Source organism: Fundulus heteroclitus, chromosome 16 (genome assembly GCF_011125445.2).
Source record: "Fundulus heteroclitus isolate FHET01 chromosome 16, MU-UCD_Fhet_4.1, whole genome shotgun sequence".
In the NCBI taxonomy this organism is placed as follows: domain Eukaryota; kingdom Metazoa; phylum Chordata; class Actinopteri; order Cyprinodontiformes; family Fundulidae; genus Fundulus; species Fundulus heteroclitus.
Genome location: NC_046376.1, coordinates 13275282 through 13338000, shown reverse-complemented (window position 1 = coordinate 13338000; position 62719 = coordinate 13275282). Strand labels below are relative to the sequence as shown.

The window sequence follows — 62719 nt, the reverse complement described above, 5'->3', positions numbered from 1 at the left end:
AGTGAAAACCTTATTTTTAGGTTCTTGAATATTTAGGTTTGGAGTTTATCAACACTTTGGACTGACTGGAAAAACAGCAGATGGGCAAACATAGCATGAATCCTGAAAAATACAACTTATTTAATAATTCTGCACAAAGTGTAGCCCTACATTTAACATTTTGAATTTACACAAAACAAAATCTTATTTAACACACAAGGGGGCACTATACTACTAGTTCTAACAGGGTGTTACAAGCTGTCACCACAAAAAAGAGCATTTAATCAAGATAAGGACTCTTAAAATCAACCACAACAAACTGTGTTTTTTCCCCCCTGAGCATTTAGTTGCTTGTATTTTCCTGCTGTTTACATCATGCATTCCTGACTTTTTATCATGCATTTAGAGAGACATTTAGAGCAGAGAAGCTTTCCTAGATAACATGGCATGTTTGCTGGTGTTTGGTGCAGGCACTGCAATATTGATACTGAGCTGTCAAACAAAAGCAAACACTGACAGGAACAAACGGTTTAGATATAAAGGCTGTAAGAAAAAGGAAGTTTTTCTTTCTGCATCATGTAAACTGGATGTGTTGATGTTGGCGTGTGACCGACTTGAAGGCAAAAAGTGTGAGGCAAAAGGCTTGGGAATTAAAAAGATGTCCCATACACAAATCTCTGAAGTCATTAGAAATATTTTATGGTAAACAAATACGCTGCATAGAGCTACATTTGTTTCAATGTTCCTATTTAATGGCATTCCTTATAAAAAAAAACTCCTTTATCTATGGAATGAGGCTCACATGACAGTTGCTTTGATATTTGTGCGTGTTTTGTTTTTAAATTTTGAACGTTCTTACCCTTTAGGTGAAACTTAGCTCTCAATGTTAAGTCAAATGAAATGTGGGAGCAATTTTTGGCATGAGCTGCATGTGGCTTTGTTCCAAGCCCAGCAGCTGAGAAAAAGCACTTATCCTTCAATGATACAGAGAAGCACTTCAGTTTCAGTCTCCTTGCTACCTCTCTCTTACCGCAGAAGTTTAATGGGACTTTAAAGATGGTGGAAAACAAGGAGGCTGTTTGTTATCGACGTTGATGATGTACCGCAGCACAGATAGAGGAAGCACATTCCTTGTGTGAGCCATGCACAGTAATTCAACAGCAGCGAAGACCAAAATGTGTTCAAAAGTGCTGCCAAATGAGAAATTAAAGGGAAACTACCCTTTTCTGAATGTAAAAAAAAAAGTATGCTTACAGTGAGTTTATTGTTTAAAGGTTTGGGCCCTATATAAACTATTGTGGCTGGTCCCCTTAATCACTTGACTAACATCCATCCCACACAAGACAAAGATAAAACATATGATCTCAGCTTAATAATAATAATAATAATCATTGTATTCATTTGTCATTGCAACATACATTGCAATGCAAATTGTCCTTTGCATTGAACCCATCCCTTAGGGAGCAGTGGGCTTCCACTGTGCGGCCCCCGGGGGGCATTCTGGTACCACGGGTCTTGCTCAGGGACCCTGAGTGGCAATCCGTGGGATTCAAACCAGGGAACATGCTTCCATTCCAGGGCACAAGTATCCTCCTCTATCCATTAGGCCACCACCATCGAGAGCACACCTTGCCCTATACTAATCAGTTTCATGGAATAATATTCACCCATCTGAAATCTAACAGTTAACGATCTGAGAGGAAAAATCTTTTTGGACTACATACGACACAGAAAATAACGACATTTATATGATTGTAAAAATAAATAATAATTTTGAGATTATCAGTTAAATTCAAATTGAGCAATTATTTTGAAATTAGTCACTTGTAGAATCAATGGCATCAGTGATGCCTTTCAGTATTCACACGGCGATACTTAGATTAGTTTTGTAAAGACAAAGCAAAACACAAACAAAAAACAACAAGGAAAGTTTGTAAGAGAGACCAAAAAGGGAGGAATTCACGCAAACGGAGTCACCTTTATTCTGTCAGCTTGAACATCGTGGTAACGACTCAAGATAAAGGGCCAACCTTAGTTTTAGAAAACTGTTGCTATTAGAACAAACTGTGTGCAGGTTCAGTTCTGCTGTTCGCCTCTCTTATCAAAGAAATGAGTAAACAGCTCCTTCCCTCATTTCATTTTCTACCCCTCATTTCTTTCTGCCCTTTTTCATAGCCTGGTTTTACATTCTTGCTCCTCTGGTTCTTGTCTCACGTCTTACTCCCGAACTCACTTGAATCAACCAACTAAACCATTTTGGATCTTTTTTTTTTTTAAAGAAGCTAAAGGTGCATCAGAGAGCATCATTAATTATTATTATTGCTGAAGTTTGGTTTCTTAATCTCTCTTTATTGGCTATAACTCTTTCGTTCTGACCTTTGTTAATTATAAAAAAAAATGCAACAAAATACCCCTGCACCCAATGACCCAGTTTAAAGTGCATGCGTTTGGGTTAAAGAAAGGATAGAAAACAGGAAACAAAGAAGAAAAGGAAAGGACACATCTTATTTTTTTGTTATTTATAGTTTCGTTGATTAGCTGTTCAAACAACAACTTAAATTGTTGTTTTTTACAATAATATCAGAGGAATGTTGCAGAGAGAAGAGAAAAAAAAACATGGACAGAAACTCTTTATTCTTTCACAATTCCTGAATCCAAATGAAGAGAAAAAGTGAAGTTGGTGTACCAGTGGAGCATAACAGTTGTAACATTATCAGAAACTCTTTGCCCCATGTGGTGAATCCGCCCCTACTAGGAAATGAGTCTTTCCTGTTGTTTCTTTCTCTCTTTTTTTTAAGCCTTCCTGTGTAAAGGTTGAGATATGTAATCCCTACCCACCAGTGAAGATGAACAGAACATTGTTCAGCAAAATGACTGTCACCAAGTTCTCTCTGGTGTTTTCTGGCTGTTTAGCGACTTTTCTCATTTGGGGTAAGTGACATTTTTTTTTAACTGTCTTTAAATATTTTTGGGAAGCAATGTCCTTTTCTTGCTGTCTCTCTGATCTCTGAATAAGAGACTTTGGAAACTTTAAGTTGCTGAGTTGCATTTCGAAAGAAACCAAACAAATGCTGAGATGCAGGTTATTCTTAAGTGAACTGAAAAAAACAACAACATATGTTTCCAAATAAGAATTCAGTAATTATTTCTGATAATGTTTAAGATTGTTGATAGACTTTTATTTTTAAATAGTTGAGTTTCTGTCTACTGGACAACATATCTCCCTGCTGTGTTCGGGGAATAATGGTAAATATGTTTAAATGTCCTTGAGTGGAATACCTTAAGACTTCCTCAAAGAAGTGGCAGACAAAGGGAGGATGCATCGACTCCCCACAGCTCGGACCTTGCCATTTCCTTCGTCCACCCCACATTCTCACAAACCAAAAAAAAAAAAAAAAAAAAGTGTAAACAGGGCTGTTGATGATAATTATGTTTAAAAAACTGTATTTCACTTGTAAAAGTTTCCATTTTAAATTGACTGTGTTGCTTTGGGCCCCTGGAATGTATGTTTTCTTATTACAGAATGCACAACTGTGATTTGTCTGGTTAATGACAAAGTAACCGCACAACCGGCCACAACAATTACAACAAGACCAACAGCAACGGGTATGTCTAGATTTTGAAGAAACTCAGAAGGAAAACATCTTTTATGATGAGCAATATATATGTTTTGACCTACGCATCTCTTTCTACAGGGTATAACGCAACACAAAAAACAGGTAAGGGAAAGTGTAAAGGTTTCTTCTTTGAACTGCTTACTGTATACCTGTTTGGTCCAAATCAACTCAAGCGTCTTGAAATAGTGTTTGCCCCCTATCTTCTGTTTTTGCTTTTTCAACACATTTTTTGTCACAATTGTTTTTATTACATTTTAGTATAAAACAAGAATGACCTGAGCAAATACAAAATGCCATTTTCAAAAGGATGATTTGACTTATTAAGGGAAAAAAAGTAGTCCCAATCTATCAGAAAAAGGTAATTTCCTCCTAAACCTAATACCTGGTTGGTCCACTCTTGATGGCGACAACTGCTCAACCATGTCTGATCACCGGTAATTAATCTTTTATATAGATATGAAGGGATTTTGAACCAATCTTACTTGCAGCTGTATGTCAGTCACATTTGGAAAGTTTTTTTTTTAAGACAAAAATAGTTTAGTTTAAAGTCATGGCACAGCTTTTTGGTCGGATTTACGTCTAGACTTTGACTAGGCCACTCCAAAACCATCATTTTGTTGTTTTGGTAGTCTTAAGGTCACAGGGTTAGGGATATCGTGTCTCCTCAGGATTTTCCCAGATTATCACACTACCACCACTTTGTTTAATTGTCTGTAAGATGTTCTTCTTTAAAAAAAAAGCCATATTACGTTTTCACCAAATGTAAGATGATGCAGATCATCCAGGAGATTCAACTGCTTGTCTGATCAGTTCAGACAATAGTTCCCCCTAAGTCTCTGGGATCATCAAGATGTTTTTTTTTCTCTCTTTTGGCAAATGTTAGTTGGGTCTTTTTTAAAAAAAAATTGTTTTTGACTCAGTTTTACATCTCCTCTAGAATTTTTTTTAGCTCAGGGAATGATGTGTTGTTTTTTGGGCCGTTTTAGCCTACCTTATGTTGACAGACATCTTTAAGTCTTTTCAGTATTCTACATGTCTGGTGGTAATCAGGCCTGGATATGATTAGTGAAGTTGAACTCAGCTTTTGTAGTTTTACTTTAATTTTTGTAAAGTTTTTTTTTCTGTTCATAAAAGTAATATTTTTTTTATGATTTGAAAACACAAGACATTATAAGGGGGTAAACACTTTCTTGAGCAGCGATGCATCAACACGATTTAGATCCAACACATTATAGAGTTTCAGATAGCGAGTGTGGAAACGTTTCTCCCGGGGGCTCGTTTGGGATGACTTCTTTGAAATCATTGGTCCGTCCTGGAACAAACAGAACCCGGAGAACAGATCTCGCAGTCCCTCTCTTCTGCCAGGAGATCTCCTTGTGTGTTTTGTCAAAAGGATCCAAGATAAACTCCCAAGGAGGTCTCTACCAGAGGGGTCACCGGCGGTAGACGTGAGGCCCATAAAGGCTTCAGGGTCAGAGGTTAAATGAAACCTCATTACCGACACCGCCCCCCCTACCCCCCCACATGGATCAGCTTCCTGACTTTGTTCGTCATTCACCCCACGCAACGTCAGTGATCAACGCATGAACTCAAAAGTTGTGAAACAACTGGAGCTTGGAGCAGAGCCCCTTTTACTGTTCCTCATCCTGTGCCTTGCTCTTTTTTTTTTTTTTTTTTTTTTTTTACTTTCCCCAACTGTCCCCCCCCCCTCCCCCTCCCACCCACCCCTTTCCACTGCCAACACTCCCGACTGCGGGCTCCTCCTCAGCTGAAGAGACACGAGACACATTTCCTGATGTCATAACTAAATCAAAATGCTGCTCAGCAAGCAGATGCTGCGTGTGGTTGAACACGTAGATTCTGTAACATGAATGTGAGGGATTAAATGCAAACCATGGATTTCTCTATTTGATTATTTTTTTGGTTTAATCAAAGAGAAAGCCCCCGCTTACTTTGCTTTTTAAGGGTGGGAGAGGGGGCAGCGAGGAACTACCCAACAGATGTGTTATAATCATGAGCACTACATGAGATAAAAAAAAAAAAAAAAAAAAAAAAAATCACATCTGTTGTGGAAATATCATGCGTCTTTTACCGACACACATGTGTAAAGGTCTTTTCCGACAGATGGTTAATTTCAGATGGATAAGTTATTGCAGCTTTTGTCAAATTAACCTCAAAATGAAATCGTGGCTGTCCGCACAGCACACCCTGCAGAGTCATGATCGAATCCACCTCAAAACGCTAAGCCCTAAATGTTTACTTATGTTTCCTATTTGGCAGAGGCAGCCCAAAAGGCAAATAAATCACATGCTGTGCGCTGGCCAGGCCTTTCTCGACTGTGAGAAACTGAGACTAGGAAGCAGAACAAGAGTTAAAGAGTAAAGGGTTTTCAGATGTGAGTCCAGCCCCAGCTTGGGTGTGCTCCTTTTATTTGAGAGAATAGAGAGGACAATCTTTGCTGCCTCCACCCCTTTAAAAAAAAAAAAAGGAAGAAAAACTAAAAAAAAAAAAGAAAAAAAAAAGTGTGTTGGAGAGGGGAAGAGCTGCTGCCAAGGCACAGGGCCATCAGACAGATCTTCGAAGAACATCTGCTAACCGCGGGTAACATTGTTTGGACATCTGGTAACCGAAGATAACCCTGTCGCGTTTCCTGTTATGCCTCGCTGTACACGGTCTGAGAGCTTCATCATTTGGGGAAAGGACACCTTTATTCATTTTTTTCTGACATGAAGGGAGCTGTTGGTTTCATTGGGGTATTCCTCTCCTTTCTCTCTGGTGAGTGTGTGGTCTCCCTGCCACAGCTGCAACTGCCTGACTAACAGTTGTGTTAGACGGATTTGTGAGCTAAAACAGAGCACGAAATGTCACAGTGCAATGACTTGAAATGAATTAGAAAGAGTCAATGATAGTTTTGTCTTTTCTGCCTGACGTTTTGTAGGGAATACGCGTTTTAACTATAAAATGTGTGTGTGTGTGTCTGTTTTTCTTTCTATTTAGAGGTCGTAGGAAGCCAGCATTCATTTGGTAGGTGATATTTCTTACAATTTGAAATACAACACGAGTTTTTCAGAAATGTAATATTTCAAGTTGCGCAGTCGTTACATTCTAAACTGCCTGTATTCTCTGGATGTTCTCTTTTTATTCCAATTCTTGCAGCTTGCGGAAACGTTTCTCACACATGCAACGATTATTGCAGTTTTTGTGAGGATATATATGGCAAACCAACAATGGACTGTCTTTCTACTTTACTGGAGTTTATTTGTCTCCCTCATTTCAACAATTCAATGAAGTCACTAAGCATGACTGACTGGTGCGTCTGGGATAAAGTGAGCAGGTAATCCTATTCCCAGGTCATTCATTTTTGCGTCAAACACATTGCAAAACCTTTGCTGATATCCCATGTCCTGTCCCAAATCTCCTTGTCTCCAGCTTGTACAGCACCTTCAGCCTTTGCACCGAGGAGATATCGGACTGTCTCATCATCCCATGGCCAAACTCACTGGTGGAAACAATGTTTGTCAACATCCATTCTGAGTATTTCATAAAATGCCCCACAGAGGAGTTTAGTGACCCACCACCGGCCATCGTGTTTGCGCTGGTGATCACTCCCATCTGCCTGATACCAGTTATGGTCAGCCTGGTGGTGCTCAAGACCAAAAATGGAGACGGTACCTCCTGATTGAAGCACTAAATATGACATTTGATATACATTTTTTGTCCATCCTGAAAACTGCTTTACCGTACTTAGACTGCCGTTGATGCCTATTTTTGTCCAATAATCATGCCGACGTCTCAGTCTTTCTCGACTAAATGGAGTTACTGCTCTGCTGCTTCAAAGGATGACTGTGAAATGACAAACATCTTCGTCAAAATGATCTGTGTGATGTTGAATAACAGTTTCCTATTTACTGTTTTTTGTACTTTAAAGAGGTGGTTTAAATTTTTGTAAGTGGGGTTCTTTAGAGTCGACATCAGCTGTCAGTATCTTGCCTGCGATGGAAAATGCTCAAAACTCCTCTTAAAGAAACATAAGTTTTGGAACAGTTTCAGTAATTAAAATTTAATAGCAACTCATTAAGGTTATTTTTTTGTTAGGTGGTTATTTTTAACATGAAAATGCATGGCTATTTACACTGAAAAATGTACTGATCCATGGTCCGTAACAGTTTTATGTGAAACATATTAGAACAAGGAATTTATTAGGTATAACTGGTCAGTGTGATCTGATTTGATGCCAAAGTAATAGAATGTGATATATCCAAACAGCAGTGTTTGCTCAAACTACTACTGACCATGAGGTGGTTCTTCAATGCAAATAAAACTGCAAGAGGGAAATGTGTAATTACTTATAACAGAGTTCCAGCGAAATACTGTAAGGGATCGGTTTTTATCCTTGCTTCACCAGAACTCCATGTTAGCAAGAATTTCCAAACTTTTGACCCTTTATTTTTAAACTGGAAGGAGTTTACTTTGTTAAAACACTGACTGCTGGCAGTTACTCTACAGAACCCTACCTCAATATCCCAAACTTTCACTTTAGGAAGATGCTGTGAAAAGTTGTTTTGTTCTTAAACCAACCTAGTTACAATGCTGCGTTCTGTTTGTACTCAAAAGTTGGATTTTCTGAGTTCCCAGACAGGAATACAATGGAAATAGCCGCATACATTCAAAAGTACAACTTGGAAAGTTGGATCTCTCTCTCTCTCCATATATATATATATATATATATATATATATATATATATATATATATATATATATATATATATATATATATATATACATGGAAAGAAACACACCATTATCACCTTGTATTGCTGTCTTTGGTTAGCACTACAACAATTAGCGAATCCCAGGGGTTTTCCAAGTTTGCAGCTGGAATGCGTCCCCCTCTAATGTGACGTCATTCTCAGATCCAGCCTCCAAAGCAAACAGCACGCAGCATGGGTATTCACTCAACCAGTATCAGCTCAATATTCTGGAATCAAAGCTTAATATATAGCAGAAACATATATTCAATAATATTGGTGATGACAAAGGCTTCAGAGCTTGCCGTTGTGAAAGTAAAATCTAATTTTTAGTGACAGTCCTTATGGTAGGTATTAGCTTTTGACTTTTATTTCCAAAGAAGCAACATCTCTTTTTGCTGCTCAAACTGAACTCTATCTCGAATTTGATCCACGTTTGGTCTAAACGCATGTTCGGATGACATGAAATTGAGAATGGTTGAATGTATTAATCTAGTCTGGATGAGAGGTTTTGGGGCAAAGGTTGAAGCAGCTGGAGCTCAATCAAAAGGGAGGGACCACTGAGGTAGATCTTCAGTTACTGTTTTTCTTTCGACAGCAGGAATTCTGCCTCCTGATATTATCAGTTTATAAGGAAACAACTGATAGTTTATCCGAGCCAGACAAAAGACATTTTTTATTGTCTGTGCAGATTAGTTATATACACTGAGCGATGACAAGAAGAAAAACCCGAGTTTCTTTGCAACAACACAATAGCGTGTTCAGTTGTGCATGACAGTAAAGCTACAGCAAGTGCTTTCAGATTTGAAAACAAAATGTGTATTTATATGCATTATTTTAACTTTGTCATTGTCAAGTAAAAATGGATGTAATGGATGTCTGAAAGGAGTCATTCAGTCTGTTCTTCCACCATACACAGCGTACATCCTGTTTATATCCTTTCTTTTTCATTGTGTAAACTATTAAATGTACTTTTGGATGGTGAACTGTTTCTGGTTGTTCACTTGGCCGGGCTGCAGGTTTGATCACGGGGGGAAAAGTGTAACTTTTATGTGAGAGACCAGGCATTCAAGAATATATACTAACAGGATTGCTGCATCATTCTGCTGAAGGAACCTTCTCAGCTTTGTCTACGTTTGATGAACCACCACATGTGGCCTAGCCCCCTCCCTGCAGGTAGTGTTTCATGATATCTTCAGCGAGCAGTATATTGTGCTATAGTTTTTGTGCAGTGGGAGCCCTGATGTAGTGAAGGAAGCCATGACAGCAGCCATGTATCACACCCTCATCTGGCACACACACTGCACTGTGGGCCTCTGTTTAATTTAGAGAGTGTGTGCTTGTGTCTCTGGGTTGGGCTGTGTGGGAAAGTGTGTTTGGTGACCTTTCTTCCTCTCTAGACATGGGGTCATCCTCACCACCTCTCCCACACCCATCCTCCCTTTCTGATCTCATCCAGTTTTGTGTCCCTCCCTATTTTCTTTTCACAGCAAACTAAACATTAGCCTTTATAACGCAAGGTGTGGATGCATATGTATTTAGAGGTATATAACATTAGTTGTCATCAAAAAACAGCATCTGCGTGTTATTCACACGTTAACCAATAATACCAAAGTGGATTGTAAAACTCCAGAGTGCGAAACATTGCCCCCTTGTGGCTTTACATTGATTTGTAACAAACTTTAATGTTTGAGAATTAAGTGATTTGACTGTCATCTGCCATTTTGTGCAATGAATGAACCTTTTACAATGCTCATATTTATTGGCTTCCCTGGTGTGGATGTGTAAAAGTCTTAAAATGCAGTTATTTGTAGGACTTTAAAAAAAAGATAAAAAAAAAAGCTGTGCCACACTTCTCAAGACCCCTAATCATATCCATCAAATAAATGTAAGTGAAGCATTTAGTAATTAATATTTTACCTTCTTGTTCAGAGAGTCGTTAAGCTTTTAATCAATAATAAAGGAGTTCTTGTTCCAGTAATATATAAATATGACGTGAGATACAGGCCCGTTGCTTTTAGCTGCTATGGTGAAGAGAAGAGAGCATATGATTAAAGTATGGTGTGCAAACATCTTAGTTCATGAAATAATGAAAATAACATACTTGTTTATAAATGTGTACATATCTATAGACTTACTCTACTGCTCAAAGGTTTGAGGTCATAAAACCACACCAAACAAACAAAACTAAACTAAAACTCACGTTTTATTAATCATGCTTGGTCAATGTTTGTGCTGTCCCCCAGGGGTCAGTATTGGGACCAAACCTGTTGAATATGTATATTAATGAGATAAGCAGTTTTTAAGTTTCTAAAATACTAAACTTTGTTCTGTTTGCAGATAATACTAATATCTTTTGTACAGGTGACAATTTTCAGCAGCTTATGGCTGAAATCCACCTAGAGTGAGGCTGATTAAAGATATGGTTTTGATATGGATATTAATAAATCATCATTAAACTAGGATAAAAGTACAAGTTTAAGTTGTTTGGAAACTGCAAAAGCAATACAAGCTAGAGTTAATGAAATGAAGTTTTTGAGAGTGATGACTGATCATAAGATTTGTTGGGAACCTCACTTAAAATATCCATCCATCTAAAATATATATATATATATATATATATATATATATATATATATATATATATATATATATATATATATATATATTATATATATATATATATATATATATATATATATATATATATATATATTATATATATATATATATATATATATATATATATATCAATAGGTGTGTGTATGTATATGTTCATATAAAGGTATGTGTGTGTGGATGTGTAGTATGTGTATTTACTTGTGTGCATCTGAACAGATATGTAAAGCAGTGTATGTACTTACTTAAATATATATGTTTATGGGTTATTTTGGGGAATTTTGGATCAGAAGCATAGAAATCCATTAGTTCACTATTTAGGTTTTGGGCGACAAGATAGAAAAGGGGTATGAATAAGATAGTTTGACTTCTTCATACCCCTTTTCAGATACTTTGTACTACTCAAGGTCACGTCTGAGGTTATACTTGCCGTTGTATGCAATGGGATAGTTATTTTTTTAAATTAGTATTTTCTATTAATGTTCAAATTAATATACAGATATGCAAGGTGGCGTTTCTGCTTATACCAGTAAATATGCATGTGTTGATTGAGATTTTCTGTGGAATTTATGTTTACCAACCACTTTTTGGTAGAACTGTCTGTCTGAAATAAATAAATAAATTAATTCATTGATTCATTCAATCGAGTTGCAAAATTAATAGAAAATATATATATGATTTGTACTTGAAATAATAATTTTGTCTTTCAAACTTTGCTTTAATGAAGGAATCCTCCATTTGCAGCATGTACAGCCTTGTAGACCTTTGGTCAGTTTGTTGAGGTAATCCGAGGAAACTTCACCCCATGCTCCCTGAAGCACCTCCCACAATTCGGTTTGTCTTGATGGGCACTTCTTACCCACCATACAGTCAACCTGCTCCCACAGCAGCTCAATAGGGTTGAGATCTGGTGACTGAGCTGGCCACTCCATTATAGACAGAATACCACAATAATGTCTAGACTGTATTTCTGATTCATTTAATGTTATTTTAATTGAAGAAAATGGTGCCTTTATTAAAAATAAATAAATATGGATATGCCTAAGTAACCCAAAGAAGAGTATATGTTGTTAAAAGGTTAAACAATTGAAAAGATTAAAAAGAAAGTTTATCTGACCACCATTTAAAGTGAGGAGGATGGTAAGTGAGATAAAAATAGAAATCCCACTGGATCGCTGCAAAGAGGGTAGTGAAGTATCCTCAACAGACATTAGACATAATTTATATGCTAACAGGCTGTTGGAAAAGCAAGCAATGATAAATGCTTTTCTCTCCAACCTCACAAGCGGGGTTGGCTTGTTAGGATCTACTGATTCTTAAAGTGGCGTCTTCCGCTTTGGTCAGTTGAGACTGAGTGTGAATTTTCCAACAATGAATAATCTAAGTGTGTCTGGCAAAAAAAAAACAAAAACAAAGGGGAGAACATGTGAAAAAGCACCTGATGCCTTTATGGTAAAGGATCTGCTATGTTGCGCTTTCAAAGATGTATCCAATTAATTTGCGATCTGCTTTTGTCCCCAGTAACCATTATAGGAATTTCTCGTCATCTTCCACATGCCAAATATAATAAAACTTGAAAACTGCCCCCCCCTCTGATGTGAGCTATTGAACGTGACATAAGTAATTAGTTTTTCTGTTGGTTTGTGAGCCAGGCAGCTGGCTCTGCTGTGTTGGAGCTGACCCGTCAGCTGGCTGACATCACGCTGGCAGCTGATGATTGTACATTCAAGTAGGTTTGACATCAAAAACCGCTGCCCGATCAGTCAGAATAAACTGAAAGAAATGCAGAGCGGGAGCAGCCTTCTTTCACCGCCAGCTGAAAATGTGAGTGAAGTGGAGCAAAAAGATTCCTCAGTTCTCCAATGATGATGGAAAAGGAGAAGGCCAAACTGAAGGTCAGCTCCACTGGTTTGACAAAGAAACTGAGGGGAAAAAAAAGGAAGCGCCAAGACTGTCACAGACATGAAAAGAGAGAGACTTTGTCCATATTAGGATTTTTAAATAGTTGATAGGTTAAAAAAATAAGCTAAGCACAGGCTATGATTTCAAAGCTTTTAAAGCCGCCTTTAACGTGGATAACCTGAAGTAGTCATCTGAAGAGTGGAACTAATTTCTTTTAAATGACAGTGATTCATTTTCATTCATTTCTGCACAGCTCCCTTGACTTCCCCCTGGTGCATTTCAATTAGGTTGAGGTCTGGACATTAACCGGGTCACTGCAACACCCTCATTATTTGTCTTTTTTTGGCGATTCTGCTGTGGATTGGCAGCTCGGTTTGGTCCAACATGTCCTGTTGTATGACCCAACTTGAGCCAAACTTCAGCATTTTGGCAGATAACTTCACTTTTGAGTCTAGAATGCTTTGGCAGGCAAAGGATTCAATATCAACTCAGTGAGTGCAATGTGGCCTGGTTCAATAGCTGCAAAACAAAGCCAAATAATCGCCACCGCCATGTTTGACCGTTAGTATGAGGCAGCCGTCCTGATATGCTCTCTGCAAACTACTACTTTAATTTCCTCTGTATGACTTTATTTAGGTGGAACTTTGCAAACCTATAATATTGTTTTAAGAGAGAAAAGGTTTTGAAGCACTGTTAACCAAGCTGTAGTGTTTTTGAAATGTACTTTTAAGAACTTTAAGATAGCCCACACTGGCTGAGGCCAACCAAGTCTGACATTTAGCTCTTTGGTTCTTTGGATTTACTGTGATAGCATGGTATGACTCTGAGGGTGAGTTTGCTGGGGAATCTACTCTTTACACTGCAAAAGGGAACTAAAAATAAGTAAAAATTTCTTGAAATGAGTGTATTTGTCTTGATTTGACCAGGTAGATAAGACTATTTGCCAATAGAATGAGATTTTTGCACTTAAAATAGCAACAATTCATCTCTAAAATTACATAATTAGACATCCTGCACTGGAAATAAGACGACGGAGATGAATTGTTCCTATTTTAAAGTGCAAAAATCTTATTCCATTGGCAAATAGTCTTATTTACCTGCTCTAATCAAGGAAAATTACAATGATTTCAAGAAAATTTCACTTACTTTTAGTTCTGTTTTTTCAGTGCATACGATTGTCAGCTGTCTCTGTTTTGTTTTAGTGTTAGAAGGATCTTTTCTTACTGTAGAACTTTAACTCAGTTGGAAATTACATTATAACTATTCCCAGATTGATAGGCAGCAGCAGCTGATTGAAGGTCATTGCTCATGTCCTCCCTTTTTGGTATTGTGTTCACGCACAGGTGTTCCAAACTTCAAAATTTCCCAGAGGTGGTCAATGTGATGAGCTCTGTGCATTTCTGGCCTAAAATGGCATAAAACATAATTCTTTAACATGAATATCTATCGACCGAATGTACCGTGTTTGATTTATCCACTAAAATGCCCTGTAGTCAGTAAATTACAATTCAAATCAACAGTCACAGAAGAGAAAGTTTTATTTGTTGATTCACATAAAAAAACAAGGACTAAAAAGCACAGAAGAACAAAGTCTTTTTCTGTGTTTCTGTAGGAGGTTGGACAGATTTATTTCACAGCTGAGTATGTGTTAGTGGACAGGCAGCATTATGGTAAAGCAACAGAGTGCAGCTCTTAAATGTGCAAAAGATATTTCATAAACAAGCTGGAAGTGAGGAGAAAGTGTTAAAGTGATAAAACACAGGCATGTCCTTATATTAAGCGATGGCTGCTAAGTTGTCAAGAAAAGCATTGGTATTTGCAGGATGGGTCAGAGACAAGAGCATAATGTTTGGCTGCAAAAGGACTGACAAGAGCAGATGAAATAAACAGAACAGATAAAAAAAAACAACAACAGATCCATCTGAAATCTGACCAATGATTGGTGTTGTTTGGCCTGGATTCTTTAAGTCTGGTCAAAATTGACTGACAAAGTCAAATTGCAGCAAAATGTCAAACTTGTACTTCAGGGATTAAACATGATTCCACAAAACATCTCATACACAGTCTCTTGCTTTTAACTATTTTCATCCATTTCAACCTGTAAATCTTTTTTTTAAATCTTATTTTATGTGATGGACCTCCCCAAAATACCTGAGGGGGTGAACACTTATGCATTCGGCAGTTTTTTTTGTTATTTTGACCTATTTGTTGAGTGCTTCTTAATAAAAGAAATACACCTTCACAGTTATGAGCATGCTCTGTACGTTAAATGTTCTCTCAAACAATCCGTTTTAATTCCAGGTTGTGCTGCAGCAAAACATAAAACATACTTTTGCAAGAGATTTCACATTTAGAACAAAATCACCAACTTTAGAGGTACAGATGCTCCAAATTATTGATCTAAATGTAAAAGATGTTGAAAGCAGATAACAATGTTGGCCTTTTCTCAAGCTATCTGTACTGTTACTCGATACACATCTGTGTTTGTGCGCATGCTGGGAGATTCCAAAAAGCAAGCTAACCTGGTGAGTTGATTTCTATATCCAGCCAGGAAAAACAGAACTTCTGGCCCTCGTGTTTTAGCTGAAGAAATCATGAAATAGATCCTGCGTGCGATTGGAAACACGCGTGCGTATCAGTGGAACCCCGGTTTGGCCTGAAACTTTTTGGATTCTTCAGAGACGAAACTAACAATTGGACGCCTGAAACTGATGGGAACCACGCCAGCTCTCTGCTCCAGGCTGTCCCCCATCAGGTCGGACACACGGTGAACTATCGAAGACAAGCAGACCCTGCTGGCTGTCAGGACACGTTTGGAGAAGGTGCCAGCGTAAGAGGACAGAGCGACAAAGAACTTGGAAACAAAACAAAGAAGAAGCTTTCATCAGAGAAGTGTCTGTCTGCGTTTTGTTAGACCCTTTAAACAAACGCGTTTCTTTTAGTGCTGTTTTTTTTATATTCTCTCTTTTCAGACATTACATTATGATTTTGAGATTTAGCTGTGGCTCTAACAAGGATTCCTGTTGTTACAGGCCTCTAGATGGCACTGTTTGAGAGCCTTTTGTGCAGTGCCGCACCATACTTCAGTTTTAAAGGTTCTATTAATTTTAAGATGTAAAAAAAAAAAAAAAAGCGTAAAAAACAGCTGGATGTATCTCTGCATGCATGATTTAAGCTCTGCAGTTTAACCTCAAATATCAGGTCATGGAGACTCTCATTTTGCTTCTCTGTGCACAATCAGGCAGGATTTCTGCTGCGAAGCATAAACAAGCAACAGCTACAGCTGCTTTTTGTTTTTCAGGTAATTGGGTGAACAGTTTCTAAGATTTTTTCCTCACACGTGGTTATTGTCTGCTCAGTTCAGCTCGGGTTTCAGCGTAATGTTCAGGTGCAGCAGCACCGATCTACACCTACACGCTCCTAATGCCTTTTCTATCCCGCTTCCTCCTAAACTGCACCTGTGTCAATCCACAAACGCTGTGCTTCTTTCCTTTATCTGCCGAGGATAAAATACTTTCTAAAATCTTTCTATTTCATATTTAGAACATCTAATCCTGCTCCGCGTTTTTACAATACTCTTCCTTCCAGCATTTAAATTGCATGACGCACAATTGAAATTATTCGATATATCCATATCTGCACGTGCAGGTGTGAAGACAGGTAATCTCCATAAAAGGAAATATGAAAGTAGACTAATGAACAGTTGTCGTAGACACAAAGGGAAATATTAAAAGCTAAAATACAGTATGTCAATATCTTCAATATGTCACTCAAAAAAAAAGCTTTGGGGATTGAGTCTAAACAGGCCCAATTTCTGGCTCTATATAATGTTTGCTTTTTATGCAAATGAAACAGCAACGACCGAAACCTTTGATCTGTGCGTCTTTGTGCAGGCGGCGGTTAAATCTGCAAAAAGCCTTGTGACAATAACGGGAAACCAGAACCAGAATGGCAGCGTGAAGACTTCAAATAAATTTGCTGAAACCTGATATCTTCCTACGAGACGTAAATAAAGAGCAGCTGTTCCGCCTCCTGCATTAAATCTCCGTATATCTGTAAGGTTAATGGCAGTGTCTGCAAAGAACTGGTAGGGATGTCCCTGTAAAATAGGTACTTAGTGTTGAGATGAGGGAAAGTTGCTGTGTGGTCACATCGATATAGATCGTTTTCAACCTGTCAAGATCAGAACGTTGTAAAAACAGAACAACACGATAAACTATGATTTTGGTATTCATTTCAAATTGAAGGAGAACTTTTAGTCTGTTTTAATTTTTACTAATTACGCAATCTCCATCTCCAGTTTAGCCTCTCTTCCTTACAACCTATCAACAGAAAACACTTTTTCAACTGTTGATTTAAAACTAAATTATGATTGCAATGTGCTGTAAATTCAGACATGTTATTAAACCTCTTTTTCTGTGTCTGTCCATATCTCCAGTCCCCACATCAAAATAATCAAGACCTTGTAAACACAGAAAGTACACATTGGATAGAAGGCATGCTAAATAAATAAATAAAAATCCCCTCTTCACATGAAAATGTTTCCCTCCCCTTTTCCAACCCTGTTTTAACCCCAATCAGCAGACAGAGAAACACAATTAGCTTCAGCAAAAAAGGTTTATTTTATTCCTGAAAGAATAATGTCAAGGTGCACTCAAACAGGGTCTCTGTGTATTTCATCAAGCTATGTGCCCTCATCCTTCAGGGAGCCATGCTTTTATTTCCTTTTCTAAAGATGCCAGTTTAAAACTGATTTGTATAGAGCGGATTTCGCAATAAAAAGGAGGATATTTTTGGCAGGATTTTAAAAAAAACAAACAAACTCTGATCTCAAGCAGGATTGTAATACCAAGTCATACAAATACATCAGCCACAGCAAATCTGCTAAGGTGTGCATGCTCACTGGACTGAAATAAGTCTGCAGAAAAATACTAACTGAGAGGAAAGATTCTGCTACTGGGATTCGGTCCTAATAAGCTTGCTGTCCCATGGGTGTGAAAACCTTGTCCCATATCTCCACCTTCAAGATGGCGTTGCCCATGGGACACATCGTGGCTCTGATGTCAAGGTAGTCACCCGCATAATTGATGCCTGAGCCACTGGCTTGCGCTCTGACAAAACCGTGCTCAAGCTCTTTCTTCTCGTAGTACATTTCTTTGAACAGATCCTTATCGCAGTTACGACCCTTTTTATAGACGCCCACCGCGAACCAGTTCTTGTACAGGTTGTAGTCCCAGGGAACTGAAAACAGGATGGCCAAGGTCTCAATGTTGTCGTTCTGGGACCTCTCGAAAAGATCGTAGGTCAGGACGCCAATGCTACCGGTTGCCTTTCCACTAGACTTGGTGAAGGTGCACACCTCTGTCTTGAGGGGGCGTACCGTCGGTTGAGGTGGATTGAATACCTCTCCATTGTCAAGGTAAGCTCTGAACAGGACAAAAATAAGAACAAACGGTTAAAGCTGATATTTACACACAATGTATAAAAATGACTAACATTCAGTCCCTTTCCTGATCTAAAACCTGTTCTTGCGTTTTAGATCAATTGTAAGATCCTTTTTAGAAGTTTGGGAAAGCCCAGATGACAGAGCTACAGCTTTGTAAGCTTCTGATTCACAACATCAGTTGAGTTAAATGAAGGCCAACCTATGGATATGGTTTAAGGCCACATTGTTTCTTGTTGGACATCATTGGAAAACAAAAAGAAATCATGCAAGATATTCAGAAGCTAATGGCAGACTCCATCAAGTCTGGTACATAAGGTGCAATATGCAAATATAAACGGCATGGGAGTGTCTTTGACTCAGAGACGAACAAGTTTTGGTGGAAAAAAATGCATAATATTCCCATGATAAGGGTAAAAGACCACATTAGCTAAGGCTGGTAGAAGGTTGTCATCATCAATAGTGAAAAAAGTCCTGAGCTGAAAGGACCCTCAACACAAAAACGGCCATTAATCCAAAAACAATGTCAATGTTGGAAGATACACTTAGAGAGAAAAAAAATATTTAAATTTTTGTAGAGATGTTCTCTGGCATGAGGAAAGAACATTCTGAAGAAATATTGAAGCAACATCTAAAAGAAATCAGCTAAATGGACGATGACCAGAAGCAGCCTAATTAGCTCCAAAGGGACTTAAGGAAAACAAATCAATATTTTGGAGAGGCCATCATAAAGCCTTGACCTCAGTCCCAGGAAAATTCTGGTCAGAGATGAAATAATGCGTTTGAGTGAGGTGTCCTACAAACCTAACTCAGTTACCCCAGTTCTGTCAGGAGGGATGGGCCAAAACTCCAGCAAACCTCGTTGAGAGGCTTGTGGGAAGATCCCCAAAACATTTGACAGTTCAAAAGACAATTTAACCAAATACTAAGTACAAGACAGTTGGAAACAAACAGCAAACCAAATTCTCTGTCATTATCCTGGTGTTTAGCAAATTTCAGTAATTTTGGTAATGTGAACTGATCCAAAAACAGAAAAAGTCTAATTTCATGTCAGATAGTGAATAACAGTTACGTGTCTTCTTAAACAGTTTAAATAAACACCTGGTTTCCACTGTACATTACGTATTTACAAAAATATCCAATCAAAATGTTAACGTATAAGCTATCCACACATTCCTCACCTGGGACTGACAAGGCAGTAGTTACTGGTGACATTAGTGATTTCAATGGTTACACTCCTCTTGCTGGTCACATCAGCTGCCACGGCTTCAGCCGACTCAGTCATGCTGCAACAGTTGTGAGATCTGCTTGTAAAACAAAGGTAACTCCGACGTCAGCTACCTGAATCAGAAACAACATGAAAGGCATGGCTGCTGGTGGGGTTTTTAAATTAGTTAGACAGTTTTTTTATTTATTTTATTTTTTTATTTAGCGACATGAATTAGAGCAGAAAACAGGTGAATGTTTAGCATCAGGTTTAGGGTGAGGCTAAAGGTTATGTAGTGCCTTCTTTGTCAAATATTTATGTTCGCATCCAAAAGCTGTTTCAGATTTTCCGCACTATGAAAGAAGGTTATACCATCAGCAAATAAAAAAAGATATGAGACTGAACATAAATCATACATACAACAGAAACAATAAAGAACCAAGTACTGAACTCTGTGGCATCCAACATGGGGAACTCTGGATTCTTTTATTCACATGCCCACATCTCTAAATAACTATGCAGCCATGCAGTCGTGAGGAAGTCCTCTCGAATCTAAGATATCTTGTTAACTGCCCTTGCTACATGATAAAACATGCATGAGACCTTTGCACTGCAGCCTTACTCTGTTACAACACTATCCCCGGAGTATTAACATGGATACAGTTATGAACAATCATGGAATGCTTGGCCCAAGTACCATGCAATATTAATAGTAGTCAAAACAGGCAAAAATACCTATCAAACAAAAGCTTTTGTTAAGAAATTTAAGCTAAAAATATGAATATCTTCTCCAAATTGTAAAGATTTAAGAGACTTACCTACTAACCAGGTGCAAGTGTTCCGAGAGTAAAATGGGAGAAGTGGGAAAAGATACCTGAGTGGGAGGTTCTGTTTTTTCCCCTCTTTCCAGGATGTCCCCCTCCCTCTTGCAACATAGTGTAATTTAGACCAGGCACACCCTCTTTCCACATACATGCATTAGTAAGACCCACACAAAAAGAGGAGCAATAGAATACATATATGTTTGGTTTTTCCCTGTTTGATCAAACAACCACACCCTTCCTTGGATCCCTCTCCAATGTTTTCCCTTTGGATCCCTTTGTTGTTGACTCGGCACATTTATCTAGTCCTGTTTTTTTTTTTTTCATCAACTCCATGTGACAGCAGTCTGGGAACCTCATCCCTTTTTTACTGTGCAACAGAAAAAAAAAAAAAAAAAGAGAACAATCCAAGTCTAGGCACGCATCTCTGGAGCCTCTTTACTCTTATTCTCTCTACTACTGAAGCCGCTGTTTTCCAAATTTTGCACAATCGAGCAAGACGAAGAGTCTCCCAGCCAGCACAGAACAGTGTTGTTATTGTGCCAATTAAAAAAACATCTACGGCGGCATTCCATCTGTTGCCGCTCATTAGAATTGGATAGATCTAGATAAGAGATTAAATAATAATTACTGTTCATCAGTAATAATGCAGGCATACAGAGTGGAAAACATACTCCCAACAAAGCAACACACGCATTGGGTCTGAATGTTTTATTACCATAATCAAAGAGAAGAGAGAGTACAACGTACATGAGACCAAGACATTAGCTAATGGGAAATCAATGAGCTGGCTGTCAGATATTGATATCTCACAGCAGACGCGAAATACAGATGACAGCAAAATCAGTCTTCCTCTCTTGAATGCTTTTTTTCTTCTTTTTTTTTTTAAATTTCAAGACCACAACAGTGGTCACATCAAACGATTTCTATTCACTACGGGGACACAAAAAAACAACAAAGAGTGGAAGAATAAAACCCAATTAGCCGGCGCACTAACGGCCCATTTTATCATACAGCTCCACTTTAACAATGGCTTTGCCTGTTGTAGACATTGTGGCTCTTAAATCAACATATGGTGCTTTATATTCAAGCCCACACCCGTTTGCATCCGAGCGGGCGGAGTGACTGAGATCTTTCCCATCATACATCTGGTCATACAGATGTTTGTCACAGGCCCGGGAATTCTCGACCACACCCACAGCCAGCCGGTTCGCGTAAATGTTTCGGTCGAAAGGCACGGAGAACATGATGGCCATGCGCTCGGAACAGACCCGGCTCTGCATGTGGAACAAGTCGTAGGTTAGCAGGCCGACCGCGCCGGTGGCGGTGTTGTCGTCCTTTGTGAAGGAGCACACCTCTGTCTTTTGGGTTCGAACTGTGGGCTGGGGTGGGTGGTAGGAAAAGCCACTGTTCATGTATACCCTATAAAGGAGAGCAGATAAGTAGTATTTAGGACAGTTCTCCAATGTTGCAGTGAAAAAGGAAAAAAAAAAAGAAAAGAAAAAACTTTGCAAAGTTTCCTAAAGCTCGGTGATGCTCTTTCAGAGCGTTAGGCTGTCTGGGGCGGAACCGCACACACAGATGGATGGAGTATGACTAGAAGTGTACTCCTATGGACTTCTAAGCAAAAGTGACTCCAGCTGCATGGAATGTGCAATGAGGCAGTGTGTGTCAGTGCATGATCGATAGGTGGATGTTCTCGGCAATGTAATGTCACATGTGAAAATCACCCATCCAAAATATGGCCTGTCCTGACTAACCTAGACAAATGCAGAAACATGACACACATGGCAAAAGGCTCCATAAGCATTCTGGTGGTATTTCTTTTATTATTTTATTTGTGCACTTCACTTTCAACTTTTTTTACTTTTGAAAAGCATTAATATCCCTTGGAAGATTACACATTTTGTCACTCTGTGAGCAGAAACTCGGACCAACGCAAAGTAGCGCACAACTGCAAAGTAAAAGGAAAGGAATACTTGGTTTTCACATTTTTTACAAGCAAAATCTAAAAAGTGTGCCAGTGTATTATTTGAATGGGGGCAAGAAGAAAGCCATTTTTGAAAGAAAGAGATAGGACGTCCCAATAACCAATAATAGTAAGATGAATGGAACGAAAAACAGGGCAAACTTGTAAAAAATAGTGTTTGAAGGCTACAAAGGATTTGAGCATTAGCAGCAGGAGTAACTTTTAAAACTGTGTAAGAGCTCCAATATCATTAAGATAAGAATAGACAAATTATTTTGTCACAGCACATTTAGAACAAGAGAAGTATGAGGTATCTATACACATTACTTTAATATTCTTTATAACTATCTATAACATATATATTTAAAATTTTAGGATAGAAATATATTCATGTATTAGAATGCTCCAATCAAGGCTAGACATATATACAGAGGAGAATCTGTGGTGTTTTCTCTATGCAATGAGACTGAGTGTGAGCAACTTTCCAAAGAATAATGGACAAAAATGTCAGGCTTTAGACGTGCAAAGCTAATGGAGACGCACCCCTAAAAACCAGCAGCTGCAATTCCAGTGAAAAGTCGTTCCACAAAGTATTGACACTTTACAGATAGTTGTTAGAAAATGTATTTTTTCAAACCATGGTTTGTTTTCCTTCCATGCTCCAATTATTTCCTGTTTGTCAAAAAAAGCCCCAATATAATAGACAGAGGTTTTTGGTTGTAATATGAAAAAAAAAATGTGAAAAAGTTCTGGGATTTATGAATAATTTTGCAATGTTCTGTAACTTTTTTGTGACTAACTGCTCTGATTGCAAATGTATAGATGCGTCTTAAAAAAAGGGGGAATTAAAACAAGTTTTTCAAACACTTTAAAAGGCAATTGCATGGCATTTTGACATGACCATCACATTGCCATAAATCCAACAAAAAAAAAAAAACATCACTGTACGACAATAAATAAAAAGAAATGTACTATATCTCATCTATTGCAGTTTGAGCTAAAATATACCTTCAATGTACCCATTGTTTAGTGTCGTAAGCTCGATGACGCAGTTGCAGACTTACTTGGGGTTAATGAGACAGTAGCTACCACTAACATTGGTTATCTCTATGGTGCAGTTTCTGTTGGTGGTGAGAGTGGCAGACACAGCCTCTGCAGTTTCAGGCATCTTCGCTGCAAGAGAAGCACGAGTGAAAGCTTAGTGTTGCAGATCTTCCAAGGGACCAGCGATTACCGTTTTCTGTATGGAACAGACAAAATGTGCATGGTTTCCAGTCATTTACTCAGAGAACAGGAATAGTATTTAGGTTGGTGGCATAAAATGGGAAGAAACAAAAGGTCAAACATGAGCTACATCTTTGTTTTTGTATCACCAGTGACGGCAGCTCGACGGAGGGAACTTTTGTTAGGTAAAGTAGGTGTGTTGGCATCACAATGGCACATAGAAAAAGATCACGAGTGCGATAAAACTTTTCCAACGCAAGAAATCGAGCATAATCAAGTGATATTTTCCTCCCAGAGAGTGTGATTATTATATTTACCTTTTAGAGTTTCACACCAGTGTTGTGCCAGACAGCAGCGTCAAGTTCTCTTCCTCAGATCCTGGAGAGAGTGTCTCCTGTGTGATTACACCTCCACAGCACTTGCTCAAACACAGGCGTGTCCACACCGTCAGTTATTGGAAACTTTTACTGAAACAAGAGGCGCTTTGGGGCAGCCGGTGTTCTCTAAACGCTGTAGATTAATCACCATCAAGGATTTCAATTAGGTGCATCGCAAAACATATCAATTAATTTGACAACACCTCTTGATTATCATCAACTCTCCCCTTTCCATCACACACGAGAGATATCGGTGGAGAGGCGAAAACAATCTCATTTAACATATTTTATTTGTTCTTTAGTGTTTTAATTATATACATCTTATGGTTTAACTGGCTGCCATTTAGATCTTTTAAAAACCTCCACTGTTTCTTTAGAAGGAGGTGAAATCCTTCATGTTCCATCTTGCTTCGAATGAACCTACATTTCCCGAGGCATTGCTCAAGCGCTTATTTTCCCTGCAGGTGAGGGCTAGTAACAGATTCCTGTGGGAGCCTCCTAAAATCACTCACACATTTCAACACACCGTCTACATCTAAGTCTTAAATGCTTACTCTGCTCCCAGAGGATTGGGAAGTCGAGGAAGAGGCGCTGCCTTTTTTTCCCCCCACTGCTTACGAAAACAAGACTTTATGTAACAAGGAGCTGTATAGTATCTCCAGTATATCTTAATGCTTCCCGATTAGGAATGTTTTGCGATATTATCCTGTAACCAGCACATGTGATTTCTTGGCTGCTGCTCTGTTTCGTTTAAGAATCCCTTCAACTCCAAAGCTTAAAGTCACCAGATGGCACCAAACATGCATCTGCAGAAAAGGCATTTGCACTACACCGACTTTGTCAGGTAAAGTTTGCAGATTAAAACACCCAGCGATCCTGTTGGAGAAATCTAAAAAAAAAATTACAAATAGCTTTCACCTCATATTTATTCAAATGTAATGTATGGACAATCGTAACACTGTGCGTGTCCCAGAGTAAGACCCCCCCCCCCCCCACACACACACACACACAGACACAGAATTTTAGCTGTCGTTAGAATAGAATAATCCGAACATATAAAAATGTAATCTCGGTTGTATTACCTTAAATTGAAATCTGCCCCATTGAGCCTAAAATGTGCAAAAGGACCTTTATACAGAGGAATGACTTCCTCAGTTTGACCTATCTTCTGCTGCCACCCTCAGGCCAATTTTAAAGCATTTCAGATAAATCATTTGCTAAATCTCCTTTTAATGATCAAAATGATCCTATAGGCACGTAATCACAAGCGCTGAGTGTTATGTCTCTTCGTCAGCGGTTAAAACGGATCATCCTGTATTGTGCATAACCGGCCTTTTAAGAGCTAATCTCGGGCCAAATTACATCCTTGTCAAGCAGGTGGGTAAAATCTAATCACACTCAGGTTATCTTTGTAAGAATAGTTAGCAAGAGGTAATTAAGAGGGCGACAAAAGGAAACAATGTGAGCTCTCGCAATCAGCATGATGCCGAGACTTTCGCAGTGTTATGACAAAGATAAATGTATGCTGAGTACATAACCATATTTAATCACAGTGGCTGCAGCATCAGTAAATCAACCTCATGCCACTCCTGTCGCAGCTTTTAATCCATTAGACACCTTTTCTGACAGCATTATGTGTTATGTGCCTCTGTTGTTTTAAAGTTTACTAAACCTGTAAATCATCAGAGAGAATGTTTTTAAAGAATGCAGCTAAAGTCTCTTTTTTCATGTATCTCCAGTCTGAGCTGAATCAAAGTAAATGCATTAAACTTTAAACCTATTGCATCCATCAGTTCTTAATTACCCTTTTGTCTTTTCAGTCTTGGATAAATTGCAATGCTGGGTGTTGTCTGTGCTGATTGCTGGGTTGTTCTGAAAATAGCTGACCCGTTAAATAAAGCTGTGCAAAAGAGATAGAGTAAACCAGCACTTTAATAGACATAGTTTTGTTTGCTTTGTGTGATCAAGATGCAGAAAGGTAAATCAGGACGATGTATTTTGATTTAAATTTTTTCTATTGTTCTAACTATATGAAGTTGTAAGAAAAGGACTTGAGAAAAAGAAAACCTTTTATAGTATGGCCAGGATGTTGATTATGTTCTTACCACAAGGGGGCCCTACATTGTTCACATGGTTTAGCAATATACTGGAGGGCTGATGTTGAATTGCAACAGCCAGGGTGCTAGCGAATTAGCTACCTTGTTCAAGCTCAAATGTACTAAAACAGCTTTTAGTTCTTTTTATGGCTCCCTGGCAGAAACTCAACCAATTTTTAAGCTTTTTTCACACTGTTTTTTTTTTTTTTATTTTGCCAAAAATGTTGATACATGTTCCCTACGGGTCTAAATGGGAAGAAACAAAATGAATTTTGTGAAACATGAAGACCTGTCACATAGTATGTTTATCAGGACATATCATGCAATAATCCACTTTTTAGCCCGTAAACAGATTTTGTTATGTACATGGAGTCTCTAGAAAGGCAGAAAAGTTGAATGTAGTCTCTCCATGAGTTGTGTAGATGTCTCTATACACTGTTTGGGTCATATTACTTCATAGTATTTGCTCCAGAGCAGTTAAACAAGACCTCCAGATTACAAATTTTTGCAAATCTGCTATTGTTATTTTTCACTGCGTTTTAATTGTCCTTTTAAGATACATCCACCATTGTATATGTTGCATGTTTATTGAAATGAAAGGTGTACAATTTAAATAACCTGGTAAAGTGCTTTTTGCTGTGGATTCACATTTTATGTTATTCTTTGTCTATACTTATTAACTGTTAATTTCTTTAACACAGTGTATCCTCACTATTAAAACACATGGCAAATCAATAATTGTGTGACAAGGCTGTTAATATAGCTCAATCACTGAATGATCTGTAAATGTAGAATTTTGTTGTCAGCGGTGCTCTCAAAACACACTATTTTAAAGTTCCAGTAGTTTGCAAACAAAGGCTGCCATTGACCCGACAAAATTGTTGTCACTCATTTTAGAAAGTGAAACTCATATTATATAGATTCATTACAAAGACATATTTCAAGAAATTATTTCTTGTCATTTTTGTTATCATGGTGATAAGAATTGACTGTACCCCCCAAGTTCTTTACCCTGAAAGAAGTGGTGTTCTCTTAGTGTAGACTTCGTAGACTTCTGCAGTAAAGAAAAGACTCTTGAAACAGAAACTATACTTTAACATATTTAATCTAACAAGGCAGAGGGAGGTTTACAGCTTCAGTCCTAGACACAAAACAATGCGAGATGGGTAGACTTCCGGACGCGCGAGAGAGAACCTGTTCATTACTCATTCCAAAAAAAGTAAAAAACAAAGCGACTGGACTTGTTTTTCGTAGTTGAAGACGTTTCGCTTCCTCTCCAGGAAGCTTTCTCAATTCAAAAAGTCTGGAGTAATGGGCAGTACTTCCTTGAGAGGATTGTCAAACAAAATTCAAGAATTTGCAGGAGACTCACAAGCAGTGGACTGAGGGGGGAGTCAGCACATCAAGAGCAATTATGCACAGGTGAATCCTATCACGTCAACTGCAAATATCATATCCCTCGAGTCGAGCCCCTCCTGAACCACAGACAAGTGTCAGAAGTGTCTTACCTTAGCTAAGGAGAAAAAATAACTGGATTGTTGCTCAGTGGCCTAAAATATTTTTTTTTTGGATGAAAGGAAAGTTTACATTTCATTTGGAGATCAACGTCCTGGAGTCTGGAGGAAATGTGGAGAGGCGCTTGATGTCCAGTAGGACGTTTCGACAGCCAGTGATAATTTAGGGTGGCATAACATCTGCTGTTGGTGGTCCTTGGAGATGCTGATTTTGTTTTCCAGCCGGACTTGGCACCTACCCACACTGCAAAAGGTCCCAAAAGCTGGTCCAATGACCATGGTGTTACTGTGCTTAATTGGCTAGGAAACTTGTTTCTGTGGGGTAACAATGCAGATAGCCTTAAGTCTGCCGTCTAACAACCTGGACAAGCTGGGCCTCAGGAGAACCACAGGCTGACTGCTTCCAGGCTCATCGTTTCCATACCACAAGTCTCGGGTGTAAAGAAACTAACTTACTTTTCAGAAACTTGACATTTCAGTTTAAAACATCATATATATATATATATATATATATATATATATATATATATATATATATATATATATATATATATATATAATTTCTTTTCTTCATGATAGTCTAACTTTCATTATATTTGCTGCAAAACAACTGAACATCTTGGAGTGCAAGATGTTCACTAATGGACACTCAGAGTTAAGAAGCATGCAGCATAGCATGTTATGTTTGTCTGAATACATTAAACTGGCTGTCTAACCAATATTATATAATAATATTTTGATTCAAATGAAACGGATACAATATTTAATTGCCCAATTGTCTCAGAAATAGAAAAAGAATCTTTCAGAATTTTTTTTGTGACAGACTTCTTCATAAGTTTTTTTTTTTGTTAAAACATTTCATGTTCATATTAAAGTGCCATAAACATATCATCTCTCCCTGCCCCTTTTTTTCACAGCTCTATAAAAATATTTGTAACATGTGACATCTTTAACGGATGATTCTTAGTTCACTGACAAGATCAGTGATATTTTAAATTTGCAACAACTTAGACTCTCAAAGTTAAATGTAATTAAGTATTATTTTCACATGCCAGACTCTGTGAGTATGACTTTTCGTCTTTGGAGAATGTCCATTATCAGACTGACAGATTTGCCTGGCATCCATTGCTTAATGTCTGGTTCTGTTACGACCTCTTCCCAGAATCACTCTTTCATTTCCAAATGTGATGTCAACACCGTGGAGCTCTGGGATTGAGAACTGGCCTTTTAGGAGGCGTGAAAACAAAAATCATTGCAAATTGCTCCACTGTGGTTGGCTTTGACAGATGTGCCAGACTGGTTTTAGGTTAATATGAAATCATTGCTATAAACTGCATCATGTAGCCTAATGGCACTCACTTTTTTTTTTTTATCCTGGAGGTATGGATGATTTACAACATATTTTTTGTAACTTAAATACATACAAATGTCTTGTACTGGTGCAGGAATAATAGTAAAAAAAACACCAAACAAAACACAGATTTGCTTCAGTTAAACACTAATGTCTTATTCATATTCCACCCCCCTCTCCTGCTCAGCGATGAAGCCACCTTCTATGCAGCACTAATGATGCATAACATCAGTGACATTTCTGTCTCCAGAGAGAGCAATTTGGTTCTGTCTTAATCTCTTTATCTCTGCAGATAAACCTGATGATAACTGGGTGTTTAATGCAGAGCTCATTGCTGCATTTAAGACCAATTATATCAAACAGCGTTCAAGCAAACCTTCAATTTTACATAGTTCACTTATGAAATATTAAAACAAATGTTTTCCTGACTCCTCTCATCTAACCAGATGTCTTTTTCTTCATTTCTCTTGTGACCCATGTTTCATTCGAGGAAAGGAGGTCATAGTACTCTGGCTCTAAAAAAAACAACAACAGCACAGACACAAAAGTTCAGTTGCTACACATCCATTTAAACAGCTCCAAACCAGTTTAAATGAAAAGGTCAAATCATTGCGCTTTGTTTGTTCAGGTCGGAGAAAGACATAATACTCAGTCACGATAAGAATTTGTAATGATGTGCGATGCAGTTGACAGTAATAGTCGTGCCAAGATAATCAGTTCTTAATAGAGAAATTGTTTTTCCAATAACTATCTTTAGAGGAAATATGCTGGATAATAACATATTGATACTTTGTTTCTGGGCTCCCTTTTTTCGACACAAATAGAAGACAGCACAGAGCTATAATTTGACTTAAGTATGACAACAATATATTGCTGTAGCGCAGAGACTGAAGGATATTTTAGACAAGAGTTTATTCTCAGAAGAACAAGATCGAACTGGGTACTTGCATCCTTCTCTGAGTGCAAGCACGCTGCTCTAACCACTAGGCCAACACTCCCCTAAGCAGATTCTGTCAGGAGTGGGACTCGAACCCACGCCTCCAGTGGAGACTGCGACCTTAACGCAACGTATGGATCCTCTAACACTATTTTGACTAACATTGGTCACCTACAACGTGTGTATACTACTGCTGGCATTACAGAAATAAACCAAACAATATAGAGAAAAAAAACATATCTTGTCAAAGTATCAATAGGTTTATTTGATATGGACCAATTTGGTTACATACAAGGGAAACCAGAAATTTTGTGTACGCTTTTTTGTGACTATAAGAGATTAAATCAGATAAGTCTATGAAATATTTCCCTTTATAGTCTCACAGAAGGAAAATTTGTCTCTGCGTTTAACCCATCAGTTAGGGAGCAGTGTGCTGCCAACACTGTGTAGCATGGGGGGAGGGGGGGGGGGGCAATCTGTGGTCAAGGGTCTTGCTCAGAGACCCAGAGTGACAGACTGAGTTTCCAACCGTCGACCTTTGCAGCCTCTCCAAGACACAAACACCAGGCTTTCTGACCACTAGACCACTGTTCCCACACAGTCAGTAGCCAAACAACTAAATATCATACATAGCATTATTTATTTCATAATCCATATATTAGTTTTATTTGTTTGAGTATCAGTAACTGAAGCTTTTATTAAAAAAAAGAAGGTCTTAGATCGTTTTACACATTTTTGTTCTTATTTTTTAATGTGTAAATATGGAAATACCATAAGGATGTGGTATTAGATGTGGTCATAGGAGTAGAATCTCATACAGGCCCATGTCTAGTCAGGACAGAATGGTAAGCTTCATGGGATGAAATGGCAGAAACCGGATTATGAAATGGTAGTAGATGGGAACAAAGTGGCAACACGTTGGTTCGAAATGGGAGCAAAAAGCAACGAAGGAGCAAATTGAACCGGTGCCCTGCTTCACTTCTACGGAGGGAAATGTGTCTTATTTACTTCTTTCATGGTTGTGCATCTTAGTAGTTGCCACGTCAACATAAAACAGTTTCTGGAGCCACGTGCTCATTATCTGGACAAATCAATGGAGCGTCCCACTTGTCCTTTAAGCTGTGTGGATAAAATGCATCAGTTAGCTAGTCCTGTCTTCATGCAGACTCGGTTTTCAACTTTTCATCTGTATGACATATAGTCCAAAAGATGCATTATTTCATTAATATAATAATATTACTATACAGTGCAACAATCAAATCGCTATGGTGAACTCCTGCATATACTCTATTCCCAGGAATGTAACAGAAAGCAGATGCAGTATGCCATCATCCTCACTTCTTTACAGTTTGCCATCTCTTGCATGTTGAAAAGTCAAATAATTTGCTCATTAACATCGTTTATAAAGCTAACAGACCATTTTATATAAACAGCAATTATCGGTAAACCACTAAAATCTAAACAACAATCATAAACAAAGCAGAATCTTTAAAGCTATCTCTAACATACAAGGGAGCAAATTACTGTAAGAATGAAATAAAATTAACTAATTAATACAATTTCTCAAATGCAGCTCATTTGTGGGATTTGTAATTTAGAAGCCTGCTCAGTTTCCTTAAAAGCAGCGATGTATATATCCAGAAAATATTTTTAGCTACAAATCCAATCATGGAATTCAAACGTCCCCCTTTTAGATCATCTTATTCACTGCTCAACTCTCACAATTCAATCAGCCTTGAGAAAGGGACATGCTGATTAATCTCTTCAGTCATCAAAATGGTCTTCAAAGGTAAAGGTTCTCAAACGTAGGGTAATGGGTGAGCGGAAGTAGATGAGGATTATGCAAACTTTGCAGTGATTAATTTTGCTCCGAGACGTATCTGCGCCGATGGTAGCCTGGAGACGAGCATATTGATTGATTGCTACAGAGGGCGCGAGGTTCTGCACATTTACTTTTTGATGAATCGGCTGTCAGGGCCTCGAACAACCAAATATGGCCGTGTAAATGAATGTTTAAGCGATTATGGTATAAGTGTAAATAGTACGCATCTATTAAGAAGGATTACATTTGATGCCACTTTTAAGAGGAGGGGAGAAATAAAGTGACAAGCCAAGAGAATATCCCACAGCAAAGTATGCGCAGGGAAAAAAACGGGGCTTTAATCTGCATGTATAATGTCTTAGCATTCTAAAAGGGAAGTCCTTGACATTAATCTGTGTGCGCGCGCACAAGTGTCTGTGGAGGCACGAGGCTGTGTCTTTTACGTAGGCCGGTGTGTGCGCTTTCAGGAGGCCCGGGCTGTAGACGAGGGCTTTAAGTTGACAGAGCATGCCAGCGCATCCGCCCGCTCAAATTACCGCGCGGCAAAAACGCATCCGGGGTGCTGCACTGGAGGTGAGAGTGGGAATAAACGCCTGCTTCAAAGATGATTTGTGCTCAGCGCGGATTAATTCCCCCACCTAACAAGAATCAATAGCGCTGCGTGGAAGAGGAATACATTTGTGTCATCTTTTGGGGACAAGTGAAAACACAGTGCGGAAGCAAGTTGAGACAATGCACATCAAAATGACTAAAACCCACCAACACTTAAACCGGCGAATGCCTCAATTCAGGGAGTAGCCGGTAATTAGGTTTTTTTTTTTCCTCTTTGCTTTTCTGTACAGTGTCTCCCAAAGCGCAGGGTATTTTAAATGTGTTCTTTATTCCAAAATACCAATTGTGTAATCTTTCATGATTGAACTTCAAGCATTTGCTCACTCACAATACAAATGTATTTACAATATTTATTTCCTATTGTTCATAGCACTTGCCGTCTAATTTTGGCATTCAAATTCCTCCATTCGACCCTCAGCAGTCTGTTTGTTTGTTTTTAAATTGGAGTGTTTTTCTTTGATTTGTAATCATTTTAATACCAACACTTACTCATTTAAATTAACATATGGACATAAACACAAGCAGCTAATGGATGCAAACATTATAGGCGCCACAAAAACATTTCAGTGCAAGAAGAAATTCTTCAGGGGGAAACACAGAAGGTTTTTTTGACTCAAGAAATGAGAACAGAGTTATTTTTTTTATTGTTTTTGGTCCTCTCTGTCTGCTTGTTCTGCTTCCATTCCACTGCTTAACTTTATGTAAACACTTTCCCCCCCCCCCCTCCTTGACTTTTCGCCTTTGTGATGGTGATACCTTTCAAAAGGCGTTTTGGGAAAATACCTGCATCGTGCAAACATGCTGTATTGCACAGTTAGCGACTCATTTCCATATCCCCAAACAAAGCATACTTATCCTCGCATTGACTAAATGATAAACACCAAGGCCTCTGTTTGCCACTGATCCTCTGAAGAGACGACAGACAGGAGATCAATGGGCTCCTCATCCTCTATCCCATCTGCCGTTCGCGTTGCTGCTTTTTCAGTCCCTCCATTTTCCCCTCATCCCTACTCGTTCCCTCAACCGTTGCCTTGCCATTGCATTCTCCTGCAGCTGTCATTCTGTGTTTCCTAAGCTTGATCTTCTGCTTTTCACTCGCACGCCACTACCTGTGCTGCCCCACCCTCGCCAGCTCCAATCCCGCTTTATGGGAAATATAATCCCACTGATCCAAAACCCGATGGGAAGCGTTGATCTGTAAACAGACAAGTGCTCAATAAGAACCACCCGGTCCTCCAGAAAGGAAATGGAGGATTGTTTAGGCGTTAGGTTGGGTGGGAGGTTTTACTGGGGCAGCAGGCACAGAGGAGGTGTGCTGAAGAGAATGAAAATGGTGAGGGTCCTACCGTTGTGTGTTTTAGCATCATCTGTCAGATTTATTGCATTCTTTTTTTGCAGAGCGCCTCACCTGGCTCTACTGGTCCTGACCTTACTGCAGCCGCGAACCATATTCTGACCAAGCAATTAAAAGTTCTTAACTCTGAGTGGCCATATGGAAGGTGTGACATTTTCTTTTTCCACTGATGGTGAATTTAAAGCGACAGGAGAGACAGATGCACCCAACCATAGATATGGATTTTTTTCCCCCCTCTGCTTCTCCACACAACCTGCTATCTTTGCTCCCTGACTGCTTAAAGCTATAGTTGGTAATTCTGTTCAGAAACACTTTTTGTTATACTGGGTAAGATCGTCCTCCCATTCTCAAAGTAGTTAATATATTAAGTATTCACAAAAAGGAGGTTAAAAAGCATTTTCTGTGGGAGCTGCAGGCCTGTAAAAACTATAACCAATCTCTGCCGTTTAGTCCGAAGGGCATGGTTTGTCAAAGATTTTATTCCTGCTCTCACCCAGAGATGTTATAAACTCACCACCCTCTGTCCCTCAAGGTCCAAGGGAATCGCCTTATCTATTGGTTGTCCCACATGCCCACGTAACGCCAGTGTGCATGCTCTTTCCTTCTGAGTTTCCGCTTGCCCTCTGCAACGGTGTTTTCACAGGTCTGCCTAAAAAGTGGATCAGACAGCTGCAGCTGATCCAGAACGCTGCTGCACGCGTCCTCACTAAGACTAAGAAAGTAGAGCACATCACCCCAGTTCTAAAGTCCTTACACTGGCTCCCTGTATCTCAGAGAATAGACTTCAAAATTATTTTGTTAGTCTATAAATCCCTGAATGGCTTAGCACCTAAATACATCACAGACTTGTTATCAGTGCATCAACCCTCCAGACCACTCAGGTCTTCAGGCTCTGCAAACCTTCAAAAACATTTGGTGAGTTGAGGAAATAAATGTACGCCCCTTCCTTTGTGTCCATGGTGCTCTTTTTATTTTTATCACTATGTTTTCTTCCTTTCGAGCCTTTGGGTGAGTGAGAGTACCTGAAAAATACTTCTGTATCGTACACAAAAAAGATACCTGTGTTATATTAAGACAACTTACTTTTCTTATATCACTTTTGCTGGCTTATAATGAAAGATGCAATGTCAGAAATGTTTCCTGCTCTGGTAAAGAGAATTTGGGGTGTTTTGATCCCTCTGCAAGCAAGCACAGGATTTAACTCTTCCATTAATGTGTATTTAGGGTTAGACCAGGTCAGCTCTAGTCACAGCTGGGGGAGCCCAAAAGCGTAGCCACTAATGGGTTTTTGTGGTCAGGTTATTGATCCGTCTTTTGAGGGTTCTTCAAACTAGGAAAAAAAATTAATAACCATGAGATGTTTAAGAACTAAATCCTTTCTTTGAAGTTCAAAGATTTTTTCACATTAATATCAAGAATTTCTAGACACTAAACAAAACCATATTTTCTTTGCTCTTTCTTACAAAGGAGACACACCTTAAATCCATCGCTTTGAGGCTTCATGTGGCTTTGTCTGTCTGTTTTCTATGTTGTGTCCTCTGATGTGTTTACGTTGACTCTGCACTCTGAGCTACTTGCACATTTTTTTCCAATGCAGGTAAAACTGCAAATGGCTAATAAAGTGAATCTGAATCTGAATCTCAATGCTTCTGTCCATCTTCTTACATCGGGTCACGACAGCAGTGGGTTCAGAATTTACTCTCCAGCTAAATCTCAAGGGACATGTACACTTCTGATCTTTTCTTTTTGTCAGGAAATGATGTAGAGCAGAACCCAAATGCAAAGATGAAGCAAGAGGCAGGCAGGGGGGAAAACCTTTTATAATTGAAAAAAGTAAAATCGAAAACTTACAAAAACTAAGGTCCAGGGCAGAATCCAAAAATAATACATGTGACATAATAACACAAGGAAACAGGCATGTGGGAATAGCAGGATGATCTGAGCATGCTGGAGATACGACTACTGAGTAAGGAGCAGGTGGTTGATTAGAAACAGGGTGCAGCTGTGAAAGAAGGCAGGTAACTGAAGGCTGAACTCAGGAAATGAGTGAAATGGCTGAGAGAATGCACAGGGAACAAGGGAGCAGAATATATAGACTTATGAAACATTAAAATAAAGCTATATACAAAAATAAAGTCACGAAGATCATGGCTTTCTCAAGTAAGAAGAAATTAGAAAAATGCCCTCTTCACAGTGACAGAGGTGGCAAGTCAGAAAGTACAAATACTTTGTTACTTTACTTAAGTAGAAATTTTGCGTGAGCCAGCTAAATATCTGTCTCCGCATACACACATACATAACTTTGACATGGTTGTCCATAGCTATATAAGTGAACAAAGTACATATAAGGAATTTAACAAACAGGATTCTTAGTTATGTTTCAGTTTTCAATCACTTGCATTAAATATTCATATTGACAGCACTGTCTACCGTATACGGACAACCATACAAGGTTCCTTTTTACTAATCTTGTCCTGAATACACCAATTTTCCTTGTCCAGTTCTGTTATCTTACATCCACTGCCCTCGTAGATTCCTGCATCTAAACTTGGATGTACATTTACATTCCAGTAAAGGTCATTGATAACGTGCCTCTGAAGTTTGCATCATACTTACAGGCAGCCAGTCAGCATATCTTCTGCTTCACAAAATGCATGTCAATGCTCAGTGGTGCACATATATGTGCTTTGATATATTAGAAAAAGAACATTTAATTTGGCATATATGCAGGTGAAACTGGTGGCCCATCCCAAAATTTTCAACATTAGAACTGCAGTAGGAAGTTTGGAGGAAACCATGAGCAAGCACACCTTACAGGTCCCTCCTCCTTGCTCTCTGCTGTGCTGCAGCCCTCCCTCCACAGCTCCTCCTCCACAGCGGAGCCTGCTGTGCTGCTCCAATGTTTACCTGTCTTTGTTGTCTGAGCTGGTGCCACTCAGGAAATTTGCAGTTTTTCTCTTAGACAGGTTGTTTCTCCACCTTTTCTCCTCACAGCTGCATCACCCTGGCAATCATGAGCTTGAATGACAGTAGTGCTGTACAGGGGAGGGCTGCGAGCGGCAAGTACACACGAGTTATTGACACTGCTTACAACCAATCAGAGTCAGATATTCCTCTTGACTCTGATTGGTTGTTTCTGACTGGGAGTGGCGCATTTCTGCAAATGGCAGCAGGACCACTGGGAGGAGCCAAAGAGGGGATTGGGAGTGTTCTCTGGCTCAGGTCAGGTGAAACATTTCGGGTCTATGTCTTATGTCCCAATGTTCTTCGGATGATTTAAAACATTTCAACTCTTTGTCTTATTGCCTTCACTCACCAGTAAGCACTTTAATATTTTTGGACCAATAGAGGAGAGATCAGAAGTTAGCACACAGCTTCAGCTGCTTCAGCTAAAAAACACTGATTAGGCCCGAAATCTGGGTGTAGTGATGGACTCAGACCTGAACCTCCAAAAGCATCTAAAGACAATTACAAGGTCGGCTTTCTATCACCTGAAGAACATTTCCAGAATTAAAGGACTAATGTCTCAGGAGGATCTGGAAAAACTAATCCATGCGTTTATATTTAGTAGAATTGATTACTGCAACGGTGTTTTCACAGGTCTGCCTAAAAAGTGGATCAGACAGCTGCAGCTGATCCAGAACGCTGCTGCCCGCGTCCTCACTAAGACTAAGAAAGTAGAGCACATCACCCCAGTTCTAAAGTCCTTACACTGGCTCCCTATATCTCAGAGAATAGACTTTAAAATACTTCTGTTAGTCTATAAATCCCTAAATGGCTCAGCACCTAAATACATCACAGACTTGTTATCAGTGTATCAACCCTCCAGACCACTCAGGTCTTCTGGCTCCAGCCTGCTCTGCATACCTAGAACCAGAACCAAACACGGAGAATCAGCATTTAGTTCCTATGCTCCACTTATCTGGAACAAACTTCCAGAAAACTGTAAAAGTGCGGAAAGCCTGAGTTCCTTTAAATCAAGATTAAAAACACATTTGTTTAGGATTGCCTTCGACTGTTCTAGTTAAACTGTTTTACTGAAACATCATTTGTTCAACTTTGTAGTCCAACTGTTTTTAATGTTTGCTTTTAGTTTCTATTTTCCCATTTTGTTTCTACATTTTAGTCCTACTTGCTTTTATCCTGTGTTATTTTCCTATATTTTAATCTTGTGAAGCACTTTGCAATAAAATCACAAAGTAAGAAAAGCACAACCAACGTAAAAACCACTTTAATTAAAAGCCTGTCTGTATAAATATTATAAATATGTTTCAGCTGCATTTTAAAAAGAATCAATGGAGTCGACTCAACGTAAAAACAATGGGAGAGAAGTCCACCATCAGAGAGCATCCCCATGGGTCTTAATGTATGTGGGACTAACAATAGACTCTGATCAGCGGACCTCAGAGCTCTGGCAGAAGAACGAGGCTTAAGCATATTCCCGAGATATGCTGGAGGCCTGACCATGCAGTGCCCTGAAAGTGAGGGCACTGCATTGAGAGGCGCCGTGCTTGTAAAGGCTTTTCCACGTTTAAAGACCAAATAAGCTTTTGTCTCTGCCATCAGGGTGCTATGACCGTGTGAATGTTTGACATTAAAATTACACGAAAGCCAGTTTTATTAGCAGACTTTGACTTTTTAAGTCTTAGCCTTATGAATCTGAATGCAGCTTGAATTGTTTCTCTTCTCTATTTACTCGCATGTTCCTGTTCCTTTTATCCATTCTCAAAGATCAAACTTATTACGTGGTTATCAGCCACCTGCACGAAATGCAAATACTTGTAATTTCTTCTTGGGTTTTTATATTTTCATCAGGAATGTGTCCTCCCTCTAGTGAGTTCTCTGGGTTTCGGAGCATGAAAGTATTTTCCTAAATGCCTGGATCACCTCAGCTGACTGCCTTCGATGTGGAGGAGAAGCAGCTCATCTCTGAAATGCCCCCAGATTAAAGAACTCCTGAGGGCGAGCCCACCCACCCTATGGAGGAGGCTCATTTCAGTCTGAAGTCCTATCCGTTGGGTCATCATAACCATCCGTGAGTTTCAGACAGAACAGGTAAAATGAAAGCTTTACTTTTATACGCAGAATGTCCATCACTGCAATAGATCCGAGCAACGCCCACATTTCTGCTGACAAAGCCCCGATCCATCTATCCATCTCCTGCTTCATACTTCAAACTCTCCAAACAAGAACCCAACACACTCCTAGGCTAGAGGCAGAGACCAGGAGGGACATGTCCATCTATTTAATGGCCTTAACGGAGCTGAATAACACCCCTACTGCTTCATTTTATGTATTATAACAAGCTTTCTAAAACACATAATGTATTAATAAACAGCACTGGTTCCGGTTTGCTCAGTCTGCTGCTAAAAGTGCAGAGACTGCTGGCCCGTATCGCTGATCCTTGCTCCTACATTCATGAACACGGACACAGTTGTGAGCTGAATATTCCGGGGAACCAGCGAGACACTTTGAGGTCAAGAGCACTATTGACTCGCGAAAGAAACTGTATAGATAAAATGTCTCATCAATACCGACAGTATGTGAGCCTCCATATAAACTCCACTTCCATGCCATTAATTTAAAATCGATCCAAACAGGCGTGAACATTGTGAAACAAATGCACAGGGTGTTCAGAGCTCGGCTTGGAACCCAGCTAGAAGTGATGTGGTATTTTCTCAGTATATCCACAGACTCAACACAGACTTTTGAGTTGCCATACATCACCTGAAGCGTGTTTGCAGAGAGTGATGCTGAGCCGGCCCGTACAGTGTGTGCTCTTGCTGTAAGCGTGCCTTCGCTGTGAGTTACAGATGCCTCTGTTCAATCCAGCTCTTCCCACGTTTGGCTTGCTTCTGAAAATGTCACAACAACTGCAAGGATGCAGAGCGAGCAGCAAGTCTGCTCCGCTCTGAAACGGGGGGTTTTTGCGGCGGTCCGCGGCGCGCTTTATTTTCAGCCTGCCCCGTGAGGCACAACTTTTTGATTTGCAATCAAGAAGAAATTACAAAAAAAAAAATCCCTCTTGATTGTGACGAGGAACGTCTCTTTTTTTAAAATATTTTCTCAATAGGGCAAATCCAGATTATTGAGCAAACAATGCTATATTCAGTTCCCACCACACATCAGGTAAGCATTTTGTTTTTTTTTAGATAGTGGAAATGCATTTTGAAAGGCCCAATTTTTAAAAAAAACCTTTTGCTGACAAATATTCAAAACTTATCTACAAGCTGCTGGTAAATAGCAATTTGCTATTTATGAGGGCTGTGTTTTTCTTTGTTCTCGAGAATGAGATGACTTTTGGAAAACCTGCGCGCTGCGTTCACAAGAGATTATCACACAAAGAGCATAAGACTGTAAGATTAATCAACACATTTCCTCCTGATCTGAACTCATATTAGATATTGTGTTATTGTGGTTGCTCAGCCAGCTGTAGCCTTGCTTTATTGTTGTTTTATTGGGCCGCCTTTAAAAATGTTTGTTCTTCCGGCATAAAAGAGACACCCTGATGTCTCTCGCATTTTTTTTCTTTCTTACTTTTTTCCTACTTCTCCTCTTTGTAAATACGATTGTAATAGAAGCAATATATGTTAGTTAAGTACCAGTCAGAGAATAAGCCTGATAAAAATTAAAAACACATTTATGTAGCTTATAGTAAAGTAAAATGCTTCGTATTTCAGGAGCCAGCAACTTGTAACCTGCTAAAACAGAGCTAGACCGCCAGCAGCAAAAACCAACTGAACAGACATAAAAGTTTTGCTTTTTGTATTTACAATCCAAACATCTCAGACTTGAGCTAGATTCTGCAGTTTTCTTTAAAATGTTTGTTTCTGTAAGTTTCTTTTTTTTAAAATTAAAGAAAGGCAGTGGTCTCTTTGGAGAAACATGCTTTCGTATTCTTTCTTTTTTCCATGCAGATAATAAGCTGAGGTCCATTTTTCACGAGTACCTTTAAAGATGGAGGAAATTAAATTGCTTTCTTGGTCAACAAGAATACGCTAGGAAACTAGAATTGATGGGATTTTTTTCTGGTAAAATATATGCTCTAAGGAAAGTAAATGGCTAAACCCATTATATTGTAAGCCTTGCAAAAGGAGCTGCTGTTGATGCTTCCCCACTTCAAGCATCTTCAAGGGATGGTTTATCACTGCCTCCTGCACATTCCAGGCAACCTTTAGAAGATGGTCTTCATTTCTAATTCTCTGTGTCATAAAAGGGGATTTGTCATATGTTTTAACCTTTTGATTCCAAAATGCAAACTCTTGATCTATTACCAAACAATTAGACTTTGTTTTTGTGCAGGTGTTGTTTCAACCTCACTGGGTATTTAGAGCCGAAACTAAATTTTTTACATCAGATATCTGTCCTCTGTCTTTCAGACTCAGACTTACAGAATCCGATTAAACTTGTTCTGTTTTAGGATTTAAAAATCTATTCCTGTTTACTTAATACAAGAATAAGGATCATTTTAGAGACATTTTTTTAAAATGTTCTTCAAATTCAGACCTTGCACTTACTTTTCCTTAGTAGTTGAATTGTCTTTTAAAAGCAACATAGATGTCCTTTCACAAGCATCTCACAAATGTTTGGTGGGATTTTGGCCCACTCTTGCAGACAAAATGTGTGTAACTGAGCACCTTTCAGTTCAGGGGTTTGTGATGAGCAGTAAAAAACTTTTGAATTTCTTTGTCATTTAAAAGACCCATTTGCACCTAAGCTTCACCTTCCGGCTGATATTAACATGCTGCCGCATAAAGTTCTTTCCTCATTATTTAACATATCTCACGGTTGGGATTGATTTCTTGAGCTTTCAAGCTTCTTTGTTTATTTTTTTCTGTAAATGTAAGGATGGCTTTGGCAAAAGACTAAAATTTTAGTTTCATCAGCCCACAAGTCATGCCCTGAAAAATTAACGTCTGTCTCGCTTGCAAAACTGTCATCTGGCTTTTATTTTGCTTTTGGAGTAATGGCTTCTTCTTCTCTAAGTGGCCTTTCAGCCTATTTTCGGTATAGGACTATAATGACAGTCTCTTACCAGCTCAAGCATCTCAATAAGGTATTTTACTTTTGTTCTGGTGGTGATACACGCATTTCACATCAAAACATGTTCCTTATGGGACATAACGCTTGTCAATCAGAAACCCACAAAGCCATGATCTAAGCTTTCACAAACTGTGTGCGTTGTGCAAAATTACACGGCTTTGAAATTGTAGTCTGTGCAAAGTTTTGAATTTGAAGAAAGCAGTAAATTATTTTCTGGCATTTAGAAAACAAAATAAAGAAATGACATCTTGATCAAGAATGCAACAGTTATTCTGTCCTCGTTTTCACAGAGGGATAAATTACCGAGTTGAGGAAAAAGTTTAGTTTAATGTCCCAAAGTGACCAAAAGAATATTTTTTTGTTCAAAATTTCTGTAATTTCACAGAAATTAGGTGCCCCTAAATGCACTGGCGACTGGTCTGGCTGTACTCTGACTGTCGCCTGCTGTGGAGGCACATGATCCGCAGTGATTATTCTGGTGTACAAAATGAATGGGTGGATCATAAGAAAACAAGGCATTGTTGCTGCTACCTAATCATCGAACTACCAGTGGAAGACTCCCTGCACTCTTACATTAATATCTAAAAATTTCACCCCCTGCTATTTTTAGCTGGGTAATCATCTTGAAATTTGTGCACACATCTCATAACCAACTGCTTAACAGAATTTTTTGTTGTTGAATAAATGAATAAAACTCCATCTTTGTGGTGGTCTCTTTAAGTACTTCATCTAGTATGACAAAGTCTACAGAAGAGCATAACTGGGGTGCTGGGTGGCTCCGTTTGTAGAGCAGGTGCTTAATTTACAGAGGCTATTTCCCTCTTTGCTCTCCACTTTCTTTTCTTTCAAATTACTGTTCAATAAAGCCCACCAGTGCCAAAACATGTTTTAACCAAGTAATTAATTTGTTTATGTGTGAGATAAAACATCAAGTATTTGAATTAAATGAAAAATAGCACTTCTTTCCATCTCACAAAGTGTAGTCATTTTGGAAATTTCCTTCTGCCCAAGTTCACATTACTTATTGAATAGACAAATGTGATTGCAATGGTATATACTGTAAACCTATTTATGTCAATAAAAAGTAGTTTATCTCACATAAACTAACATGACTCGTGCATGAATTTTTATTCTTGATTAATTTTCTTGGGTGGTATAATCACCAAATTAGTCACTTCCAAAGTGCAACTGCCAAGCACATCCTTGTTTCAACAAGTGGACAGATGGTCTGGACAGGAAAAAAAAGCACATTATAAATATTAATTGGTGGGTATGCGGCTTGAGCAGGATGTGTGTCTGAAGTATTTTCACCCGACAAGCAGCAGAATGACTCTGAGATAACTTATGGTTGTGCTAATTTCTTCTCGAGATCAACCACACGAAATCGCCTTTTATCCTGTCTTCTGCATCAACTGCAGATCAGTTTCTGAGTCTTTCATTTGACATTGCGTCAGTGTAAGCTGTGAATGTTTATGTGAAAAAAAAACAACAACAACAAGAAAACAAGCATGTGATATAGTTGTACAGGATTGCACGTCACATTATTTGACAATGGCTCAGATTGTTAAAGAGGGGTCAAGGGAGCATGAATCCTCATTTTCACAGATGGGTTAGTCACCACGGAGGTCAGAGCTTAACACGATGGAGAATCTTTGGGATGCACTAAATAACACCGTAAGTCGCAACATGAGTCTATCATCATGAAAACAAGATTGTGGCATCAATTTGATCATGTAGGTCTGAATGTCAATGCAAAAAAGACTCCTGGTCCTTCTATTCGTAGCGCTCAGATTCTGACATTTTTTCGTCCTTCCATCCAGAAAGTAGTTAATACATTATGTATTCAGGAAAAGGAAGTTAAAAATAATCATTCTCTGTGGGAGCCCCAGGCCTGTAAAAACTATAACCAACCACTTCTCTTCCCACTGAAGAGCAGTGGTTGGTTATTTATTGGTTGTACCACATGTCGATCATTCTCACATAACCCCAGTGTGCGCTTGCACTCAAAGAAGGATGCAAGTACCCGGTTCGATCCCCAGCACCAGCATTCTGGGTCCCTGAGCAAGACCCTTAACCCCAGATTGCTCCCCAGGCGCTGCACAGTGTCAGCCCACTGCTCCCCAAGGGGATGGGTTAAGATGCAGAAGTGAATTTCTCCATTGTAAGATCAATAAAGTTCAATTATTATTATTATTATTATGTATCAGGTTAGCCTAGCGGTTAGCTTCGGTGTTAGCCGTTCATTGTAGCTCCGCTGCTCTCATCATAGACTGAACATGGCTGAGAGTCTCAAGAACCAAGCCACGTTCATGTTTATAAGAAGAAGAGGAAGGCCTCAGCAGAAATAAATAAGATCAGAGTGGATTTGGGATAAAAAATTTTCAGGGAATCCCCCTGAAGAGCGGAAGAGCGAGGTAAACACGGTGTTGCGCATATGCAGTTATTCAAAAAGGGATTTGGGGAAATTTTCAGAAAAATGGCCGACCCTAGCTTTAGATATTTCACCATGTTATCATCTTACATCTAGGATTGTAGGTTTCCTGCCTACAGTTTCAATTTCAATAAAGTTTTCCGGTAATTCAACAATTATTTCTAAATTCTGCTTCTCTTTATCCCTTTTAGACTTTTAGACTTTAGACAGCTTTATTTGTCATTTTGTATGCACAAAGTGCGTACAGAACGAAATTTCGTTTGCATACAGCTTGAAAAATCACAGCAAATTGCACTAATTTTCAGGATAAAGATGCAGCATCGATTTATGTAAACAATTGAAATGTAAACAATGCAAAACAATGTAACAATGTAAACAATGCAGGGGAAATAGACAGTGTGCTATTCACGGTATCCAGGAGAGTATTCTTACATAGTTCACTGCAAAAACAGATCTAAAAATAAGTAAAATGTTCTTAAAGTTAGTGTATTTATCCTTGATTTGAGTAGGTAAATAAGATTATCTGCCAATGGAATGAGTAGTTTGACCCTTAAAATAAGATAATTAGACATCCTGCACTTGAAATAAGATGATGGAGATGAGTTGTTCCTATTTTAAGTGCAAAAATCTTATTCCATTGGCAAATCATCTTATTAACCAGCTCAAATCAAGGACAAATACACTGATTGTAAGAAGATTTTACTTATTTCTACTTCCATTTTTGCAGTGTTGCTATTTAGTGTTTTGTGCTGGGCAATGTAGTAATCAGTGTTCAATGTGAAATTTGCTTGCACAAAAGCCCTAAACAATCATCCAACTGCCAAAGAGAATCTCACAAACAAAATAAAAAAATCAAATAATTATGAAGCCATCCCTAATAGGTAATCTCCAGATTGTTGAGTTTACAAACACCCGATGCCTTTTAAAGCCACCATTCTTTATTCAGCAATTGTCTTTTTTGACATTCTCCAGCTTCCACCACACATCCCTTTAGGCCTCTGTGCTTTAACTAAAAGCCTTTTATGCTGAAGGCTTTACCTAATTGTTTTGTTCACTTCGGAAAAATCATTAAGTATTTGCCTGTTTGTATGTGTGAGAGTGACAGGGAGAGGGAGTGTGTGAGTGCATGAGTAAGAGTGCCTGACAGACCATCCTTCTAAGAAAAGGGACCAGGGGAATAATCTCAGATTGATCCACAGGCAGCCAGTAGGTCTCCCGCACCGTCTTGGCACATGTGCAGATGGCAGACCTTAAAATACCCGTTTCATCACAGAGGTGAGATCTTGACAATTTGAAGCACAAGCCTCCATTATAAAACTCAAACTAACACGCCATGAGGGACTGAGTGCAATGTAAAGCAGAGGCGCTCCTGGAAATAATTTATTTAGGTTACAAAGCGTAAGAGAATATTTCTAACAGTTTATTTTCATATCTGTCTTTTTGTGAACCTCTGAATTTCTGGAGAACTTGCTGACCTGACGGGCTAACACTAGCTTGCTTTCGCGGAAGTTTAATTTAACATGCAAAATTAGTTACCTGGATACATTTTTCTAGGGTTTACATTTAAATTAATGCATATAAACATTAATGCCCACTTCCAAAATGTACCACTTTGTATTAAATGTTACATCAGGAAGACCAGAGTCTCAGCATACCATCATCAAATGGAGAGATTGCAAGCTGCAGCAACCAATATTGTCCCGCTCTGTCACTTTTCTATCATTGTGGGTGTCCTTGTGAAGCCTGGACCACCCAGGTCATACCCACTGTTAAACAATAACATGATTAAAAAAGATGTTTTATGGAAAGTGCTCCATCCACATTTTCAATAACATGGTAGTCATGGTGTAAGAGGTATGTGGAGGCTTTTTTTATATATATAATAAGAGGTAGTTTGGACCTGAAACTGAAACACAAATTTATTTAATTACAAAATCCCCTATTGTTTATGTCAGCAACAAAAGGACTAAATATAAATTATATCCATGTGTAATGCAAGTGTGGATTGATTAAAACAGTCATGAAGCTACGTTAAGAATCACCTTAAAAAATTCTAATCAAAATGAATGAATCACTAATTATTCTTGCAAAACTTTGCATCTCTTCAAAAGAAAAATGCAGTTCACATATGAGATTTAAATCTTTTTTGAATAGGATTTCATTTACCCTACTATGTGCTTTATAATAACACGGTTAAAGAGATCTTATTACTTTACAGGGCACCTTGACGTAAACTATAAAACAAATAGACACATGGATAAAACAAATCAGTTCACGTCAGTTTTATTTGTCATACCCTCCAAATAAACTAGAAATGACTGGGATGTCAAACAAGTGTTGGCCGACTGGTTTGTTCATCAGTTCAGGAGCCAGAGAGAGTTGGTGAATTTAACACCAATAAAATAAAATCACCAATTTCTCTAGTGTCTTCTCAGAAATGAAGACGAAAACAACTGAACTAAAAAGGCGAAAAGGATTCCTGATCAGGTTATTCTGTCCTCGTTTTCACAGAGGGATAAATTACCCAGTTGAGGATAATAACAAGTACCCTCACTCTGTCTGGCTAATTCCTAATGTAATTTGCAAGCACTAAATGTGTCCAAAGCTCAGTTTGCTCATCCTTCTAATTCTCAAACTACATGCAAAGGCTGAGCTACTCCTGAAATTACTCCAACAAGCACACTATGCTGACGCAGCTTTCAAGCAATACAACAGTCATTGAAAAGTGGATTTCAATAAATCAAAATTTCATAAATCTATTTTAGTGATTCAAAAGGTGACATTTACAATGAATTTTAAAGATTACATATATCTCAAGTGTCATATCAAACAAAGACTGTTGGTTTCAGTTGATAAAAACCCTAAATTAAATTTCTCAGAAAACTAGAATGTTATTTAAGGCTGAAAAAAAACATATTACATTGCCATGTAATTAGATATACAATCGTAAGAAAATGGCCGACTTGACCGTTTTCCAGAACACAGTCATCGCCACAAAGAGAGCAAGCCAAGGAAGATCATTGCTAAAGAAGCTTGCTGTTCTCGAAGTAATGTATCCACATATGTTAACGGAAAGTTGAGTGGAAGGAAAAACAATGGTAAGCAACATGGATAACTGCAACCCAGAAAGGATAGTGAAGCAAAGCCGAAACATGAATTTCCGTATGTTTTATGGATTGCAGCTGCATGCTTCCATCTGCTGACATGTTTCATGGAGTTACTAATGTCAGGAAGTGTTCTGCGCCCCCACTGTCAAAGTTCCATCATATGCTTTAATGACCATGGTCCTGAAGCAGGTATCACTGTGGTTGATTGGCCAGCACCTGGCCTGACCCAAACCCCACAGAGAATCTATGGAGGATTGTCAAGAAGAAGATCAGACACAGAAGAGGTATCCATGCAGACAAGCCAGCCATCCGGGCTTCCTTGAAACCGTTATTTGCAATATCTTACAATGTCTAAATGTCCTAATTCACAGACGATCATCCTTTTATGTGTGTTCACTTTCCAATACCTTTATTCTTGTGTTGCCTTTTTTAATTTTTCTTAATTGTCTTTTCAAATTTTCAGTCGACACAAATGTTTCAAAACGTTTTTTTGTTGTTGTTTTGTTGCCTTTTAACTTTTTGCAGATGCAGATGCTTGCAGAAAGAATGGCATGTACTGTACTGGATGATCCTGACTTTATGTGTAACCCAAAAGGAAAAGTTTCACTGACTGTTTTATATATTTTTTATATAAAAAACATTTTTTTATATATAAAACAGTGTTATATATATTTACAATTTTATGTACTCATGTCTGCGATAGACTGGCGATCTGTCCAGATAGGCACCAGAACTCCTCGCGACCCCATGAGGGAAAAGCGTGCATAGATAATGGATGGATGGATGTACTTATGTTTCCAGATGTTATGTAACTTTTTTTTAAAGCATTTTACATTTTTCTTTAAGTTTTTGTCATTCAGCGACGAGAGTCCCTGTTTCCATCTTAGAAGCTACGATTATACTGCCGAACACAGATGTGTGCGTATGGAAGAGATTTTTGGAATTACTGTATGTACACACATTATATTTGTTCTGGTGTATAAACACAAGTAGAGGATTTTTTTTTTTGAGATAATGTCTGTCTTCTAACGCTCCAGAAAAGAATCTGCAGCTTTCAGGTTGGGATGTAAAAGGAGTTGGCACAGGGTAGACTGTCAGGCAGCTGATGAGAAAGAAGAGCAGGTGATAAAAACTGAACGTTAGAGTGAAAGTGGAAGACAGGTGGAACCACGAAGGGAAAAGATGGGCAGACGAAATTACACCTGGAGGTCTGTTAGCTTTAGTGGCCAGATTTTTGCAGCGTGATGTCCCGCAACATGCCCCAAGGGTCTGTGAGAAATAAAGAGTAAGTAAACCTCACATATCAAAGTTTCTTTTCTCACACACCTCTGTTATTGCTCCTGTGCCTCTCCTTGACAGCCTTGTGATTCATTTCCTCCTCACTGAAAGAAGGGAAATGAATAGAAACCTGGATATTGTCAGGCGCTAAATGGGAAAGCGGATGCTCAGGAGACACAATGCAGTTGCAGGTAAGAGTGGCGAGTTCAGTTTAAAATGCCATTCAGTCCCATGACATAGCACACAACAGCACCTGTCTCAAATGGCTTATGAAAAAAAGCCGGTTGATTGGGTGTATAACGTTCACGCATCAGCATGGCTTATGTTTGAGTGGATGCTCATCTCTTCCCCCGTCAGTGCGCAGCATCCTGACACTTCATTACACAACTGCACCCAGGAACAAGGGAAACTTCCCCACATTTGCATTTAATAAAGCCGAACACAGATGACCTTAAGGTTTCTCCCTTCTTTTGATGAAAAGCAGACTGGGATCTGGCCAAGTTGGTGTTTGAACAGAAATTCTGACGAGGATGTGGGCGGAGGATAGTGCAATCTTCCTTGATGGTTCACCTGTTTCTGCTTGGTGATACAAAAGCAGCATAGAGAGAGAGAGAGAGATATAAAGTACAAGCAATATTTGTTTTCACCAAACAAATTAAAAATATTCCAATTTGTATTCATATGAAGATTGAACAACACTGAAGGTGTAAAATTATGCATTTTTGTTTTTATCTGTCTTTAGTGTGGGGTATCTTTATTCAAAAGGTGGACTACGCCCTTTCACTACACATGAGGACTACACAGGACAGGACATTGCAGTCTGTTGCACAGGGGCTGTGTAACTGTGCACCTGAAAAAGAAAAATGGAAGTATTCCCTGACGTTCGTGGTCTGTTTCTGCAGGAAAATGTGCCACGGCACAAACCAAAAATCTCTCTGCAGTTGGTTGAGAGGCACAGTGAGTTAGAGGCGTTGACTCTGCTTTCAAATTTTAAAGATCTCCTTACGGACGAGCCCCTGTGGGATGTGCTGGACAAATAATTTAATTTAATGGAAGCCTCATCTTGTATCTTCTGCTAATGTCTTAGTTTCAGACATCAGAGCACACCTTCAGTGGTCTAGACTCTAGAGGACTTCATACTTTTAATGCTCAAGGTTGTTTGGACAGCAAATATGCAATTTTACAGGAGATCATGATGTTAATTCTGATCAGTGTTTTAGAATATGGGATTTCAAACAAATGTACACTCTTCAAAAATAGCGAGCGATTTTTGAAGTAATATTCCACTTGTGATCGTAGCCCCAGTATTTACTGTGAAACTAACTTTATTGCTGACAGCTGGAGATAGGCACCAGCACCCCTCACAACCCCAACAGGGATACCCTGTTAGAAAATGGATGGATGGATGGATGGATGGACAAGTTTCTTGCTTGAGAACTTAAAAGGTGTTTTCCACTGTGATTTTTGTAGAGACGTTTATCATATGTGAAAGTGTTGATACTTTTTCCACAAGCACACAACAATGGATTGTCCTGAGCCTTTCCACAAGCTGCTTCAGCCATTTTTGATTTCCAAGAACCACCCGCCCATCATTTACATAATGGGGCCCATAAATGGAGGAAATAGGCTAAAAAAGACCCCCTAGAATGGATTTGCTCAAATTACGTAACAAATGAAAATTCATATGAATTGTTGAATTTGTTGCCAAATCCCATGCATGGCCCAACTATACATATTAGCTGTGTAGTGACAAAAATAATGCACTGAACTAATGAGTAAGTACTAATTATAACTTAAAATGGAAATTAAACATAAGATAAAAACAGGACATTAAAAAACGTTCAAAGGGTTTTATAGAAAACCCAAACTGAATGCAAAAACAAGTCAAAAAGAAGCAGGGATGTCCAAGCTTTTTGTTATATGGGCCAAAATTGTTAAGTCAAAAGTACTCTACGGTCTAAGATATAAACATAAAAAACTAAAATGACAAAAAAAGTGCTTTTTACCTGCTCAAAATATGAGCTTGCAATATTTTAATTAAACAAATTAGTCAGATATTTTTTTAATCAGAAAGGGATTTAAAAATCATGTAGATCCAAAACTTAAAACAACGTTTGGTACATTTGCCTATAGCTAAAAGATGGACATCCAGTTTGCAAATTCTTTTGTGCTCCATTGAAAAAAATAGTTAGAAAAAAAAGTTTACTCTTAGCAAAAAGAATATGATTAGGTCAGGCTTTCGTTTTAAACGTTTGCCATGTTTACCGGATTTCACAAAACGAATTAAAAGTAGATTTTAGAGCACTAAATTCTGCATTTGATAAGTCAGTAAATAGATTTATATTTATCTTGAACTTAATGTAAATGTTTGGGAGTTAAAAAAGAAATTTTTTGTGTACCTCATTTGTAAGTTTTTAATTTATCTCTAATAATTTTGGCCTGATTTAAAATAAATCTCTATTTGCATTAAACACTTGTGGTGGTGGGCCAAAGCATTCTTAAACTGCAGTTGAGTGCCACACAAAATCAGTCCAAGGGCTCCAAATGGCCCCCAGGCCGCACATTGAGCACCTCTGCTTTAGGGCCTCCTGGTGGCGGAAGTAGCACATTACAACCTGTTGTTGGCCTTGCAATAAAGGTGTTATTTTTCCTCACCATACAACTTGGTGGTAGTAGCAATGTTTAGCATGTATTATGTTTTAAACTGGTATTTGGCTAATCAAATAATTGAACATTAAATATCTTTAAATGGAAAGAGGATGGCATTTTGAATGAGAATAAGACGCTCATCTACTATTTAAAACGTTTACGATATAACATAGTTTGTGGACCATGCAAATCCTCTAACACCAAAGGTAGTGTTCAGTAAAAATCAGCATTAAATCATTTTCCCAAACCAATCAAAAATCTGTCCAGAGTTTCATTTTGTAAAATACTGGAAGGGCAGTGTTTCCAGTGCTGTTGAACAGTTCAACAGAATTAGTTCAGGGTGTTTATTTTCTTCTTGCTTCTGGCCCGAATTCTCTGGGTGTGCCTGTGAGTGTTACGCAGTGCGGGCTCTGGTTCACTCTTTGTTGAGTTTCGGCTATAATCAACGCATTAGCAAGAGAACATAGGCTTACTTCAATATTTCTAGATTTCTTAATGCATAAAACATTACACCTCTAAACAAGAGACCTTTGCAGTGGCAGTGGCAGATGCTTTTCCTCTTCTCCCATGCGCTTTCAACACTGGTGTCATTTCCACTTATCACCAGAGAGGGCAGACGTCTGCAAAAATCCAGGAATTAACGTTAAGCTCCTCATAAATACATCACATTAGCCCACTTCAAATGTAGCAAACTATGAGTTTGACCTGTAGATAATTATTAATTTTTATTTTTTATTTTATTTTATTTTATTTAGATAATTAGACTAACAGATAACTACATATTGTTGTGTGTTATATGCCCAATAGGAGACCTTTTGATCAAGCAGGGCTAAATAACCTCCAAATCCTGTTGTAGGGTTAAATAGGTAGTAGTGCTTAAGGTGTGTCAGATACAATAAACATTTTAGCTTAAAATACATTAACATTTAACATAGAAACAATTTGTTTCTGTGGCATGAATAACTAATAAATCATTTCATATGCGTTGAAATATTGGTCCGAAACTGTCCAAGGATAGTTTCCAACTAAGAAGATGAAAGTTTGACAGGAAAGATTTTCCACACAATATCAACAATGTGTTTTAGGTTAATGGGTGTTGACCGCAATGGTTGAATGCCTCTGGGAATGACTGGTGATCTCTCCAGGGTGAACCTGTCTAGAAACAGCTGGAAAAGGCTTTGCCCCCCAGAAACCCTAAACAGAGTAAAACCAGTAAATTGCACTGTATTTCTAGACATGGAGAATTTCTTGCAGATACGTGGGTCCTTTAAGTGAAACCATTGTATCACCTGGATGTGACGAGCATAACAGCTGCACCACCAAGAGCATTGCAGTAAATTAGTTTGTGTTGTCAGTGTTTTGAGGTGGTGCTTTGGTGTGAGGGCTTGTCAGGGCTGGAACCAATTTCCCTAATGCCTTACCCAGGACCTCCACATCCTGCCACCACAATGATATGGCACTACTAGCTCCCAAACAAAGTTCATGCTCAAAACGGTCTAGCATCCCTCACCTGCTGTCATGTTCTATCTTGAGGCCACATCACCCCAGGAGACATGTCCAAGGCCCTTCAACCATCTAAATTCAATATAAAAGGGACCTAAATTAACTGCTTTTAGATTTTAATAAAAATGTCTGCACAACCCGGACAAAACTGTATATTTTAGGAGGGTATAAAATGAAAAACAAGAACCTACATTTTAATAATTACTGAACAGAATTTTTATTGTGAAACTAATATGTATTCAGGTGTAAATAAAATGTAGCTGAATTTAAAGAAATGGTTGAAAGTAGTCTAAAATCAAATTCAATCATGTTTAAAGGTCTTATAAGCATAGAAATACAATTATCTACGGGAATTGTCATACTGTAAATAATTGTGCCTCATTACAAAACACATGTTGGAGACAAGCAACAAAGAATTTCAGATATAAGTAACAAGTAAGGATAGGTAACAACTCATCAGTGCATAACATTCAAGTCTTTCCATCCCTAATTGAATTATCAATGTACAGCAGTAAAGTGATCATGAAAGATAACAAACTACACAATGTATTTAGTAGATTTAAAAGCACAAGTCTGGAATGGATAGATATTTGCTTTGTTATAGGGTGATAATTCAATAACAATATATTCGATCGATAGATCAGTATATCAATTATAGAAAAAGGAGTCAATAAAAAGTTTAATAGAATAAGTTTTCCTTCCTTATGAATTTTAGCCATGTAGTTTAATGCTGCAGTCATTACATCCTCCCAACCATATCACAAACTTACAGAACCAGGAATCACTCAGTCACCAAAGCTTCAAAGGGTTCAGAGAGCATGCGTTCTTTTTTCTTTTTGGTAAAAAAATAAATAAATAGGACTCTAAGCAACAGTATAAAATTGCCTTAAAATATATGTTTTGAATTTGTTGATAATTATCAATATTGATCCAATATGATTTCTATTTTATCAATATATTTGTTTTCTATATTGTCCAGCCCTTCATTTGTTATATTAACGGAACTGATGTGACTAAAAATGTCTCCGTACATTTTATTAGAGCAAGGATTTGGTCACACAGAGAAAACATGACAATAACAAGCCCAGACAGGCATGGTCCAACCTGGAGATGCCCAGAATGTGAAGCAGGGTCAGCTCTACAAGTGGTGGTTTCAGACAGGGAGAAGGATGCTGCTTGTGTTCAGCTGGTTCAGCACGTTCTGTGACCTTCTCTCCACATGCGCGCTCCCTAGGACCTCGCTCGCTGTTTGTGATGGTATTGGTCCTGCTGGGGCAAGCCGCACAGCACGGCTCAGCCTGGGATGGCTCCCTGCTGGGATTTGGACTCTTCCAGATGTGAGAGAGTGCTTCTGGTGTTTGTTGTTGTTGTCGTCGGTTAAAAGGCTTTTCTTTTTTCCCCCCCTCCTTCATCTGTTTAGCTCATACTTGCAGATATTCTTAAAATGAATGTCCCATTTCTGTGAATAATATGTGACTTTTGTAAATGCTATTTGTTTTATTTTGTGATCTGCAGTGCAATTACTGATATGATACAAGATATAAAATGTAGGCAATTCTTTAAAAATTAGTCTTGCATTCCATATAAACCAAACACAGACCAAGAAATGACATATAGGTGCATTTCTATATTATAATATAAATAGGATTACTTGAAATTAAATTATTTACATTTATACGAGAGTTAAGAAATATTTCCTGTTTACTAATTGTACAGTAATTTGAAGCAGGTAGGATCATATTAGTGGAGTACAACAATCTCTATGTCAAAACAGGGATTTGTGGGTGAAACAGATGTACAGTCTTCAACTGAGGCAAACCACACTTGTTTTTGAATTGCTCATTTAACAAATCGGCGTTTCCATGGAGTTGGGAAGCGGTGAGACAAAGGCCAACAGCACCTGGCTGTAATTGGTGTGTCTCCACAGCAGGGTGTCACAAGGCGAGTCTGTCCAGCTGCCATGCATACAGCAGTGAGAGAGGAACTAATTTCCTCAATAGTTTTGGAACAAAAAGTAATTCAGTAGCTTTCAGCATTTTTGGGGGGTTTCTTTGAAAGTTAAACCTTAGTATTTGGTCACCCACAAACAAGCAAGATGTCTGACCCTCACAGACCTGTAACTTTTATTTCAAGTAGCTCTTCTGTCCTCCGATCGTTAGCTGTATTAATAGCACCTGTTTGAACTCGTTATTTTTTTATAAAAGTCACCTGTCCCTAGCCTAAAACGATCAGATTTAACCAGTCAAAACTCCACCATGGTCAAGACCAAAGAGCTATCGACGAACACCAGGAAGGAAATTGTAGACCTGCACCAGGTTGGGAAGAGTGAATCTACAACAGGCAAGCAGGTTGGTGTGAATAAATCAACTGAGGGACCAATTGTAAAAAATTGATAATCTCGCTCGATCTGGGGCACCACACAATATCTCATCCCGTGGGGGCAAAATGATCATGAGAACGTTGAGCAAAAATCCCAGAACTACACGGAGGGACCTGATGAATGACCTGCAGAGCTGGGACCAAAGAGACAAAAGTTACCATCATTAACACAATACTTAGACTTAGGCAACTTTATTTGTCATTTTGTATGCACAGAGTGCGTATAGACCGGAATTTCGTTTGCATACAGCTTGTAAAATCACAGTAGATTGCAGTAAATTACAGTAAGTTACAGGATAGGGTGCAGCGGTGATTTATGTAAACAATTGAAATGTAAACAATGTAAACGATGCAGGGAAAATAGACAGTGTGCGATTTCACAGTGTACAGGTGAGTATTAGTAAAAACTGTGTAGTTTACGAATGTGGTACAGAGTCCATTTTGTGGCTTCAGCAGTTCAACAGTTTGATGGCATATGTGCAAATGTGTAAATATGCAGATATACGAATGTGATACAGTGTCCATTTTGTGGTTTCGGAAGTTCAGAGTCCATACGACAAGAAGGACTCAAATCTTGCAGTGCCAGAAAGCATATGGATGATCCAGAAGAGGATTGAGAGAATATCACGTGGTCAGATGAAACCAAAATATAACATTTTGGCGTAAACTCAAACTTGCCGTTACGTAAGTGCATCAGAATGATTGGCATGTGGGACAACCAATAGATAAGGTGATGCCCCCAGAACTTGAGGGACAAAGGGGGGATGAGAGCAAGTAATGTAATTCAGAAAATGTTTTTTGTTGTTTAGAGTTATTATGGGGTGATGGTGTGGTATAAAAGTGGTTGAAAAACAGTATTACTATAACATAAGTATTAATAGTGATAATATTTGTAATTAAGATTTGAGTACAAGTAATTTATACGAATTGTTATTTTAAAAATTGGATTTCTATTCAATAATTAACTTTGTGGTTCCTAAATTACATATTTAGTTGTTGTCTCTTTAATTTTTAATCAGCAAAAGCTGATGGAGCAGTAATTGTATTTTCTTATGGAAGTGCATTTTCCTCTTTATTGCTTCTTTATATTTAAAAACACAATCAGACAACATGATGAAAAGCAGCTTGTTTTCTCGTGGAGGCGTGAATGTAACAAAAATGTAGGAGACACAAATGGATACTTTAATCTTTCTTTAATTAAAATTGATTTTGACCCTTTTCTTGCAGTCTTGTTGAAGCAAGGATTGTGAAAAAAGTGTTTTCCTCTGAAAGGAAAGCAAACTTGAAATGTTTGAGACTCACCGCGTTATGGCAAGTTGTTGAATTGAGAAGATCCGATATTCAGCTCATGCTCAGCTTCATGCCGATCTTGGCTGGATCTCTTCACAGCTTTTGAGCATTTATATCTGTTTGAAATTAACATTAATTTGTTTGTGCAATTGCACAAACAAATTAATGTTAATTTCAAAGGTGGAAAAATCTTGGGTTTGTTATCGTTGTTACCTTTACAAAAAAAGCTTAATTTAATAGGTGAGAAAATTGTGTTTAAAGATGTAAATTTAAACACAATTAGCAGTTATTGTTGTCCCAGAAGTAGCAAACCATATTTTTTACTCATGGTCTTGGTTCTGCTGGGACATGCTGCTCAGCATGGCTAACCCTGGGGTGGTTTCCAGCCAGCGACTCAGTGGCTGCTCAGAAAACTGCACAACATATAAAGTGCCTACTCCTAATTTTAAAGGATTGGGATATACAAAGACGTGTGTAATGCTGCATGTAAGTTGTTTTAGCCTACTTTGCATATCTCTAGAGTCGCTCAACCTTGTTCGTAATTCATTTCTAGTCTTTCTGACACACTAAGTTGTAAAATGTCATGAAAATATATCCTTATCATACTGCTAGCACTAAGCACTATGATTTACAAGCTGGCCATATGAAAGTAAGCTATGAGCGTACTATCAGCTTACAAACTGACCGTGCAAAATGTTCAAAATGGGGTGGGGTAGATAACAGCCCAGTGTTTTGTTAGAGACTCCCAACACTGATTATCAAAAAATGCTGATCTGATTACCTTCAATTAGATCAGGAACTCACTGTCTAAAGCATTCAACTGTTAAAAAAAAAAAAAAAAAAAAAAATCCGCAATATTTTTGCTTTCTACATTAACCTATTGAACCATCACTTAATACCGTGCAAATTATCTCCCACTGTACAGCTTTTGAGCTGTTATATTTGTCAGCAAGAATGTTGTTCCATGCATTTGCGCTAATGACTGATCACTTTGACAGCATTATAAAGGTGTAAAAATAATCACAAAAGTGTCATTAGGTCTAATTTAACTCGGTGGGAAAAATGTGTTTAAAGATGTGAGAGGAAATCATAATAATTAGCAGGCAGTGTCATCCTCAGAAATAATAAACTATATTTTAAATTGCATATCTTTAACACCTGAAGAGCAGAACAGAAATGGAATAGACATGGGAAATAATATGTGAAATCACAAGGTTTGAATGTCATGTAAATATATGTTAACTAATGAACATATGCTTCAAAGAATGTTAAGATTGTTGTTGCTTTTATGGCATTATAGACTTTTTGTTAGCGTATCAACCATCTAGACCACTCAGGTCTTTTGGCTCAGGTCTACTCTGCATTTCCAAAACCAGAACTAAACATGGAGAAGCAAAAGTCTGTTTTTATGCTCCACTTATCTGAAACAAACTACCAGAAGACTGTAAAAGTGCTAAAACCCTGAGTTCATTTACCTATCTGTTTAGAGTTGCCTTTGAATGTTAGTGTTGAAGCTTGTAGTCCAACTTGTCTTAAATCTTAACCTGCTGCTACTACTCCTCTGCAATGTGTTTCTCCTGTAGTTTTTCTTTTCTTATGTTCTGTTAAACTTCAGCTCTTTGAATTATCTTGTTACTGAAATGTGCCGTACATGCCCATTGAAGTGGGATACTTCTCAGCTGAGAGCAAGCAGTAGACAGTCAACGAAAATGTGCTGCACAACAGTAGAAAGATAGGAGGCAATAAGAAGAGCACCCTTTTGGGTTTACAGAATAACAAACAATATTAAAGTCAATATAATCAGAATAGATTTATTTAGAGTGCATCTGAGAACATCTTTTGAGTAAGGACTCTTTAGGCAAAGCAGAAGTGTGGTGGCCATGATAAGTGCTGTCTGAATAGTGCAGTAAGTAGAGAAGGAGGTAGGAAAAGGAGCCCGTATGCTTCTTCTCATAGCTCCTTTAGCATAGGAACCTTGCAAGGTCCCTGACCGGTGCTAAGGAGCTATAAGGAATCCCACAAACCTTTGCATGACATGATGTATAAGTACAGCCCACTCAAGGAAATTAATGAAAATGGCTGTAGAGAGAAGATTGCACACTTGTAAGTAGCACCATTTACCCTTTCACATATTAGTCAGTCAGTCAAGTTTATCTGTGTATCACATTTCAGCAGCAAGGCGGTTCAAAGTGCTTTACATCATAATAAACATCATAAACACACTGGTTTGTCACTGGTTGTGAGACCAGTGACAAACATTAAATTGTGTCAGGTGAAAACATCAATAAACGTCAAATATGTTGGTCAATGTTCCTGTAATTATGGGTCGAAAACAACTATAAACAGGTGGGTCAAGACTTGTTGGTCATCAATGTGAATAGGAGGGCTTTGGCCATCTCCACCCTTGTTGTCTACAGCAAATGAGATCCAATAGATCGTTTAACAGTGTGACGGCAAAGTTTTAAATCTGAGGAAGCAATAAAATTGCGAGCTTTAATGTGAGTAATTATAATGTAACCTTGAAAATTAAACTCTGATTATTTGTTTATGGTGTACACATTGTTTTTTTTTTTTTTGCATTTATTTTCTGTTAAAAAGAAAACATGTTCATTAAATTAAAAATAAGCTCTGTTTAAGAAGACAATAAATGGTAAGTGGCCTGAAGTTGTATAGCACTTTTCCAGTCATACTGACAACTCAAAGCACTATGGCCCCATTCACCCATTGAACTCACAGTCATACACCAATATGCAGATCAGTAGGCAACTTGGGATTAAATGCCTTGCTGAGGGGCACACCAGCACATGACAGGGAGGAAACTGGTATTGAACCCACAATCTTTTAATTGCAAGATGACTACTCAACCAGTTGAGCCAAACTTGCACCTAGCAAGCAATTGGAACGGTTATTGTTAGAACTAGAAAGCTGGTATAAGTTCGCTACATTTGTCTAACATGCGTGTTTTGTATTTTTTTTTCTTCCGGAAGTCTGTTGGCCGGGATTTGAACAGCATCATCCATGTGCATAGTATAATGTACATGAGTTAAAAATTGTCCTAAAGGTCCTTTCTTACCAACAATAGAGTTCTTACTGCTGACCCGATTAAAAGTTCAAGGAACAGGAGCTAGGAGCTATAATTTGACATTTTTGGATGAAGCCAGAGTCTTTATTTATGACACTGGGGATTACAAGTAAGTCTTCTCCGTGCCAGAGTCTGCTACTATACAGTCAGGCTGGCACTGGATTTAAAAAAGCCATCATGCCAGGATAATGAATTAAACATTGCATGCATGCCATTCTCAATCAGTGCCTATTCATACAGTTTAAGAATGACTAATTAGTCACATGGTCTTCTCTTTGGATGGCATACTGAACACATATGTTGCAAAAACTGGGATTAGTGGCAATCAACAGCGTCCCACAATGAGGAGGGACAGTCACGTCGCCTTAAATCCCAGCATGTCCTCATAGCACACAGTGCATCTCAATCTTTTTTTTCTCAGTGATTTTACAGCTTCTTCCCTGAAATCCGATCACCTGTCAGTCTCTGTGTATAACACACGGGAAAAGGGGGACATACATAAAAAGTTATTCTGTTTCAAATGGCAAGCTTGGGAGCGAGGAGCCTTTGAAGAAGAAAGATAAAGATCAGTGCTTCTGGTGTCACAGAGTCAGAAGTCGAGTAGCCCCCTGTAGACAAGCCATATGGCCCAGGAAGACTTTCATGGCTGTATGTCGCCAAGCACCGAGCCATACCTCTGCTGATTTCTCATTATCGAGGAATAAATAGAACAAGGCAACGAAACAGTGGCCCTGTTGTGTAATTTCCATTCTGACTTCGGTGTGAGACAGATGGTGCAAACTAAATGGCAAGATTTGAATAGTACGGAAACTGGTTAGAAGCGATGAGCACAACAAACAATAAACTGTGATTAAGAGAGGATTTTACTCTGCATATTTTCAACGCCGTGTGAAATTTGCCACAATTTTTTCCATGGTCGTCACCTGTTTTGTCCTTTGCAGCCCAGAGTCCTTTTTAGCAGAAAACACAGTAATTTCACTCTCTGTACCTCTTGCATTAGTGCCTCCGCGCGCTGAGTCTGTGTTAGTGGCAATGGTGTGGGAGGTTGCAAAGGAGTCACAAGCAGCAGCAGATGCCAGGTCTCCTCCTAGGTGGCTGACGGGAGGGTAGGCAAGGCAGACAAGTGCGAGATGCAAAAAAAAAAAAAAAAAAACTGAGGCAGAGAAGCGACCTGTAAATATAGCACAGCAGCTCTAAAGCTTCGGTTTCTATTAAATAGCCATGTATTTCCCAGCTCCTGGCTTTATTGCACCGTTGCTTCGGGAGTGGGAGCCCAGGAGGCTCTTCAACATTATTAGCAGCACACAGTACATAATCCCACGGCGCATTCTTGTCTATCTTCCAGACCAGACTGAGATATACTGAGTGAGACGAGGAGCAGGAATGAGTGGAGGTCGGTGGCGGCTTGAAAGGTGGAAGAGCGGCGGTTGCCGGTCTTCGTCTTTCCAAGTCGCGGATGCAAACAGACGGAGACGGATACATAAACGGCACAGGCTTCAACGTTTCACATCGCGGCATCCAGTTATTTCAAACACAGACGCCAGATGGTAGCCGGTCACCAGAGGTAGCTTGTGCCTCACTAAGTCATGAGGCCAGACCAAGTGCCGTTGCCCTCCTCTGCCATTCTTTTAGAAGGTGAAGCCCTCTCAGGCAGGCTCCCTGAGGTCTTGGCCTGGTTGTACTGCTGTGAAGCTGGACTCCCAGATGTTGTCTGCCACCAGAGAAATTACAAGCCGAAAAAATTTGCAAAATACCTTAACCAAACATCTGTAAATAGATAAAATCACTTAGAAACACTGCCACAGGTGTTAATAAATGTATTTATGTTAACTAATATTTAATCAAACAGCCTTTGGTCTGTTGGGTATTACAACAATAGATTTTCTGCATTCTCGAACAGCAGACTCTGCATACATTTGTGAAAACCTCTCTACAAAATACAATAATTTATCAACAGAAATAATTCAACTTCAAATTAAACATATGTCAGTCAACAATTCCTAGACTAGGTTTGTGAAATGTAACTAAAACTACTAAGCAAAATTAATATTATGCAAGAAAACCAATGAACTTTGCACACGTATAAAAGAAGATAAAGAAAAATAGAAATGGTTGAAAACCATTACCCATAAAATGATGCAATTAAATGACCTGGAGCTTGAAAGACTTGAGCATGGCAGGTGGGCACCCATGCTATGGATAGAGGAACCTACACAGAAGCTCTGGAAAAGGAGAGCCATGTAGAAGCTTTGGGAGCTTGAAGTCACCACAGGGACCTTTGATGCTTAGACCTCAGGAAGGGCTTTTGATGGACTTCAGAGACAGAAAGTGCTCCCACCTGGACACTCTCCTCACTGAACTCAGGAACCTGGACAGGAGGCCCTCAGGGGCTGGCCAAGCAGGCTCCAGGAGACATGGTGCAGCAGGTTCAGAAACAGCAATAAAATGCTCAGCACCAGAACTCTAAGGGAGACAGAGATGAAGGGCTACAGGAAAACCTCTTAATGCTGCTTCATAATACCCTTCCAATTTCCCAAGTCTCTCCCCCAGCTTAGGGCAAGAATGGAGGGTGGTGAGCCCTCTGAGCTGTTAACTGTATTGGGCATATTGTTTTAGGGTCTCCTCCAACTCCTCGAAAGTAGCCACGGAGAGACGAGAGGAAGAGCTGGATGGCTTAATGCCAACAGAAAAAGGACTGGACCCTGCAGAGGTGGGCGGGGACATGGAAAGGGGCAGGCACGGTGAAGCAGCAAACAGAGTCCCAAGAGTCACCCTCGGACTGCTTCAGCTATGGTGTGCAGCTTGACCAAGGTTTCCAGCACCACGATCACACCAGAACACAACCATTTGCCAGTGACCAGTTCATTGTGACCAGATCATTCTGTTCTGCTCAAGCGGGTAGAGAACACAGTATTCAGCCAGACACAGAGTATGCTTTTAGAAGGTTTAATAATATAAGAGTTACACCTTGGTGCAGGCAAGGGGCACACAGATGATTCTGGGCAGGACACATCCAGAAAACAGAGGCTGATAAGGCTTCTGAACGATGGCGAGGCAAATCTAGGAAATCCAAAATATACAGTATTTGGTTTAGAGAGTGTGGCAAGACAACCAGAAATGCTGGAGACCTACTCACAAATCGCTTTCAATCATGTGGCATCAGCTATCTGCTGAGTCTCAGTATAAAAAAAACCATGGAAGCAGGTGTGGGAGGTTGACTTGATGAACCGCTGGCAGAGGGTCAAAGATCCACGGGATGAACAGATCAACATGGAGCAGGAGCGTGACAGACAGCCGAGGCCAGAACATAACAATAGATTGTATTACTGGTTCAAAGTTTAGTAGCTTAGCTGTGTTTCTCTTCC

General features: G+C 38.8%; 3 protein-coding genes across 6 annotated transcripts; 1 reads left to right on the top strand and 2 right to left on the bottom strand.

The window, feature by feature from the left end:
* Positions 1 to 2780: 2780 nt before the first annotated feature.
* Positions 2781 to 10815, top strand: ramp2 (receptor (G protein-coupled) activity modifying protein 2). Its single transcript, XM_012878727.3, has 6 exons — positions 2781 to 2910; positions 3502 to 3585; positions 3675 to 3698; positions 6594 to 6620; positions 6753 to 6930; positions 7026 to 10815. Exons 1-6 carry the CDS (start codon positions 2826 to 2828, stop codon positions 7273 to 7275), a joined length of 648 nt encoding a protein of 215 aa, XP_012734181.2. The 5' UTR covers positions 2781 to 2825; the 3' UTR covers positions 7276 to 10815.
* A 6648-nt stretch (positions 10816 to 17463) lies between these two features.
* apnl (actinoporin-like protein) lies at positions 17464 to 20430 on the bottom strand. Of its 4 annotated transcripts, none has more exons than XM_021324695.2 (3): positions 20334 to 20430; positions 19490 to 19612; positions 17464 to 18291 (listed from the first exon to the last, which is right to left on the bottom strand). In XM_021324695.2, exons 2-3 carry the CDS (start codon positions 19591 to 19593, stop codon positions 17835 to 17837), a joined length of 561 nt encoding a protein of 186 aa, XP_021180370.2. In that variant the 5' UTR covers positions 19594 to 19612; positions 20334 to 20430; the 3' UTR covers positions 17464 to 17834. The 4 variants fall into 4 exon arrangements, with proteins under 4 accessions (XP_021180370.2, XP_021180373.2, XP_036004506.1 ...); XM_021324698.2 differs by having other exon boundaries at positions 19490 to 19615; positions 20334 to 20429; XM_036148613.1 differs by having other exon boundaries at positions 19490 to 19649; positions 20334 to 20426.
* Positions 20431 to 21032: 602 nt separating this feature from the next.
* On the bottom strand, positions 21033 to 23991 carry LOC105937385 (bryoporin). The gene is made up of 3 exons (XM_012878670.3): positions 23847 to 23991; positions 23370 to 23478; positions 21033 to 21758 (listed from the first exon to the last, which is right to left on the bottom strand). The coding sequence occupies exons 2-3, from the start codon at positions 23471 to 23473 to the stop codon at positions 21329 to 21331; spliced, it is 534 nt and encodes a 177-aa protein (XP_012734124.2). The 5' UTR covers positions 23474 to 23478; positions 23847 to 23991; the 3' UTR covers positions 21033 to 21328.
* Between the last annotated feature and the right edge of the window lie 38728 nt (positions 23992 to 62719).

Bases quoted from the DNA above. Each gene is read 5' to 3' on its own strand.
- LOC105937385 (XM_012878670.3), bottom strand. From the start codon at position 23,473: ATGCCTGAAACTGCAGAGGCTGTGTCTGCCACTCTCACCACCAACAGA. The intron at 21,759-23,369 runs GTAAGTCTGCAA...TCTCCTTTATAG, and splicing joins TACTGTCTCATTAACCCCAA to GGTATACATGAACAGTGGCT.
- apnl (XM_021324695.2), bottom strand. From the start codon at position 19,593: ATGACTGAGTCGGCTGAAGCCGTGGCAGCTGATGTGACCAGCAAGAGG. The intron at 18,292-19,489 runs GTGAGGAATGTG...TGTCCTGTTCAG, and splicing joins TACTGCCTTGTCAGTCCCAG to AGCTTACCTTGACAATGGAG.
- ramp2 (XM_012878727.3), top strand. From the start codon at position 2,826: ATGAACAGAACATTGTTCAGCAAAATGACTGTCACCAAGTTCTCTCTG. The intron at 2,911-3,501 runs GTAAGTGACATT...TTCTTATTACAG, and splicing joins AGCGACTTTTCTCATTTGGG to AATGCACAACTGTGATTTGT. The intron at 3,699-6,593 runs GTAAGGGAAAGT...CTTTCTATTTAG, and splicing joins TAACGCAACACAAAAAACAG to AGGTCGTAGGAAGCCAGCAT.